We start from the raw sequence: 72,089 nt of genomic DNA, 5'->3' as shown, positions 1-72,089 counted from the left end.
GTGAAATGTGTTCCTGTTATGTAAACATACTTGGTCATGATAAATAGAATAGTGGAGTGGTGAAATGTGTTCAACTGTTATGTAAACATACTTGGTCATGATAAATAGAATAGTGTAGTTGTGGAAAGTGTTCAACTGTTATGTAAACATACTTGGTCATGATAAATAGAATAGTGGAGTGGTGAAATGTGTTCAACTGTTATGTAAACATACTTGGTCATGATAAATAGAATAGTGGAGTGGTGAAATTATTTCAACTGTTATGTAAACATACTTGGTCATGATAAATAGAATAGTGGAGTGGTGAAATTATTTCAACTGTTATGTAAACATACTTGGTCATGATAAATAGAATAGTGGAGTGGTGAAATTATTTCAACTGTTATGTAAACATACTTGGTCATGATAAATAGAATAGTGGAGTGGTGAAATGGCAGCAGTTGTGTGTTTTAAGGTTCATGAGTATTTGGATTGAAGTATTTAGCAAGTTGAACTTGGAGATATCTCTGGTGGTACTGCTGGACAGTAAATGGTAGAACAGTTGTACGTGTTGTTATAGGCTTTGTGACAGCGCTGGGAGTGATTTACTGTGCTGTCTTCTGGAGTGAGGACATCAGAGCTCTATCTCTCCAGCCTAGAGATTACCACTTGGTTCTTGTCCCAGGGCTCCATACTGCCAAACAACATATTGTCTTTATGATGCATGTCTGTACTCCTTGTGATCTGTGCAGGTTGGCCTGTGGCAAAATTACATTTCTGGTAGACCAGACAGAGCGCAAAGTCCCCTCCTCCAGGCAAAAACGTTTCATGTGTGCCATCCTGCTCACACATCTGTCCAGGCTCTGACCGCAGCACTTCCTCTCAAGGTCAGTGGCCATCTCCTGGCAATTCAGGCAGGTGCACCAGCGGGGCTGTCCTCGGTCTGGGATGTCTAGAGATCTTGGCATAGCTTACCATAAATGAGGACTGTATTACAGTACGTTCCTGTTAGGAATGTACTGTAATATCTACTATGTATAACAGATAATGGTTTACATGCAAAAGGGTGCCACACTAATACAATCGATACAAACCATCTTGATAACCAATGTAGCTAATGCAATGACCCCTTGTAGATACCAAATAAAATGCAGTAGCTAGTTGTTCTTCTATGACATCATACTCATATCAATTTGTTTGACATTGGTGCACATTTATCCCTGCTTGACTACTTCACAAAGGTCTGTTCGATTTTTGTTGTTGTTACTAATTAGCTTGTTAGCCTAGCTAGGTAGCTATAGCTAAGGACTAACACAAAGGTCTGGATTGGTCTGACTGTCAGTTACTGAGAGGACCTGAAAATGGGTGGATGGCACAAACCTGACCACCCCAAGGTAAGAGACTACTACTCCAATTACCCTGATCACAGTGTAAGGACTAGGACTGATTATGTGTGTTGTTCCTGATTCTAGGTTCTGAGAGAGTGGTCAGTCAAACACTGTTGTTCCTGATTCTAGGTTCTGAGAGAGTGGTCAGTCAAACACTGTTGTTCCTCATTCTAGGTTCTGAGAGAGTGGTCAGTCTAACTCTGTTTCTACTGCAGATATCATGGGAATGGACAGCCTGTAAATCATGCATCTGAGAACTGTGGGGATTTTAGAAAAATACCATAAGGCCAAGGAATATGGGGAGACTTGCAATGTAACTGCACTGCTGTTAAATAACCTCTCTAATATCTTAATGACAGTCTGAAAAAGACTGTTGTAATTTTGTAGAATGGTACTGTGAACTAGATGTAGCAGAGAAACACACCCAAGCACACACACACACTTCATTCAATAGCTACTGTCAATCAATCACTTGAGTTTTGTAGTTACACAATATATTTAACATATGTTTGCTTATTGTGCTTTAATGAAGCTGTACATAAACCATGTGTAATTTCTGCTCATTCAATAAATAATTTAACCAATTGTTATGAACCCAATAACCAGCCTATGGATATTGTTACACTCGCATTGTCTATGGGTCCTAGGCTTAGTTACGTGCTCTGTAACCTGAATGAATGTGTGCATTTATGTGAGAAATCAGCGTTTGAGGACTGTGTTGGATGTGCTCAGGAGACAGCAACTTACTGAGGTCAGTGCCAGCTCCGTCTTGACTTTATTTGTTCAGATGGTGATGAAAATAAACATACAAAACATAAAACCACAGGCATGCCCAAACTAAAGACTCAAAGCCAAACGAAAAGCCTCATGGCCACCAAACAAACCAGCAGCCACAAGCTGGGACACTGACTGACCATCACCTTAATTGGTAGCACCTGTGTCCTTATCAATCAGGCTCAGCACCTGGACAAGGTTGCTACTGCCCCCTGGGAAAATAGAGTGTTGTAACCTGGATATTTAACAGTCTTATGGCCAGGTATTTATCACTCTTTGCCTGAGCCTTGATTGCACCGGTGCCGCCTGCCGGACAGGAGCATGGAGAACAGTCCCTGTCTCGGTGGCTGGAATCTTTGGCAATTATTTAGGCCTTTCTCAGACAGTGACTGGCATGTATGTCCTGGATGGCTGGGAGCTCGCCCCCAGTGATTCGTTGGGCTGTCCGCAACACCCTCTGTAGAGCCTTCCTGTTGCGGGCCGTGCAGTTGCCATACCAGACAGTGATACAACCAGTCCGGATGCTCTCAGTGGTGCTGTTGTAAAAGTTCCTAAGGATCTGAGGGGCCACGCCAAATCGTTTCAGTCTCCTGAGAGAGAAGAGGGGTTGCCGTACATTCATGACTGTTCTGGATGTGGACACGTAGGAACTTGAAGCTCTACGATCTACGATCAGCTTCTTGGTCTTGCTGACGTTGAGGGAGAGGTTTTTGTCCTAGCACCAGCAAAGGCACTCTCTGTACTTTCGCTTTGTCTGTCTCTGGAGAAAGGAAGGATGAAAAGACACATGGGATAAAAAAAGAAGGGCACTGCTTTCAGTTATAATTAACCACTCAGGGCTCTCCCCTTGCCTCCTTTCCTCTCTGCTCTGCTCTTCTCTCTTCCCCTCCTCTCCACACCTTTCCCCTCCTCTCCACCCCTTCATTATCTTGTCTCCTACCCTTCCCTCCACTCCTCTACTCCTCCACTCCCCTCATCTCCCTTCCCTTCATCTCTCCTTTCCCTCAGAAGTACCATTAGAGTTCCACTCTACCAGTCTGTATCAGAGCAGCCGGTGTCTCTGGGTGATCCACAGGTGGCACCAAACACACATCCTGTAGGCCAGTGGTTAGGCAACCGATTTTGGCCGATTTTGTCGGAGCACATGGTCGGGGGGCCAGAACATAATTATAATATTTTGTACACTGAAAATTGACCACAACTAAGCCACAAAACAGATTGTGTTTGAAAATAAAGATAATTTCATACCTGGATTACATTGAGACAACCTATCACTCAGGATCAACAGAGAAAGAGCGCTTTGGGAAATATGTGCAAAGTCATCTCAGACTAGGAGTGTAAAGGGAGGGTATATTACTGGAAACCTAAGTCTACCAGTAAACTACCAGTATTTTGCTATCTTTCAAGGATTTTATGTAATTTATCACAGGACATCTAGTGGCCGCTTTGGGTACTTCAGAATATCACAGGTGTCTAATCATCTATGGCCCTCTGTGTGACAAAATACATTAAATAATTAAACAAGATGAAATAAAACAATTGGATAACATTTTACAGCTTTGTCATTGTAAATATAAACCATCAACTTATTGAATACCATTTGTGTTTAATATTATTTTTTCAGCATGAAATATCCTTTATTACAAACTTTATTTTGTTATGTCAACATGTATTTGTTGTCAATGTTTTGTCATTAAACTGGTGGCAGTTGTGAATAAAGTCAAAAGTTGGAAGACTAGCAGATGTAATTTATTTATGTATTGAACCTTTATTTTATTAGAGAGTCATACTGAGACCAAGGTCTCTTTTACAGGTGAGCCCTGAACTACAGCAATTATAGAAAATACACACATCAAAATATAAATACAAAATGCAAGCAGAAAGAAATAAAAACATGGTCATAAAGAACACATTCATCAGTAATAAGATCCTCAATCATCTTTCTGAATTGCCCTATGGGCACCAAAACATCACATTCATCAGTAATAAGCTCCTCAATCATCTTTCTGAATTGCCCTATGGGCACCAAAACATCACATTCATCAGTAATAAGCTCCTCAATCATCTTTCTGAATTGCCCTAGAGGCACCAAAACATCACATTCATCAGTAATACGATCCTCAATCATCTTTCTGAATTGCCCTAGAGGCACCAAAACATCACATTCATCAGTAATAAGCTCCTCAATCATCTTTCTGAATTGCTCTATGGGCACCAAAACATCACATTCATCAGTAATACGCTCCTCAATCATCTTTCTGAATTGCCCTATGGGCACCAAAACATCACATTCATCAGTAATAAGCTCCTCAATCATCTTTCTGAATTGCCCTATGGGCACCAAAACATCACATTCATCAGTAATACGCTCCTCAATCATCTTTCTGAATTGCCCTATGGGCACCAAAACATCTCATTCATCAGTAATACGCTCCTCAATCATCTTTCTGAATTGCCCTATGGGCACCAAAACATCACATTCATCAGTAATAAGCTCCTCAATCATCTTTCTGAATTGCTCTATGGGCACCAAAACATCACATTCATCAGTAATACGCTCCTCAATCATCTTTCTGAATTGCCCTAGAGGCACCAAAACATCACATTCATCAGTAATAAGATCCTCAATCATCTTTCTGAATTGCCCTATGGGCACCAAAACATCACATTCATCAGTAATAAGATCCTCAATCATCTTTCTGAATTGCCCTAGAGGCACCAAAACATCACATTCATCAGTAATAAGCTCCTCAATCATCTTTCTGAATTGCCCTAGAGGCACCAAAACATCACATTCATCAGTAATAAGATCCTCAATCATCTTTCTGAATTGCCCTAGAGGCACCAAAACATCACATTCATCAGTAATAAGCTCCTCAATCATCTTTCTGAATTGCTCTATGGGCACCAAAACATCACATTCATCAGTAATAAGCTCCTCAATCATCTTTCTGAATTGCCCTATGGGCACCAAAACATCACATTCATCAGTAATAAGCTCCTCAATCATCTTTCTGAATTGCCCTAGAGGCACCAAAACATCACATTCATCAGTAATAAGATCCTCAATCATCTTTCTGAATTGCCCTAGAGGCACCAAAACATCACATTCATCAGTAATAAGCTCCTCAATCATCTTTCTGAATTGCTCTATGGGCACCAAAACATCACATTCATCAGTAATACGCTCCTCAATCATCTTTCTGAATTGCCCTATGGGCACCAAAACATCACATTCATCAGTAATAAGCTCCTCAATCATCTTTCTGAATTGCCCTATGGGCACCAAAACATCACATTCATCAGTAATACGCTCCTCAATCATCTTTCTGAATTGCCCTATGGGCACCAAAACATCTCATTCATCAGTAATACGCTCCTCAATCATCTTTCTGAATTGCCCTATGGGCACCAAAACATCACATTCATCAGTAATAAGCTCCTCAATCATCTTTCTGAATTGCTCTATGGGCACCAAAACATCACATTCATCAGTAATACGCTCCTCAATCATCTTTCTGAATTGCCCTAGAGGCACCAAAACATCACATTCATCAGTAATAAGATCCTCAATCATCTTTCTGAATTGCCCTATGGGCACCAAAACATCACATTCATCAGTAATAAGATCCTCAATCATCTTTCTGAATTGCCCTAGAGGCACCAAAACATCACATTCATCAGTAATAAGCTCCTCAATCATCTTTCTGAATTGCCCTAGAGGCACCAAAACATCACATTCATCAGTAATAAGATCCTCAATCATCTTTCTGAATTGCCCTAGAGGCACCAAAACATCACATTCATCAGTAATAAGCTCCTCAATCATCTTTCTGAATTGCTCTATGGGCACCAAAACATCACATTCATCAGTAATAAGCTCCTCAATCATCTTTCTGAATTGCCCTAGAGGCACCAAAACATCACATTCATCAGTAATACGATCCTCAATCATCTTTCTGAATTGCCCTAGAGGCACCAAAACATCACATTCATCAGTAATAAGATCCTCAATCATCTTTCTGAATTGCTCTATGGGCACCAAAACATCACATTCATCAGTAATACGCTCCTCAATCATCTTTCTGAATTGCCCTATGGGCACCAAAACATCACATTCATCAGTAATACGCTCCTCAATCATCTTTCTGAATTGCCCTATGGGCACCAAAACATCTCATTCATCAGTAATACGCTCCTCAATCATCTTTCTGAATTGCCCTATGGGCACCAAAACATCACATTCATCAGTAATAAGCTCCTCAATCATCTTTCTGAATTGCTCTATGGGCACCAAAACATCACATTCATCAGTAATACGCTCCTCAATCATCTTTCTGAATTGCCCTAGAGGCACCAAAACATCACATTCATCAGTAATAAGATCCTCAATCATCTTTCTGAATTGCCCTATGGGCACCAAAACATCACATTCATCAGTAATAAGATCCTCAATCATCTTTCTGAATTGCCCTAGAGGCACCAAAACATCACATTCATCAGTAATAAGCTCCTCAATCATCTTTCTGAATTGCCCTAGAGGCACCAAAACATCACATTCATCAGTAATAAGATCCTCAATCATCTTTCTGAATTGCCCTAGAGGCACCAAAACATCACATTCATCAGTAATAAGCTCCTCAATCATCTTTCTGAATTGCTCTATGGGCACCAAAACATCACATTCATCAGTAATAAGCTCCTCAATCATCTTTCTGAATTGCCCTAGAGGCACCAAAACATCACATTCATCAGTAATAAGCTCCTCAATCATCTTTCTGAATTGCCCTATGGGCACCAAAACATCACATTCATCAGTAATAAGATCCTCAATCAGCTTTCTGAATTGCCCTATGGGCACCAAAACATCACATGTAATAACATTTTGAAGATTGTTCCACAAATAAGGTGCAAGAAAACTAAAAGCTGATAACTCAGTAGAGACCAAAGGAATTTCCAGAGTTGGCCATCCCTGAGCCCGTTGTGGTAACTCATGTCTAAAGTTTAGTAATGATGTTAGGTACAGTGGGACCTTTTGTAAAACGGCTTTATGCTGTATATGAAAACATAGCAATGTATCGACCTATGTGACATCAAAGAGGGCCAACCAACTTTCTGGTTGAGAATGCAGTGATGAATAGTAAAACTGTCACTTTAAACGGCTTTAATGAAGTGGCAGCTGCGTTCATATAGATGATGTCGCAATCGTGTAGGACCGATAGGATCGTTGACTGAATAATCTGCTTTCTACTATTTAGCGAGAGGCAGGACCTATTTCTATAGAAGCCCATGTTTATTCTCAGCCTCTTAACTGACTCATCAATATGCTTTTTAAAGAAGACAGCTTTCGTTTATCCAGATGCCTTGATATTTGTAAGCAGGGACACAATCAATATGGACACAATCCAAAGTACATATGCTTAAACATTTAGAGTGATTTTTATACACTCAAGAGAACAATGTATACTTAGTTTAACCTGCATTCAATACTCATTTCAGGTCAATAAAGTTCTGTAATACAATGAAGGCAGACTATAGTTCAGATGGCGTCTGGTCAACCAATAGCACACAACAGTATCATCGGCATACAAGTGCAGGTTACAATTTTTTACAGACAAGTCAACATTGTTCATGTAAACAGTAAAAAGTACAGGACCCAGAACCGACTCCTGCAGGAAGCCTTTCGTAATATCCAGGAAACCTGATTTAACACCATCAGTAGATACACATTGCGTTCTATCTGTCAAGTCATTTTTAAACCAGTTACATGCAGCCTAGTCTCGGCCAATCCATTAAAGCCTCTAAATTAGCAGTGAGTGAGAAACAGTATCAAAGGTCCTTGACAGGTCAGTGAAGAGGGCAGCACAATTTTGCTTTTTATCCATACATTTAACCATGTGATTTATAACTGGGCTCCCGAGTTGCGCAGCAGTCTAAGGCCCTGCATCTCCAGGTCATTGTGGAGCTAGAGGAGTTAGAGCCCTGTCTATGTTTGGTAGATAAGATGAGAGCACCCCTCCAGCTAGGATGGAGTCCGTCACTCCTCAGCAGGTCAGGCTTGATCCTGTTTGTGGGCGAGTCCCAGAAAGAGGGCCAATTATCTACAAATTCTATCTTTTGGGAGGGGCAGAAAACAGTTTTCAACCAGCGATTGAGTTGTGAAACTCTGCTGTAGAGCTCATCACTCCCCATAACTGGGAGGGGGCCAGAGACAATTACTTGATGCAGACACATCTTTCTAGCTGATTTACACGCTGAAGCTATGTTGCGCTTGGTGACCTCTGACTGTTTCATCCTAACATCGTTGGTGCCGACGTGGATAACAATATCTCTATACTCTCTACACTCGCCCGTTTTAGCTTTAGCCAGCACCATCTTCAGATTAGCCTTAACGTCAGTAGCCCTGCCCCCTGGTAAGCAGTGTATGATCGCTGGATGATTCGTTTTAAGTCTAATACTGCGGGTAATGGAGTCGCCAATGAATAGAGTTTTCAATTTGTCAGAGCTAATGGTGGGAAGCTTCGGCGTCTCAGACCCCGTAACGGGAGGAATAGAGACAAGAGAAGGCTTGGCCTCAGACTCCGACTCGCTGCTTAATGGGGAAAACAGGTTGAACGTTTCTGTCGGCTGAATGAGCAACACCGGTTGAGCATTCCTACAGCATTTCCCTCCAGAAGCCATGAGAAAGTTGTCCGGCTGCGGGGACCGTGCCAGGGGATTTATACTAACGTTACTATCTGTACTTACTGGTGGCACAGATGCTGTTTCATCCTTTCCTACACTGAAATTACCCGTGCCTAACGATTGCGTCTGAAGCTGGGCTTGCACCATAAGGTGATCGTTCTCCTGTATATTATGAGTACAGCGACTGCAATTAGAAGGCATCATGTTAATGTTACTACTTATCTTCGGCTGTTGGAGGTCCTGACGAACCATGTCCAGATAAAGCATCATGTTAATGTTACTACTTATCTTCGGCTGGTGGAGGTCCTGACGAACCACTTCCAGATAAAGCATCATGTTAATGTTACTACTTATCTTTGGCTGGTGGAGGTCCTGACGAACCATGTCCAGATAAAGCATCATGTTAATGTTACTACTTATCTTCGGCTGGTAGAGGTCCTGACGAACCAGGTCCAGATAAAGCATCATGTTAATGTTACTACTTAGCTTCGGCTGGTGGAGGCCCTGACGAACCACGTCCAGATAAAGCATCATGTTAATGTTACTACTTATCTTCGGCTGGTGGAGGTCCTGACGAACCATGTCCAGATAAAGCATCATGTTAATGTTACTACTTATCTTCGGCTGGTGGAGGCCCTGACGAACCAGGTCCAGATAAAGCATCATGTTATTGTTACTACTTATCTTCGGCTGGTGGAGGTCCTGACGAACCAGGTCCAGATAAAGCATCATGTTATTGTTACTACTTATCTTCGGCTGGTGGAGGTCCTGACGAACCATGTCCAGATAAAGCATCATGTTAATGTTACTACTTATCTTCGGCTGGTGGAGGCCCTGACGAACCAGGTCCAGATAAAGCATCATGTTATTGTTACTACTTATCTTCGGCTGTTGGAGGTCCTGACGAACCACGTCCAGATAAAGCATCATGTTAATGTTACTACTTAGCTTCGGCTGGTGGAGGTCCTGACGAACCAGGTCCAGATAAAGCATCATGTTAATGTTACTACTTATCTTCGGCTGGTGGAGGTCCTGACGAACCACGTCCAGATAAAGCGTCAGGAGTGAAAAAGTTGAATGAAAAAAAGTTGAGTGAGTGAAAAATGTAAAATATAAACGGTATATTATTATATATATATATATATATATATTATGTATATATATTATATATATATATATTATTATATATATATTATATAATATTATATATAAACGGTATATATAAAAGGTTGGCAACAAAACGCACAAAACCCCCTCAACACGTAAACAAGTCTGCAAGTTGTGTATTGTAGTTGAGTAGGCAGGATTCTGCTCAAATGCTGCTGTAATAGGCCTACATGTGTCTCTTTTGCATGGTGTTTTTGGGTTATTCATAATCAAGCATTAAAAACCGAAGCCAGACTGCAATATTTTAGTAGCCTAGCTAAGACTGTGGCATATGTCTGTACACTTTCCCTCTGCTGCGCACTGTAAACAGGACACACGAAAGCAGCACAATTGAAGTTGAATTCAAAGACATGAGCACATCAAGCTGTTGTTTCATAAAGTAGATCACTCAACTGACTAATTTATACTCGCTGTGTGTCCTTTTTGGCACGCAGGCCTTGTGTTTGACACATGTGTGCTAGCCTATTAGCCACGTTGTGACTGACTTGTGATCATTGCCCTTGCTAGTTTGATTGTATTGACATTCCCAGCCTTAGTTACAGTCGTCCGTTTTTTGTTTAAAATATTGAGTAATTGAAACAAACAGTGCATCCTGACTGAGTGGAGGCTGCAAACAGTGTACCAGTCCAGCTGTGATATACAACCTGATTGCAGTATATGTTGGACTACCAAGAAATGTCTTGGTGAATTCTATTAATCATGCATCGAACTGCATCCATCTATTCTGCCAACAATGCCTCACTGCATACACATCATGGAATTTTGAGTCAAATTGATTATATTTTTTAAAACCTTTAATAAAATGAATAAATGTTAAAAATGTTATTCTAAGTTACATTAGATTTCCATAGATTTTCTGTTAATTACCAAAATTACTGAACATTTCGGTAACTTTTGTAAATTACCAGTAGCTTTCAACCCTATCAAATCAAATCTAACTTGAATTATATAGCACATTTCAGACATAAATGCAAAGCAATGCACTTAACAGGAAAAAAACTACATAAAAAACAACGAAAAAAATAAAATAAATATTTACCACACATAAGAGGATGGAAAAAACAAAAGAATAACAATAAAAACTGAAAGACTAAAAAATGCACCCTGAGGAAAAGCCAAGCTAACAATGTGTGTTTTAGGATCTCTTTTAAATATGCCACAATTTCACTCACTCTCTCTCTATTTTTCTCTCACACACACACACACATACGCTCACAAACACACACACACACACACATACGCTCACAAACACACACACACACACATACGCTCACAAACACACACACACACACACACGCACCGCTCCTCAAGGGCATCATTAACATGTTGAACGGGAAGCACATTGTTCACATTGTAAATGGGAACCAAGCTACCCCAGGAGGAGGACTCTGTAGCCCTCTGCTGTCATAACTGACCTCAGGAAAGACAATGACTAATGATGAGCATCATAGATTGTGACAGAGGGCAGGTGGCTGCCACAACCTATCAAAGGTTGTTGGACTGCCAATATGTTCTTTTAGTCTTCTGAATTCTTCTATCCATCCCCTTCCTTCTCTTTCCATGGCTCATAGTCCTCATGCATTGTTTGTTCCTCCTTTTGTCTCCAGCAATGTATTTATTGTGTGTTTGTATGTGATTAGATGTTTTATTTGATTTATTATTGTGTCATTCATCTTCATGATGCCCATCCCACATGGACACTGTATTTGCTGTATCCAAAGAAAATGAACATACTTACATATGCATACCCGTCCATACATACTGTACATACGTAACTACATACATACAAACATGCATATATACACACACACATACAAACACATACACACCCATTTGCATTCCTACTGAAATGAACAAATATTTTTATCAAACAAAAACCTTTCAGTTCTACAACTTGTGTTGTCCCATCTTCCAAGCTTTTGATATAAAATGTGTAACCAGCAACGCTATTCTTCTCTGAATAGACATTCAAGTTTTCCTTCAACACTTCTCCCAGCCTGGTCTCATAGACTAGGCGTAACATAGTAAATGTAAATCCGGGACTTGCAAATTAGTATGATATGTTACGTTTGGTATGGTTACAGGAGACAGATAATTAATAAATGCAAAAAATAAAGTAGGATGGTTGGTCGGCATTTAACAAGAACGTCCAGCAAAGCAAAAGTTACGAGTTCAAATCTCATCACTGACAACTTTGGCATTTGAGCTAAATAGCAACTTTTTTTTAGCTAACCCTGTCACTAACCTTAACCTTAACGCTTTTAGCTAACCCTAACCTTAGCCCTTAAGCGAACCCCAACCTTAACCCTTTAAACTAACTCCTAAACTTAACTTTAGCTTAACCATGACACCTAACCCTAACCCCTAGCCAAGCTAATGTTAGCCACCTAGTCACCTAGATGGAATTTGTCATACGTTTAGCAAATTCGTAACATAAAATAGAAATTGAAGTTTGTATAGTTCTGGTTTCTGCTACTGCATTTAAAAAAAGGTTACTCTTAAATCATCATTATAAAGTACAGTAAAATAAAAAGTGCAGTTAATTCTCCATCTTCCTTAAATCGAAGACTGCACTTCATCTATGGCATTAAACCTTCCTACTTCAATTGCCAGATGCAGTATCCCAGTTCTCAACTGGGTACACAAGAATCTTTGACTTCTTGTTAGGTGATAGGTGACATTTATGGCAGTTATGGATCAAACTGTAGGTGTTCTTTATCTGGTTTTACGTTCTGCGCTTTGGTTTTAGCCATATATCAACATTTTTCTTTGTAGCTAAGGGTTAACTTGTGTTTGCTCATGTTGACATTTCATCCAGTGGAGGCTGCTGAGGGGAGGACAGCTCATATAAATGTCTGGAACGGCGCAACTGGAATGGCATCAAACACATGGAAACCATGTATTTGATACCATACCACTGATTCCGCTCCAGCCATTACCACGAGCCGTCCTCCCCAATTAAGGTGCCACCATCCTCCTGTGATTCCATCACAACTTGTTTCAAAATATTTGTTGAAGATCAGCTTCCTTATGTCATTGCATTCCTTTGTCCAAGGGTAATTGTGTGTTTTATCCCAGGTGAAAGCCTGTTGAGTTATTCTGTCCTCTGGCATGTCAATAAGATGGTTCCATAACCTTATTTCATTGGGCTCCCATCCCGATGTCTCCTTGAATAGCCCGATTTGGGGCAAGCTTATACACCCCAAGGAAACATCTGTTTTAAATAAAGTTTGCCGTTTTGGCTTCCTTGCTCCATAACTCCATGTTCAATAAGGACACACACATGAATTGCAGAGCTGTGAACATGTACAATAACCAAAGACTTTACAGATTTTCTATTATCTAGCAACGGACTCCAACACTTAAACCTGCAGGATCAGATTAGGACTTTATACACTCCAAAGGTCATATATTCATAGCTACGGACATTCGGGGTGCTGAGGGTGCTGCAGAACCCTCTGATAAATCACAATATAAAATAATATACAAGAAATATCAAAAGAAAAAAAAAAAAATAGTGCACCAGACCTTCATTACTCTTGTTTGAGTTGGGAAAATACTCGTCAGCAGAGAAGGGAGAAAAATATTGTTCCAAACGGATAGTGATGAATGCGTCTTACTGTACCCTTTTATATGATGTGCTTATCTGGGTTTTCTCTTGGTTGATCAATAATCTCCACTTTGTACACCAGAGATTGACAGTGTTCAACATACATTGCAAATCATTCTCAGTCTCTTCAAGGTGGACAATATCGTGTGAGGGTTAAATACACAACATGTAATTGATGGAATTGGAACCAGGTGTGATGGAAGACAAGACAAAACCAATGTAAAATGAAAAGTGGATCGGCGATGGTTAGAAGGTCGGTGACGTCGACCGCCGAACGCCACCCGAACAAAAAGAGGGCCCAACTTCGGGCGGAAGTCGTGACACAGTTCTTACACCCCCCTCCCCCCAACAGACACTTACCCTGCCTCCACCCTCCCCAATGGACATTTAGTATTGCTACAGCTGTAAATATATACAGTACCAGTCAAAAGTTTGGACACACCTACTTGTTCCAAGGTTTTTCTTTATTTTTACTATTTTCTATATTGTAGAATAATAGTGGAGACATCAAAACTATGAAATAACACATATGGAATCATGTAGTAAGCACAAAAGTGATAAACAAATCAAAATATATGTTATATTCGAGATTCTTCAAAGTTGCCACCCTTTGCCTTGATGACAGCTTTGCACACTCTTGGCATTCTCTCAACCAGCTTAATGAGGTAGTCACTTGGAGTGCATTTCAATTAACAGGTGTGCCTTGTTAAAATTCATTTGTGGAATTTCTTTCCTTCTTAATGTGTTTTAGCAAATCAGTTGTGTTGTGACAAGGTAGGGGTGGTATACAGAAGTATACATACCCCTATTTGGTAAAAGACCAAGTTCATTGTCACGACTTCCGCCGAAGTGGGTCCTTCTCCTTGTTTGGGCGGCATTCGACGGTCGAAGTCACCGGCTTTCTAGCCACCGCCGATCCACTTTTCATTTTCCATTTGTTTTGTCTTTGTCTTATCACACCTGGCTTCACTCAATCAGTTACTTGTTTATTATTCAACCCTCTGTTCCCCATGTTGTATTTGTGAGTGATTGTTTATTGTATTTTCGGTCCGTCATGGTGTGCTCGTGATGTTACTTTGTACATTTGTCATTTTGAGTAAAAGTACGTTGATTACTCATATTTGCTGTTCTGCGCCTGACTCTCTACACCAGCTACACACAGAACACTTACATCCATATTAGGGCAAGAACAGCTCAAAAAAGCAAAGAGAAAAGACAGTCCATCATTACTTTAAGATGTGAAGGTCATTTAATACATAATAATAAAAGATTTGCTTGGTCCAAGAATCACGAGTAATAAACATTAGACTTGTGGAAATCTGTCCTTTGATCTGATGAGTCCAAATGAGAGATTTTTGGTTCCAACCACCGTGTCTTTGTGAGACGCAGAGTAGGTGAACAGATGATCTCTGCATGTGTGGGTCCCACCAGGACGCATGGAGGACGAGGTGTGATGGTGTGGGGGTGCTTTGCTGGTGACACTGTCTGTGATTTATTTATAATTCAAGGCACACATAACCAGCATGGCTACCACAGCATTCTGCAGCGATACGCCATTCCTTATAGTTTGCGCTTAGTAGAACTATAATTTGTTTTTCAACAGGACAATGACCCAAAACACACTTCCAGGCTGTGTAAGGACTATTTGACCAAGAAGGAGAGTGATGAAGTGCTGCATCAGATGACCTGGCCTCCACAATCACCTGACCTCAACCCAATTGAGATGGTTTGGGATGAGTTGGACTGCAGAGTGAAGGAAAAGCAGCCAACAAGTGCTCAGCATATGTTGGAACTCCTTCAAGACTGTTGGAAAAGCATTCCAGGTGAAGTTGGTTGAGAGTGCCAAGAGTGTGCAAAGCTGTCATCAAATCAAAAGGTGGCTATTTTGAAGAATCTGAAATATAAAATATATTTTGATTTGTTTAACACTTTTTCAGTTACTACATGATTCCATATGTGTTATTTCAGAGTTTTGTGTTGATGTCTTCACTATTATTCTACACTGTAGAAAATTCTAAAAATAAAGAAAAGGCCTTGAATGAGTAGACCTGTCCAAACGTTTGACTGGTACTGTATATATATATATATGTTATGGTGAGTGAATGAGGACCCAAAAGCGAACTAACTTAAACAGAGCTTCTTTAATAACCAAACATAGGTAGGCTCAGATAGACCGGCAGATTCCGACAGGACAGGACAAGGTTACAGCAAACATGACGATAGTCTGGCTCAGGCATGAAACACAACAAACAAGAATCCGACAAGGACAGGAACAGAAACAGAGAGAGATATAGGGACCTAATCAGAGGGAAAAAGGGAACAGGTGGGAAACGGGGTGAATGGGTAGTTAGAGGAGACAAGGAACAGCTGGGGGAAAGCGGGGGAGAAAAGGTAACCTAACAACGACCAGCAGAGGGAGACAGGGTGAAGGGAAAGGACAGAGACAAGACACAACATGACATTACATGACAGTACCCCCCCACTCACCGAGCGCCTCCTGGCGCACTCGAGGAGGAAACCTGGAGGCAACGGAGGAAATCCTCGATCAGCGCACGGTCCAGCACGTCCCGAGAGGGAACCCAACTCCTCTCCTCAGGACCGTACCCCTCCCAATCAACGAGGTACTGGTGACCACGGCCCCGAGGACGCATGTCCAAAATTCTACGGACCCTGTAGATGGGTGCGCCCTCGACAAGGATGGGGGGGTGGGGGGAAGACGAGCGGGGGCGCGAAGGACGGGCTTGATGCAGGAGACATGGAAGACCGGGTGGACGCGACGAAGGTATCGCGGAAGAAGAAGTCGAACTGCGACAGGATTAATGACCCGAGAAATACGGAACGGACCAATGAACCGCAGGGTCAACTTGCGAGAAGCCGTCTTAAGGGGAAGGTTCTGAGTGGAGAGCCAAACTCTCTGACCGCGACAATATCTAGGACTCTTAGTTCTACGCTTATTAGCAGCCCTCACAGTCTGCGTCCTATAACGGCAAAGTGCAGACCTGACCCTCTTCCAGGTGCGCTCGCAACGTTGGACAAAAGCCTGAGCAGAGGGGACGCTGGACTCGGCGAACTGAGATGAGAACAGCGGAGGCTGGTACCCGAGGCTACTCTGAAAAGGAGATAGCCCGGTCGCAGACGAAGGAAGCGAGTTGTGGGCATATTCTGCCCAGGGGAGCTGTTCTGACCAAGACGCAGGGTTACGAAAAGAAAGACTGCGTAAGATGCGACCAATAGTCTGATTGGCCCGTTCTGCTTGACCGTTAGACTGGGGGTGAAAGCCGGAAGAGAGACTGACGGAAGCCCCAATCAAACGGCAAAACTCCCTCCAAAATTGAGACGTGAATTGCGGACCTCTGTCCGAAACGACGTCTGACGGAAGGCCATGAATTCTGAAAACATTCTCGATGATGATTTGTGCCGTCTCTTTAGCAGAAGGAAGCTTAGCAAGGGGAATGAAATGAGCCGCCTTAGAGAACCTATCGACAACCGTAAGAATAACAGTCTTCCCCGCTGACGAAGGCAGTCCGGTGACAAAATCTAAGGCGATGTGAGACCACGGTCGAGAGGGAATAGGAAGCGGCCTGAGACGGCCGGCAGGAGGAGAGTTACCGGACTTAGTCTGCGCGCAGACCGAACAAGCAGCCACGAAACGACGCGTGTCATGCTCCCGGGTGGGCCACCAAAAACGCTGGCGAATGGAAGCAAGCGTACCCCGAACGCCAGGGTGGCCGGCTAACTTGGCAGAGTGAGCCCACTGAAGAACGGCCAGACGAGTAGGAACGGGAACGAAAAGAAGGTTCCTAGGACAAGCGCGCGGCGACGGAGTGTGAGTGAGCGCTTGTTTTACCTGCCTCTCAATTCCCCAGACAGTCAACCCGACAACACGCCCCTCAGGGAGAATCCCCTCGGGGTCAGTGGAGGCTACTGAAGAACTGAAGAGACGAGACAAAGCATCAGGCTTGGTGTTCTTAGAGCCCGGACGATAAGAAATCACGAACTCGAAACGAGCGAAAAACAGCGCCCAACGCGCCTGACGCGCATTAAGTCGTTTGGCAGAACGGATGTACTCAAGGTTCCTATGGTCAGTCCAAACGACAAAAGGAACGGTCGCCCCCTCCAACCACTGTCGCCATTCGCCTAGGGCTAACCGGATGGCGAGCAGTTCGCGGTTACCCACATCATAGTTACGTTCCGACGGCGACAGGCGATGAGAAAAATACGCGCATGGGTGGACCTTGTCGTCAGAGAGGGAGCGCTGAGAAAGGATGGCTCCCACGCCCACCTCTGACGCGTCAACCTCGACAACGAACTGTCTAGAGACGTCAGGTGTAACAAGGATAGGAGCGGATGTAAAACGATTCTTGAGGAGATCAAAAGCTCCCTGGGCGGAAACGGACCACTTAAAGCACGTCTTGACAGAAGTAAGGGCTGTGAGAGGAGCTGCCACCTGACCGAAATTACGGATGAAACGACGATAGAAGTTCGCGAAGCCGAGAAAGCGCTGCAGCTCGACGCGTGACTTAGGGACGGGCCAATCAATGACAGCTTGGACCTTAGCGGGATCCATCTTAATGCCTTCAGCGGAAATAACAGAACCGAGAAATGTGACGGAGGAGGCATGAAAAGTGCACTTCTCAGCCTTCACAAAAAGACAATTCTCTAAAAGGCGCTGGAGGACACGTCGAACGTGCTGAACATGAATCTGGAGTGACGGTGAAAAAATCAGGATATCGTCAAGGTAAACGAAAACAAAGATGTTCAGCATGTCTCTCAGGACATCATTGACTAATGCCTGAAAGACAGCTGGAGCGTTAGCGAGGCCGAAAGGAAGAACCCGGTATTCAAAGTGCCCTAACGGAGTGTTAAACGCCGTCTTCCACTCGTCCCCCTCCCTGATGCGCACGAGATGGTAAGCGTTACGAAGGTCCAACTTAGTGAAAAACCTGGCTCCCTGCAGGATCTCGAAGGCTGAAGACATAAGAGGAAGCGGATAACGATTCTTCACTGTTATGTCATTCAGCCCTCGATAATCTATGCAGGGGCGCAGAGACCCGTCCTTCTTCTTGACAAAAAAAAACCCCGCTCCGGCGGGAGAGGAGGAGGGGACTATGGTACCGGCGTCAAGAGCTACAGACAAATAATCTTCGAGAGCCTTACGTTCGGGAGCCGACAGAGAGTATAGTCTACCCCGGGGGGGGGGGTGGTTCCCGGAAGGAGATCAATACTACAATCATACGACCGGTGTGGAGGAAGAGAGGTGGCCCTGGACCGACTGAACACCGTGCGCAGATCGTGATATTCCTCCGGCACCCCTGTCAAATCACCAGGCTCCTCCTGTGAAGAAGAGACAGAGGAAACAGGAGGGATAGCAGACATTAAACATTTCACATGACAAGAGACGTTCCAGGAGAGGATAGAATTACTAGACCAATTAATGGAAGGATTATGACAAACTAGCCAGGGATGGCCCAAAACAACAGGTGTAAAAGGTGAACGAAAAATTAAAAAAGAAATGGTTTCACTATGATTACCAGAAACAGTGAGGGTTAAAGGTAGCGTCTCACGCTGAATCCTGGGGAGAGGACTACCATCCAGGGCGAACAAGGCCGTGGGCTCCCTTAACTGTCTGAGAGGAATGTCATGTTCCCGAGCCCAGGTCTCGTCCATAAAACAGCCCTCCGCCCCAGAGTCTATTAAGGCACTGCAGGAAGCTGACGAACCGGTCCAGCGTAGATGGACCGACAAGGTAGTGCAGGATCTTGAAGGAGAGACAGGAGTAGTAGCGCTCACCAGTAGCCCTCCGCTTACTGACGAGCTCTGGCCTTTTACTGGACATGAAGTGACAAAATGACCAGCGGAACCGCAATAGAGACAGAGGCGGTTGGTGATTCTCCGTTCCCTCTCCTTAGTCGAGATGCGGATACCTCCCAGCTACATGGGCTCAGCACCCGAGCCGACAGAGGAAGATGGTAGTGATGCGGAGAGGGAGGCGACGGAGAGCGCGAGCTCCTTTCCACGAGCTCGGTGACGAAGATCAACCCGTCGCTCAATGCGAATAGCGAGTTCAATCAAGGAATCCACGCTGGAAGGAACCTCCCGGGAGAGAATCTCATCCTTTACCTCTGCGCGGAAACCCTCCAGAAGACGAGCGAGCAAGGCCGGCTCGTTCCAGCCACTGGAGACAGCAAGAGTGCGAAACTCAATAGAGTAGTCTGTTATGGATCGATTGCCTTGACATAGGGAAGACATGGCCCTGGAAGCCTCCTCCCCAAAAACAGATCGATCAAAAACCCGTATCATCTCCTCCTTAAAGTCTTGATACTGGTTAGTACACTCAGCCCTTGCCTCCCAGATTGCCGTGCCCCACTCACGAGCCCGTCCAATAAGGAGAGATATGACGTAGGCGACACGAGCAGTGCTCCTGGAGTAAGAGTTGGGCTGGAGAGAAAACACAATATCACACTGGGTGAGGAACGAGCGGCATTCAGTGGGCTCCCCAGAGTAACACGGCGGGTTATTGATTCTGGGCTCCGGAGATTCGAAAGCCCTGGAAGTGGCCGGTGGATCGAGGCGGAGATGGTGAACCTGTTCTGTGAGGTTGGAGACTTGGGTGGCCAGGGTCTCAACGGCATGTCGAGCAGCAGACACTTCCTGCTCGTGTCTGCCTAGCATCGCTCCCTGGATCCCGACGGCTGAGTGGAGAGGATCCGAAGTCGCTGGGTCCATTCTTGGTCGGATTCTTCTGTTATGGTGAGTGAATGAGGACCCAAAAGCGAACTAACTTAAACAGAGCTTCTTTAATAACCAAACATAGGTAGGCTCAGATAGACCGGCAGATTCCGACAGGACAGGACAAGGTTACAGCAAACATGACGATAGTCTGGCTCAGGCATGAAACACAACAAACAAGAATCCGACAAGGACAGGAACAGAAACAGAGAGAGATATAGGGACCTAATCAGAGGGAAAAAGGGAACAGGTGGGAAACGGGGTGAATGGGTAGTTAGAGGAGACAAGGAACAGCTGGGGGAAAGCGGGGGAGAAAAGGTAACCTAACAACGACCAGCAGAGGGAGACAGGGTGAAGGGAAAGGACAGAGACAAGACACAACATGACATTACATGACAATATATATATAATTGTTTTCATTCATACACTTCTCTTTTTTTGACATGCACAATTTCACGGTACCCTGCGAATACATCTGCGACCATGTGAATAATAATAATAATAATAATAACATAACCTAATCTAATCCTATAGGATAAACCTTTGAATAACCCTTTTTAGTTCCAGGTAGAACCCTTTTGAGTTATGTGGAACCCTTTACTCAGAAGGTTGTACGTGGAACCCAAAATAGTTCTACCTGGAAACAAAAAGGGTTATTCAAAGGTTTATCCTAAAGGGAACAGCTGAAGAACCCTTTTAGGATTAGATTAGATTATGTTATTAGTCACATGGTAGAAACCTGGAACACACACACATAGAAAATATTGACACCACACACACACACACACACACACACACACCATCACACATGCACACACATGTCTCTGTGTACAGACAGTATTTTATCACCTCTCTCCTCTCCTTATCTTTTTCTCTCTATCATCCCCTTTTTCCCATCATCCCTCACACCTCCGATTTCCTCACGTGACACATGACCTCTTCCATATCCATATTTCCATATTTCCTCCATATTTTCCGCCTGTTCAGGGAAAAAAATGCCTAATTTCATGCAATAATCTTTTATAATACCACTTACATTTTTTATTACCACTTAAACGAAAAAAGAAAAAAAAATGTTCATTTAAAACGTTACTTCATCCAAATGTATCATGCAACTGAGGCAACAACATGTTCGTAGAAAGGAAATGAATAGATCAGATTGCTATTGACACGTCCCTCATGTTCTTTAGACGCAGCCTGTTCTTGGATGAGTAGAAAATATCAATCACATTTCTATTCACCAGAACAGACATTGTGTTAATGTTGATGATGTTTGAAACCCCATGGCCTTTTCAGTTATACAGTTACCTGTGAGTTGAATGGACCCTTCACTAAGCCCCGCCGCAGAATTTTGGACAACCAATCGCAGAGCTCCAATGGATAGCAACTGTCGTCGAGTGCGACACGACACCTCGGACAAGCTCATGTTTGAAACACAAAGACAGTGAGGACAGTGGGAAAAACAGAGAATTACTTGGAAAGCCAAGAACCATCAGTTGCTTTCCAAGAACCAGGCTGAAGAGATTTAATCATGAGCTGATCCATCACATTGAAGCTATTAGCTCTTTCTGAAGTGTAAAAACATACCTTAATTACCACTTAAACAAACCTAATATATAACTTTCATTTAAAATGATACTTTATTCAAGTGTAGCGTGCAACAGAAGCAAGAACATACTGTACAACCAGTGTTCTTTATTTTTTCACTTCTCTCCTCTCCTTTTCCCCCAACAACAAATCTTTTTCTCTCTATTAACACCTTTTTCCCATCATCCCTCATACAGCGCCCCCACACCTCCTATTTCCTCACCTGATCTCTTCCATATTTCCTCCATAACATCCTCCCCCTCTTTGTTCTATCCAAGAAGACCACACTCTCCATTCCTGTCTGTGTATAGCAGTGTGTTGGTAGGCTATTGTATGTATCATTTACCAATTAAAACAAACCACATTTATTCTCTCCTGCTAACTAGCAGCTAACCTGAAAAGTTCAGCACGACCTCACGGTCTGTTCCGTTGCAAAGAACAATTCTAATTTAAAATCATCCTTCCTCATCTCGAGCAGCCTGTTATCCGTTTTGATTGATTGGAACACATTGGGTGCATGTATAATCATTAGCTCATCTATGCTATTTTAAACCTGACATCCTAAATACTTCCAATACATTTTTTAAAGTTGTTTAACCTAAACAGAAGCTCTAACTTACCATTGACAATAACATGCAACTCTCTGTTAAATTAGACATCACTACATCTGCTTTGACTCAGTGTCAAACACATCTGAATATTCAACATGTTTGTAGACAGAAAATATATAGATTTATCAGATTGCTATTGACACATCTCACACTTTAGACCTCACAGCCTGCTCTTGGATGTGTAGAAAATAAAAATCACATTTCTATTTACCAAACCAGACAGTGTGTTAATGTTTATGTTTGAAACCCCATGGTCTTCATCAGTTATACAGTTACCAATGAGTTGAAATACTCAAATAATTCCCCCCTGTGACTGGGTTCGAATCCGAGTCTCCTGCATGCCACAAGACTGCAATAGCCGCCGAGCTAAAGCCTAGCCATTAGCTAGCTTGGGGAGCTTACTCAAGTCTCCAGGTCTCAGACAAGGATCAAGCAAGTGTGGTTCATGGAATCCCCTCCGTAACACATAGGCCTACCAAATCCCAAATTAGAGACCTGAAGACTTGCATAAGCTCCCTGAGCAAGCTAATGCCTGGGCTTAAAGAGTGACTGAACGCACCGATTTGCATGTGTTTTTACATTTTTAAATTGAACCTTTATTTAACTAGGCAAGTCAGTTAAGAACAAATTCTTATTTACAATGAAGGCCTACCCCGGCCAAACCCTTACCCGGGAAGACGCTGGGCCAATTGTGCTCATCCCTATGGGACTCCCAATCTCTGCCGGTTGTGATACAGCCTGGAATAGAACCTGGGTATAGAACCTAGAACCTGCCACTCTGTTGCTCATTAAACAAAAACTATTTCAGTCTTGGGGATGTGATTTGATGTGGCAGTTGCTGATGTTTGTCTCCCATGACAAACCATAGAAACAAAGCCAGTACTCCCTTAAAAAAAACTACCTGTAAACTTGCGCTTTCACATATGAAAATCAGATATGCATTTTCACATATGATAAACTCCGCATGTTGAAATCTCACTTTCACATGTGGAATTACAATTTCACATCTGGTGGTGAAATAGTGTTATTTCCCCCAAATAGTCAGAAGGAATCTAAGATAACTCAAGGAATCAGTAATTCATTTTGAAGTTTTTACTGAGGAGGTTTTAGTCACCTTATTGTACATCTAGCAATGTGTTGTCTTATGTAAGCAAAGTCTGATCCACTGCACTGCTGGGCAGGTTTGTCTCATTGTCTGTGTGTTCTGCAGTAGGATTGGATAGAGAGCAATCAATGCAGCTGGGTATCCTGTGTTAGTGGGCAAGTGAGCATTGTCGAAATCAAAACCAGTTAGTAATGACAAACTCACATACAAAACTCAGTTTTGGACGAGACTGACAATATTATTATAGCCAGTGAAGCTTCAATCTGGAATCTGCATTAAGGGAAACAGCACCACTCTTCGCCCCACAGCCTTTGTTATTGTACTATCCCAAACGGACATGGCAGTTTCACCAATTAAAGATGGAGTCTGCATTATGGGAAAAAGCGTCCCTGTTCACCCCAGCGCCTTTGTTATGGTTTTTGTTTTGTTGACTAAACGGAGGTGAGGAGCTTCCAAACGGAGAGGAGGAGCTTCCAAACGGAGAGGAGGAGCTTCCAAGCGGAGAGGAGGAGCTTCCAAGCAGAGAGGATGAGCTTCCAAACGGAGAGGAGCGTGGTAAAAAAAACATTCTGTACATAATGTTCTGTTCTAACACGCGTGCAGTTTTGTCTGAGGGGGAAAAAACAGTGTTTGTTGTTTGCAGTAACGTCTTTGTTGTTGTAATAGCCCAAACAGATGTGGCAGTTTCACCAGATTCCATCTTTAAGCTTTAGCATTAACTTGAGGACAAACTCAAATCTACAGGCCACAGGCAAGGTTATTTATCACCTCTGTTAAACAGTCATCCATTCCGTCATTAGACAAATCAATAAATTATTATTCAGCCACACGTCCCCATCGAGCCCTCTGGACCCATCTGTCCGTCACAGAAACACCTGTGGGGAGGAACACCGGAGAGAACAATAAAGGCTTTCGGTCCTGAGGATGTGTAGAACAGAAACCTTATACCTCCTCCTTGTCTGCCTTATCTCGTCTCTCCTTCTGTCCTCCTTCTCATTCCTACTTCCATCCCCTCCGTTCTTCCCCCTCTTTTCGCCCAATGGAAAACTTTTCTCCACATAACTGAGAAGTGGTGGTGCTCATACTCTGGGCTGCCCCCCCCCCTCTCTCCAGAGTGAGTAAAAAAGAAGGACAAAACCAGAAATGTTCACTTGATACTCAGGGTGTCTTCTTGAAGACACTGGTAATGGGTTAAGGCTTCACCTTTCTTAAGCATTCACGTGGATATAACAACTAAGCCTGTATGTATAGTGGAGAAAAAAACGGTAACAAATTCAACCATTTCAACTTTTCTTCCTGTGTTTTCTGATGGCTGCAGAGTAGGCTCATTCTGTCTCACTTCTTTCGTAAGATTACACTGCAGTAATTCTAGTGGGTCAAGGTCAAAGACCTCAAGCTCAATTCCTTTGAGTTAACAGACCAAGATACATCAAAGCCTTGCTGTAGCCTTTAAATCAGAATGAGGAAATCCTTTGAACTCTCCTACAGTGACCTTGCTTACCACTCTCATTTCTCTGCAAAACCCGGAAAGAAATAATTTGGAGAGCTGAGAACACACAGCGCGTTCAGTCACGGGGAGGGTGCTTTACGGCTAGTCACCTCAGATGCAAACGTTTAGACAAGAGCTTTGTTTGAAGCAAAGAATTGTGGCCTTGGAAAAGCAATTTATTTAATGTTAATTGAGGCAGAACGGTTGTTGCAGCTTGGAGGATACAACAACACACAATCACAACATCTCAATTGGTAAAAACAGATCAGATATTGTGCGCCAAATTAAATATCCTCCATGCATATTTCCTCTATAGGAGGACTAAGTCCTATGCCTGTCAGACGATACTTGTAGGTATATTTAATATTTTGGAAACAATTGTCTGACTACAATACAGCTGCCTTGAACACCTTCAGGATAGCAGTCGTGGGTTCAAATACTATTTTCTTCCTCACATACTTTAAGCCTTTGATTTGGTCGGGTTTTGCTCTTTTGGGATGATTCCATTGGTTTCACTGTGCAAGACAAGCAAAATCAAGCGTTGCTAAAGTATTTGAAAGAAAACCCAGTTCTGCAGGATAGCGTTGTGCCGCTGACGAGAGTCTGAAGGCTTGAAAAGTCAGCAGCCATCCCCATCACAACACCTTCCACCCAGGCTAGCCTGTCAGGCCGAGGGAAACAATCCGCTCCTCAACCTAGGAATGGGCTGTGGAACCTGGGGAAGCCGGCCGACTTCTGCCACCCCCAGTGGAGAGACCCAGACAGCATCTCACAGTCATTTTGTCTAGTCTACATCGAGCATCAATAAGCATCAGAGCCACTCTATAAAGCAGTGGGTTGCCGGTGGGCTGCTGAAGGGTTGTCATGACATTTGGTGCATCAAGGATGGGGGTCCATTACCCACAACCCCATAAAACAAAATTGATAGAAAGTTCAGCACATTGTATGTGTTATCAATTTGGTTTTATTTAACTTTTATGTAATCAACAGCAACACAAGTTCAAGGGGTCTTCATGAATCTATAAAAAGGTGTAATTTAGTTTCCGCCTCCCAGAAACGAATCTCCCAGGATATTGATGTCAGTGTTGTGTGAGTTAAAATATTATCGCAACCACTTGAAACGAGATATTGATTTATTGGAAGCCACTAATTGTCTCTGACTGGGTGACAGACTTTCCTAAAGAGTGTGTTTTTGAGGTTGGTGTGTTTTTGTATGTGTGTGTGTGCGCACGCATGCGAGCTCGGGTGGCGCAGTGGTTAAGGGTGCTGTACTGCCAGCTGTGCCACCAGAGACTCTGGGTTCGCGCCCAGGCTCTGTCGCAACAGTCCGCGACCGGGATGTTCGTGGGGCCACGCACAATTGGCCTAGCGTTGTCCAGGTTAGGGAGGGCTTGGCCGGTAGGGATATCCTTGTCTCATCGCGCACCAGCGACTCCTGTGGCGGGCCGGGCGCAGTGCACGCTAACCAAGGTTGCCAGGTGCACAGTGTTTCCTCCGACACATTGGTGCGGCAGGCTTCCGGGTTGGATGCGCGCTGTGTTAAGAAGCAGTGCGGCTTGGTTGGGTTGTGTATTGGAGGACGCATGACTTTCAACCTTCGCCTCTCCCGAGCCCGTACGGGAGTTGTAGTGGTGAGACGAGATAGTAGCTACTAAACAATTGGATACCACGAAATTGGGGAGAAAAAGGGGTAAAATTCAACAACAAAAAAACACAAAAAAAAGAAGAAAAAGAGCAATGTGTGTTAGAGAGAAGTATGTGTGGTCATTCATAACAGAGAAGCTCTTCCCTTCTGAAAGAGAAGAGAAGTATGTGTGGTCGTTCATAACAGAGAAGCTCTTCCCTTCTGAAAGAGAAGAGAAGTATGTGTGGTCATTCATAACAGAGAAGCTCTTCCCTTCTGAAAGAGAAGAGAAGTATGTGTGGTCATTCATAACAGAGAAGCTCTTCCCTTCTGAAAGAGAAGAGAAGTATGTGTGGTCGTTCATAACAGAGAAGCTCTTCCCTTCTGAAAGAGAAGAGAAGTATGTGTGGTCGTTCATAACAGAGAAGCTCTTCCCTTCTGAAAGAGAAGAGAAGTATGTGTGGTCATTCATAACAGAGAAGCTCTTCCCTTCTGAAAGAGAAGAGAAGTATGTGTGGTCGTTCATAACAGAGAAGCTCTTCCCTTCTGAAAGAGAAGAGAAGTATGTGTGGTCGTTCATAACAGAGAAGCTCTTCCCTTCTGAAAGAGAAGAGAAGTATGTGTGGTCGTTTATAACAGAGAAGCTCTTCCCTTCTGAAAGAGAAGAGAAGTATGTGTGGTCATTCATAACAGAGAAGCTCTTCCCTTCTGAAAGAGAAGAGAAGTATGTGTGGTCGTTCATAACAGAGAAGCTCTTCCCTTCTGAAAGAGAAGAGAAGTATGTGTGGTCGTTCATAACAGAGAAGCTCTTCCCTTCTGAAAGAGAAGAGAAGTATGTGTGGTCGTTCATAACAGAGAAGCTCTTCCCTTCTGAAAGAGAAGAGAAGTATGTGTGGTCGTTCATAACAGAGAAGCTCTTCCCTTCTGAAAGAGAAGAGAAGTATGTGTGGTCGTTCATAACAGAGAAGCTCTTCCCTTCTGAAAGAGAAGAGAAGTATGTGTGGTCATTCATAACAGAGAAGCTCTTCCCTTCTGAAAGAGAAGAGAAGTATGTGTGGTCGTTCATAACAGAGAAGCTCTTCCCTTCTGAAAGAGAAGAGAAGTATGTGTGGTCATTCATAACAGAGAAGCTCTTCCCTTCTGAAAGAGAAGAGAAGTATGTGTGGTCATTCATAACAGAGAAGCTCTTCCCTTCTGAAAGAGAAGAGAAGTATGTGTGGTCATTCATAACAGAGAAGCTCTTCCCTTCTGAAAGAGAAGAGAAGTATGTGTGGTCATTCATAACAGAGAAGCTCTTCCCTTCTGAAAGAGAAGAGAAGTATGTGTGGTCGTTCATAACAGAGAAGCTCTTCCCTTCTGAAAGAGAAGAGAAGTATGTGTGGTCGTTCATAACAGAGAAGCTCTTCCCTTCTGAAAGAGAAGAGAAGTATGTGTGGTCGTTCATAACAGAGAAGCTCTTCCCTTCTGAAAGAGAAGAGAAGTATGTGTGGTCGTTCATAACAGAGAAGCTCTTCCCTTCTGAAAGAGAAGAGAAGTATGTGTGGTCGTTCATAACAGAGAAGCTCTTCCCTTCTGAAAGAGAAGAGAAGTATGTGTGGTCGTTCATAACAGATAAGCTCTTCCCTTCTGAAAGAGAAGAGAAGTATGTGTGGTCGTTCATAACAGAGAAGCTCTTCCCTTCTGAAAGAGAAGAGAAGTATGTGTGGTCATTTGTAACAGAGAAGCTCTTCCCTTCTGAAAGAGAAGAGAAGTATGTGTGGTCGTTCATAACAGAGAAGCTCTTCCCTTCTGAAAGAGAAGAGAAGTATGTGTGGTCATTCATAACAGAGAAGCTCTTCCCTTCTGAAAGAGAAGAGAAGTATGTGTGGTCATTTATAACAGAGAAGCTCTTCCCTTCTGAAAGAGAAGAGAAGTATGTGTGGTCATTCATAACAGAGAAGCTCTTCCCTTCTGAAAGAGAAGAGAAGTATGTGTGGTCATTCATAACAGAGAAGCTCTTCCCTTCTGAAAGAGAAGAGAAGTATGTGTGGTCATTCATAACAGAGAAGCTCTTCCCTTCTGAAAGAGAAGAGAAGTATGTGTGGTCATTTATAACAGAGAAGCTCTTCCCTTCTGAAAGAGAAGAGAAGTATGTGTGGTCATTCATAACAGAGAAGCTCTTCCCTTCTGAAAGAGAAGAGAAGTATGTGTGGTCATTCATAACAGAGAAGCTCTTCCCTTCTGAAAGAGAAGAGAAGTATGTGTGGTCATTCATAACAGAGAAGCTCTTCCCTTCTGAAAGAGAAGAGAAGTATGTGTGGTCATTTATAACAGAGAAGCTCTTCCCTTCTGAAAGAGAAGAGAAGTATGTGTGGTCATTCATAACAGAGAAGCTCTTCCCTTCTGAAAGAGAAGAGAAGTATGTGTGGTCATTCATAACAGAGAAGCTCTTCCCTTCTGAAAGAGAAGAGAAGTATGTGTGGTCATTCATAACAGAGAAGCTCTTCCCTTCTGAAAGAGAAGAGAAGTATGTGTGGTCATTTATAACAGAGAAGCTCTTCCCTTCTGAAAGAGAAGAGAAGTATGTGTGGTCGTTCATAACAGAGAAGCTCTTCCCTTCTGAAAGAGAAGAGAAGTATGTGTGGTCATTCATAACAGAGAAGCTCTTCCCTTCTGAAAGAGAAGAGAAGTATGTGTGGTCATTCATAACAGAGAAGCTCTTCCCTTCTGAAAGAGAAGAGAAGTATGTGTGGTCATTTGTAACAGAGAAGCTCTTCCCTTCTGAAAGAGAAGAGAAGTATGTGTGATCATTTATAACAGAGAAGCTCTTCCCTTCTGAAAGAGAAGATAAGTATTATTCATAACAGAGAAGCTCTTCCCTTCTGAAAGAGAAGAGAAGTATGTGTGGTCATTTATAACAGAGAAGCTCTTCCCTTCTGAAAGAGAAGAGAAGTATTATTCATGACAGAGAAGCTCTTCCCTACTGAAAATGTTCTTTCTCTGGGAAAGGGTGCCTGTCTGGCCCCTCTGGGCTACGGCATTCTACAGCTAAGTCTTGGGATGAGTTGATGAGTTTGAAATACAATACAATCAATATGTAGGCTATTTTATGTTTAATTTATTTAACCTTTAGTCAACCAGGTTAATCTCATTGAGATAAAGATATGTTTTATCTCAATGGGACTAACCTGGTTAAATAAAGGTTAAATAAATAAAAATGAATAGAATGGCCTACATGTTGATTGTATTGTATTTCAAAATGCATCAACTCACTTCAAGACTTGGCTGTAGAATGCCGTACAGTGCAGTCTAATGTTACCGTATTTCAAGAAGCGTCAATAAAAAACCATCAACATCTGTAAACCAATTAAAACCCTAAAATAGTATTTTGTCTTTTGCCTTCCTTTGTCTTCCTCTCTCCTCTTCTCCACAACGTTACATCTTCCTCTGAGACCTCATAAGTCTCATTACTGTTCAAGCCAGAGTATGGAGGCTACAGATTTATCACTAGAGGCAAGCCGGGCTTGACATCACCCAAGCACAAATGTAATTGCAGGTTTGTTTATTTCCTATTGAATAAACATTTATGGGTGGAAAAAGCAATTCCCCCCCACCTGCGACCTCTTAAGACCCACGGGGTCTGTGTCGGACAATACCGCAGTTATAAATAATCCCTTGCTCTCCTGGAAGCAGAAATTGATGGAGCTGTTGCCTACTTGGTATATTTAAACTTATTTTTACTATTATTGTATTATTAAAAAGTATTACACTTTTAAAATCCACCATTTGTTTGTATAATTGGAGAAGGTTAAAACTGCAGCGCTATGGCAGTGTGTGCCGCATTGGACCTTTTGTTGAAGCTATAACGTTGACCTAATTGAGATAAGTCTCAAAACATAGCCATTGTTACCAACAGATTTGAAGTAAGACTACACAACAAAGCTCATCAACACACCGTGAGCTTCATTCAACGGTCCATGTGATGGCTAGCTAACTTATATAGGAAGATTTGATAACAGACCTTCAAATACCCTACTGTTCTCCTTCTGTCCTTTCCCCTGACATTGAGGGGTGGAAAACATGCCAGTCAAACGGTTAGGTGTAGCCTAGGGCCTAGCGGTTTAAAGGGGAGCTTGTTGTTTTCACCCATACACCTGCATGCACCTGCAGTAGTAAGCCACTGGGACACGTTGCCTGTAAACACACTGGAGATACGGGTGAAGAGGAAGAGAAAGAGAAAGCACCAAGGACGGTTGGTGAGAGGGAGGGATCATGGGAGGATAGGAGATGAAAGAAGGGCATATAGAAAGAAAGAAAGAAAGAAAGAAAGACAGACAGAGACATGGGGAGCGACATCCATCCAAAGACCATGAATATTAGCCTGGTCGCAGTATCTGTTCAGCTTTTACATTCTACTCCTTGCCACTCCTGTTGTTTTCCAAAGGAGTGGAATGTTAGCTAAAAAGACTGGTACAAGGAGTGGAATGTTAGCGAAAAAGACTGGTACAAGGAGTGGAATGTTAGCTAAAAAGACTGGTACAAGGAGTGGAATGTTAGCGAAAAAGACTGGTACAAGGAGTGGAATGTTAGCTAAAAAGACTGGTACAAGGAGTGGAATGTTAGCTAAAAAGACTGGTACAAGGAGTGGAATGTTAGCTAAAAAGACTGGTACAAGGAGTGGAATGTTAGCTAAAAAGACTGGTACAAGGAGTGGAATGTTAGCGAAAAAGACTGGTACAAGGAGTGGAATGTTAGCTAAAAAGACTGGTACAAGGAGTGGAATGTTAGCTAAAAAGACTGGTACAAGGAGTGGAATGTTAGCTAAAAAGACTGGTACTCGAACTACATGCATATTGATCGAACCAATTGTATTTTTGTCATTTTATTAAAACAATAACACTGAAATGAAACATGTTGAACACATGTCCAGATGGTACACATTAGCAATAATGCTATGGTATTATTTAAAATAATTAGCATAAGTAACAGCAACTTTTTTTTACATTTACTTGACCACGGTGTAATCCCAGAGTAGAGTACACAGATAATAATTTACTGTATAAATCTTGAACCTGTCATACATGACTGTAAGACAGCCCGTGTGGATTGTGTGTTCATTGAACTCAATACAGTTAAAGCGAATCCATAAAATACAGTGTGTGTGTACAGCAGATTAATCATTGAGTCGCTGTCTGATGAAAACAACATTTTTGCCATTTACATTTTTAAAAAAAATTGAAAGCAGTAACTCCCTTCAATGTACTCTGAACATTTAATGACTCTAGGACCAAGAAAGTGTATTCAAAATAGCTCCTGAAGTTTCAGAATTGTATGTTCAATAATGGGACAATATGGTAATTTCTTCCATTTCCTGAAGAAATGTGTTTTGGAGGTTAGTGCTTTTCATCAGACAGCGACGACTATGCTGTTGTACGCAGATTGTTCAGTAGGGCATGCAAGGGAAAACAATTCAAAAGGTGAAATTAAAATCTGTGTCTCTTACTGGACATTAGTCTAGGAGGTAGTCCCTCCCTGTTTCAGTCCGTTTTATTCTGTATGGTGCCTAAAGAACATGACCTCAGGTAAGGTCAAGCACAATGAAGTTGCACCCGTGCTTCAATCTCCAATAAAAGGTCAAGGGGATCCATTAATCACAAATAAACACATTAAAATAACCAAAACACTTGGAACAACTACCCAAGTTTATAACAATAATACCCAACAAATAACAATAATTCATCAATAATATGAATAGGATCCTCCGTTATAACATTATGCCATAGATACAGTGAGTACTGTACGCCAGATTCCTCTATTTGATTGACATCATCATTATCATCATTCTCTCTGTTCGGGGACAGTGTTCGTTTCCACATTGCAGGTTTCCTCTAGTACCATTTCATTGGTCATCCCAGCTTGAACTAACTTTGTCCAGAGCAGAAACCATCCATGAGTCCACAGGTGGGAATTATGAGCCTTTGGGACTTGTTACAGGTGATCATAGTGACAAATGGACAAGTGTCATAGACAGTGTGTGTAGTACGTTCCCGTCATGGCCTTACCTACATAGTGATGAAGGCCCAGTACATACCTACACACAGAAAGTTCCAAGCTCACAAAGACGACAATCCATTTCAATTCACAACATTTCTGATGAAATCAAATGATCCAGTTCATATAAAGTGAAGGGAATACTCAGGTTCATTTTCTAAGGCAAGTTTCTACCCATTCACAGTCTAAAAAATAGTCTTTCCTTATAGTATATGTAAGGAATCTATAAAGTACATGGAAGAATATGCTCTTGCTGGTTCTATGAAACCAAGCTGGTGCAATGCACAGGCGGTTGGTGGCACCGTCATTGAGGAGGACGGGCTTGTGGTAATGGCTGGAGCGGAATCAGTGGAATGGTATAAAATACATTGAACATGGTTTCCATGTGTTTGATGTCATGCCATTCGCTCCGTTCCAGCCCTTATTATGAGCCGTCCTCCCCCCAGCCCCTTTCAGTGGTGCAATGCGCTGTAAATGTCTGTTTATACTGACAAACAGGAGAGGTGTCATCGCAGAAATCGTTCAGTGTAGTGTCAGAACAGGAAGTGTTCTTTGAAGTCCCATGTACCTCTTCTTCCTGTATCGTCCGAAACAGGTCATTGGTCAAGAGCTACATGGGTTGACAGTGGGAGGGCTCCCAATGATGGATTGTTTATCGTGATGGAGAGGGAGGTGGCTTGGCTCATCAAAGCATAGACTAACCAGTCAGGGCTTATCAAAGTGTAGACTCACCAATCAGGGCTCATCAAAGCGTAGACAGACCAATCAGGGATTATCAAAGCGTAGACTGACCAATCAGGCCTCATCATAGCGTAGACTGACCTATCAGGCCTCATCATAGCGTAGACTGATCAATCACTGGGCTCTCTAAGGGCAGAAGCTCCGTCGTCATGTTGGCACAAGTCTCAATTTGAACACACTGCAAAGACAGCAAGAGATACATTTAGACATTACAAACAACGACCAGCACGACCAGCACACTCCCCCTTCGCCCCCCGTCCGTCCATCCGTCCCCCCCATTCGTCCGTTAGCCCACCCATCCCCGCCCATTCCTCCGTCAGTCACGATTTGTTTTTAATCTTCGAACTGTAACAGTAAGACATGATAAAAGATAAGAATTCAAATATAAAGTAAATGGCTCAGTACAATAGAATTTCTCTTTATGCATAAGTATAATATATGAAGGCACAGTTTATAGTCCAATATTTACACGTGTTTTGGGGAAGGGGCGATTGGTGGGCAAGTGTATAAATTGTGCAGTATTTAACAATGATAATAAGAGTCTGGTAGCAGCAGTTGTGATGTGTGTGTAGCATAAATGTGTGTGATTGTGTGTGCGTGTGTGTGGATGACTGCATATCTGTGAGGTTGTGTGAGTGATTAAGTGAGTGCATATGTGCTAAGGTGTGCAGAGTCAGTGGAGGTGGTCAGACCAGTTGTTCAGCAGTCTGATGGCTTGTAGATAGAAACTGTGTCTGAGTCTGTAGCTATCAGACCTCATGCTCCGATACCATCTGCCCGACGGTAAAGGAGTGACTGGGGTGTTTGTGGGTTCCTTGATGATGCTACTGCCCGCCCCCAGGCAACGTTTTGAGTAGATGTCCTGGATGGGTGGGAACACGGTCCCAGTGATGTACTGGGCCTTCTTCACCAACAGCTGGAGGACCTTGCAGTCGTGGATGAAGCAATTCCCGTGCCAGGCCGTGATGCAACAGGTCAGCAGTACTATTTTGAATTTCTTCAGCCGCCTTAGGAAGTAGAGACGGTGTTGTGATGGTGTTGTTGGTCCATGTCATGTCCTTGGTGATGTGGACAGCAAGGAACATTACTCTACTGTAGTCCCATTGATGTGGATCAGGCATGTTCCCCCCTCTGCTTCCTGAAGTCAACAATCAACTCCTTTGTTTTGCTGATGTTGAGGAAAGGTTGTTGTCCTGGCATCACAATGCCAGTTAACTTACTTTCTCCCTATAGGCTGATTCGCCGTTGTTGGTTAATAGACCTACAGCAGAGGACTCAGGACACACCCCTGGGGGGCCCTTGTGTTAAGAGTCAGTGTGCTGGAGATTGGCTTGTCAATCCTGACAGCTTGTCGTCTGCCCGTCAGGATGTCCAGGATCCAGTTGCAGAGGTGGTGTCCAGACCCAAGGCTCTGAGCTTGGTGTTGAATCAAATCCAATGAAAATGTATTTGCCACATGCATCGTAAACAACAGGTGTAGACTAACAGTGAAATGATGACTTACGGCCCCTTCCCAACAATGCTGGGAGAAAAAAAGATAAATAATAACACAAGGAATAAAGGGTTAAGGGTAAGTAAGAATCAGGACGATAGAGTTATGTTTAGAGTTGCCAAATGGAGGGCAAGGGAGAGCTCTGTATGCATTTTTGTGTGTGGAGTAATGGTGATCTAGAGTTTTTTCGCATCTAGTTGCACGACTGACATGCTGCTAAAAAGGAGGTAAGACAGATTGGAGTTTGCCTACATTCAAATCACTGGTCGCTAGGAGCGAATCCTCTGGATGTGCATTTTCTTGTTGAGCCCGGTCTTAGTGCCAGCCTCGGTTTGTGGTGATAAATAGACATGTACGAAAAATATAATAATATGGTCTGCAGTTTATTGTGAGGTATTCTAACTCAGGAAAGCAAAACCTGAAGACTTCCATTTGAACATCTTGGCCATGTTCTGTTATAATCTCCACCCGGCACAGCCAGAAGAGGACTGGCCACCCCACATAGCCTGGTTCCTCTCTAGGTTTCTTCCTAGGTTATGGCCTTTCTAGGGAGTTTTTCATAGCCACCGTGCTTCTACACCTGCTGTTTGGGGTTTTAGGCTGGGTTTCTGTACAGCACTTTGAGATATCAGCTGATGTACGAAGGGCTATATAAATACATTTGATTTGATTTGATTTCCTTAACATTAGATAGTGTGCACCTGCTGATGTTAAGAGACACACACCTCTCCCCCTTAACCCTACCCGCAGCTGCCGTTCGGTGCCTACAAAAGACAGCTAGATGTACACTACCGGTCAAAGGTTTTAGAACACCAACTCATTCAAGGGCTTTTCTTTCTTTTTTACTATTTTCTACATTATAGAATACTAGTGAAGACATCAAAACTATGAAATAACACAAATGGAATCATGTAGTAACCAAAAAAGTATTACATTTAACATTCTTCAAATAGCTACACTTTGCCTTCACACTTTGCCTTCACACTTTGCCTTCACACTTCGCCTTCACACTTTGCCTTCACACTTTGCCTTCACACTTTGCTTTCATGACAGCTTTGCACACCTTGGCATTCTCTCAACCAACTTCACCTGGAATGCTATACCAACAGTCTTGAAGGAGTTCCCACATATGGTGAGCACTTGTTGGCTGCTTTTCCTTCATTCCGCGGTCCGACTCATCCCAAACCATCTCAATTAAATCTAGAATCGGCTTCCTATTTCGCAACAAAGCATCCTTCACTCATGATGCCAAACATACCCTCGTAAAACTGACTATCCTACCGGTCCTTGACTTCGGTGATGTCATTTACAAAATAGCCTCCAACACTCTGCTCAACAAACTGGATGTAGTCTATCACAGTGCCATTCATTTTGTCACCAAAGCCCCATATACTACCCATCACTGTGAGCTGTATGCTCTCGTTGGCTGGCCCTCGCTTGATATTCATTGCCAAAGCCACTGTCTCCAGGTCATCTATAAGTTTCTGCTAGGTAAAGCCCCGCCTTATCTCAGCTCACTGGTCACCATAGCAGCACCCACCCGTAGTCCAGTACGTCCTTTGCCTCCTCTCCGCACTCGCCCTGAGATGCGTGTCATCTGACCGGTGCCACCTGTACCAGTCCCACGCATCAGGCCTCCAGTGTGCCTCCACAGGCCCGAGCTTCCGGCGACGGTTCCCAGTCCGAAGCCTCTGGCGGCGGTTCCCAGTCCGGAGCCTCTGGCGACGGTTCCCAGTCCGGAGCCTCTGGCGACGGTTCCCAGTCCGAAGCCTCTGGCGACGGTTCCCAGTCCGGAGCCTCTGGCGACGGTTCCCAGTCCGGAGCCCCAGGGACCGGTCCTAGTCCGGAGCCTCAGGCGACGGTTCCCAGTCCGAAGCCTCTGGCGACGGTTCCCAGTCCGAAGCCTCTGGCGACGGTTCCCAGTCCGGAGCCTCTGGCGACGGTTCCCAGTCCGGGGCCTCCGGCAACGGTTCCCAGTCCGGAGCCTCCGGCGACGGTTCCCAGTCCGGAGCCTCGGGCGACGGTTCCCAGTCCGGAGCCTCCGACAACATTCCACGGTCCGGTTCCACAGAAGCGGGGTGGATCAGTGTAGGGAGCGGGGACTGCGTCCAGAACCGGAGCCGCCACCGAGGGTAGATGCACACCCGGACCCTCGCCTGTAGGTTCAGGTTTGCGGCCGGGAGTCCGCACCTTTGGGGGGGGGTACTGTCACGCCCTGACCTTAGATATCTCTGTTTTCTTATATTTATTTTGGTTAGGTCAAGGTGTGACTATGTCTAGTGTTTTTTGTATGCCTAGGGTTTTTGTATGTCTAGGATTTTTGTATGTCTAGGGGGTTTGTATGCCTAGGGTTTTTGTATGTCCAGGGGGTTTGTATGTCTATGTTGGCCTGATATGGTACCCAATCAGAGACAGCTGTTTATCGTTGTCTCTGATTGGGGATCATATCTAGGCAGGCCTTTTTTCCCACTTTCTGGTGTGGGATCTTGTCTACAGTTAGGTGCCTTTGTGCACACTAGTAGCTTCACGTTTTGTTTGGTTGTTGTTTTGTTGTTTTGTTTTGGTGAGTTTCAGTTCATAAAAAATATGTGGAACTCTATTCACGCTGCGCCTTGGTCTCCTTCATACGATGAACATGACAGGAACTCAAAAGGTGTGATATAAATGAACAAAAATGTAGATTTGAATGTGCAAATAGTCAGGAATGATTCGCAAGGAAGGTGGATCCTTTTGAATGTCTCAATGGACCGTAAAGGTAATCACTCTACAAACTATCATCACCGTGCCCCTAAGGAAATCACTAATATTATGGACACATTAGAAATAGTGGATATTTGGAGATGAAAAAACCCCGACCTAGTGAGATATACATGGAGGAGACTTAATCAAGCTAGTCGTCTTGACTACTTTCTTGTCTCTTTCTCTCTTGCAAAAAAGTTTTAATAGGAAACAGAATGTGATCAGATCATCATCTAATTGGCATTCACATAACTCTTATATATTTTCCATGTGGATGGGGATATTGGTAATTTCATCAAAGTTTACGGGAGGACAACTTATTTTTAACTAAGACAAAATCATTTATAACTGAATTTTTCCAGTATAGTATAGGTTCAGCAAATTCCCTTATTGTTTGGGATACCTTTAAATTTACCTTCAGGGGTCATTCAATTCAATATTCATCAATAATAACAAAGCAGTTTCTGGCAAAAGAGCCAAGACTAACAAGGGATATACATTAACTAATAGTACAGGTAGATAGCAATAAAAACGATACTACAGAGATACAAAATAAGTTAGAGGAACAACAAAAATAACTTATTCAAGAATGATCTAATGTAATCTATTACAAAAATAAAGCAAACTGGATGGAATATGGAGAAAAATGCACAACATTTTGAATCTCCAATACAGGAACACTAACAAAAATAATTTGCAGAAACTCGTTACTGAAGAATCTATGATTCTCCAAATGGTATTTTAAAAGGAATTCTTTCCAAATAATATAAAAAATTGAAAATGAACAAATGTACAGAAAGATCAAATTACAGAGGAAGAACTTTTTGATGCTATTAAATAATTTTAGTCTGGAAAAACCCCAGGGCTTGATGGCATACCGGGTGAGGTATATCATTCTTTTTTAAATACTAAAAGCGCCATTGTTTGTTTTAACTACTCCTATAGAAATGGTAGTCTGTCAGGTACTCAGCAGTAAGGTCTGATTTCTCTATTATTAAAACAAAACTAGATGGCAAATATAAAGACCCAGTCTATCTAAAAATCTGGAGGGCCCTTACACGTCAATGTTGTGATGGAAAAATACTAGCGAAATGCATAGCACTCAGAATTTAAAAAATATTAAATACACTGGAGGCATCAACCGTAGAGGAGAAATCAGTGGTACCCATTTACAGTACTAGTGGGTGTAACTAACTATCAGCACACAGTACACTGGATCCCCTCAGCGTCAAAGCTTCTGATCAGGAGGGTTTACTATGTTAGGCTTCCAGAGTGATTTTTCAGCTCCTCTCACCCTCTATGCTGTAAAGCAGTTGTGGGCCAAGGAGAAGGGTAAACGCCCTGTGTAGTAAGTGCTTATTAATCTATTATACTTCTTAAGATGCTCTGCAGGTGAAAAAAACTATCAAGTACTATCATTTAGATAAATATAAATTACATATAAATTGGCTGTGAATCTAGTTATATTGTATACTGCGGTTGACTACCAATGAATGAAACGGACAGCCTTCAAGATTATCTTTGGCAGACTGACCAAAATAATTGATACCTGACAGCCATTCACTGTTCTTGGGTAGAATATTGACCCATTGAATTAGTAGTCCACCCATCACAGAACGTTCACTTTATTGCGAATGTCCGTTCTAGTCGTTTTATTTCTATAGATTTACCTACTTGGTTGTTCTGCGTGTGTCCATTGTTGAAGTCCATGATCCGTGGGGTGAAGAGCGGGTCATGCTGCTGCGTCGTCTCCACCCTCTCCAGCCTAGGAGATATGGGACGTCCCCCTCCACTCCCCATGTCTCCTCCGTCCCCCACCCCAACCCCGTTCGCCTTGTGGAGACACAGGACCTTCCTGAAGCTCTGCTTGAAGTTGTCAGACAGGAAGCCGTAGAGTAGCGGGTTGGCACAGGAGTTGACGTAGGTCATGATGACCAGGAAGAAGTAGACGCCGGCGGTGACACTGTTCTCTGGTATGATGAAGACGAGGTTGACTATGTTGGTGGTGAAGAAGGGCAGCCAGCAGATGACAAAGACCACCACGATGATGACCACCATGCGGGTGACTTTGCGTTCGGAGCGGCGCCGCCTGGTCAGGCCCGCTCTGGCCCCGGCAGACTTCACCTGTAATGAATGGGAGGTTTTTGGTCTGTGACTTTGTGAAGGAATAGCTTTGGACATGGACACCTTTGAAGATCACTATATTGAGAGGATTTATGGTGGTTTGGAGAGGTTTTAGGCCCAGGCCAGGGTCTAAGGCACTGGTCCATTGGGTTTGGAAATAGAAACAAACCTAAGAACCATTAGAATTCAGTTTGGGACAGTGAGAAGAAAGGATTAAGGACTCAAATGCATTGGAGCCTCAAACAAATGGAAGGCGCCCTCAAACAAATGGAAGGGGGCTTCAAACAAATGGAATGGGGTCTCAAACAAATGGAATGGGGTCTCAAACAAATGGAATGGGGTCTCAAACAAATGGAAGGCACCCTCAAACAAATGGAAGGGGGCTTCAAACAAATGGAATGGGGTCTCAAACAAATGGAATGGGGTCTCAAACAAATGGAATGGGGTCTCAAACAAATGGAATGTGGTCTCAAACAAATGGAATGGATCCTCAAACAAATGGAATGGGGTCTCAAACAAATGGAATGGGGTCTCAAACAAATGGAATGGGGTCTCAAACAAATGGAATTGGGTCTCAAACAAATGGAATGGGGTCTCAAACAAATGGAATGGGGTCTCAAACAAATGGAATTAATCCTCAAACAAATGGAATGGGGTCTCAAACAAATGGAATGGGGTCTCAAACAAATGGATCCTCAAGCAAATGGAATGGGGTCTCAAACAAATGGAATGGGGTCTCAAACAAATGGAATGGGGTCTCAAACAAATGGAATGGGGTCTCAAAGGGGTCTCAAACAAATGGAATGGGAGCCTCAAACAAATGGAATGGGGTCTCAAACAAATGGAATGGCCCATAAGGCTGAAAATAAAAATGTAACTGTCAGTTATTGAGGATGGAAAATAGACATTCTAATAGAAATTCTAATGGGGTCTCAAACAAATGGTATGGGGTCTCAAACAAATGGAAGGCACCCTCAAACAAATGGAAGGGGGCTTCAAACAAATGGAATGGGGTCTCAAACAAATGGAATGGGGTCTCAAACAAATGGAATGGGGTCTCAAACAAATGGAATGTGGTCTCAAACAAATGGAATGGATCCTCAAACAAATGGAATGGGGTCTCAAACAAATGGAATGGGGTCTCAAACAAATGGAATGGGGTCTCAAACAAATGGAATTGGGTCTCAAACAAATGGAATGGGGTCTCAAACAAATGGAATGGGGTCTCAAACAAATGGAATTAATCCTCAAACAAATGGAATGGGGTCTCAAACAAATGGAATGGGGTCTCAAACAAATGGATCCTCAAGCAAATGGAATGGGGTCTCAAACAAATGGAATGGGGTCTCAAACAAATGGAATGGGGTCTCAAACAAATGGAATGGGGTCTCAAAGGGGTCTCAAACAAATGGAATGGGAGCCTCAAACAAATGGAATGGGGTCTCAAACAAATGGAATGGCCCATAAGGCTGAAAATAAAAATGTAACTGTCAGTTATTGAGGATGGAAAATAGACATTCTAATAGAAATTCTAATGGGGTCTCAAACAAATGGTATGGGGTCTCAAACAAATGGAAGGCACCCTCAAACAAATGGAAGGGGGCTTCAAACAAATGGAATGGGGTCTCAAACAAATGGAATGGGGTCTCAAACAAATGGAATGGGGTCTCAAACAAATGGAATGTGGTCTCAAACAAATGGAATGGATCCTCAAACAAATGGAATGGGGTCTCAAACAAATGGAATGGGGTCTCAAACAAATGGAATGGGGTCTCAAACAAATGGAATTGGGTCTCAAACAAATGGAATGGGGTCTCAAACAAATGGAATGGGGTCTCAAACAAATGGAATTAATCCTCAAACAAATGGAATGGGGTCTCAAACAAATGGAATGGGGTCTCAAACAAATGGATCCTCAAGCAAATGGAATGGGGTCTCAAACAAATGGAATGGGGTCTCAAACAAATGGAATGGGGTCTCAAACAAATGGAATGGGGTCTCAAAGGGGTCTCAAACAAATGGAATGGGAGCCTCAAACAAATGGAATGGGGTCTCAAACAAATGGAATGGCCCATAAGGCTGAAAATAAAAATGTAACTGTCAGTTATTGAGGATGGAAAATAGACATTCTAATAGAAATTCTAATGGGGTCTCAAACAAATGGTATGGGGTCTCAAACAAATGGAATGGATCCTCAAACAAATGGAATGGGGTCTCAGACAAATGGAATGGATCCTCAAACAAATGGAATGGATCCTCAAACAAATGGAATGGATCCTCAAACAAATGGAATGGATCCTCAAACAAATGGAATGGGGTCTCAAACAAATGGAATGGGTTCTCAAACAAATGGAAGGGGCCTTAAACAATGAACAAACAATGAACAACATAAGACTGAAGAGGATGTGGGTTAGAGTACAACCCAACTATACCTTGATGATGATGAGCAGGTAGCAGAGGCAGATGATCAGCAGGGGGACGAAGAAGCCCAAGATGGCCGTGTAGAGGATGAAGACCGTTGACCACAGCTCCTGGGGATCAGGCCAGCTCATGTTGCACGAGTTGAAGCGGTCCTGAACATCTGAGTAGATGGTGACCGGCAGCACCACCACGAACGACACCACCCACACCAACCCGTTTATGATCTTAGCCACCTTCGGTTGCCGCCACTTGACGCTCCGAATGGGGTGCACCACGGCCAGGTAGCGGTCAATGCTCATCACGGTCAGGCAGAAGGTGCTGGTGAACTGGTTGATGGAGTCTACCGTCATGACCACGCGGCACAGAAACTGCCCAAACGGCCAATAAGAGAGCACGTTCTGGGTGGTCAGGAAGGGAAGTCCTAAGATGTACAATTCATCTGCCAGGGCTAAGTTCAGAAGGTACATGTTGGTGACAGTCTTCATCTTGGCATAGCGCAGGACCACGTAGATGGCCAGCGTGTTGCCCAGGAGGCCCACCATGAATACAGTCATAGAGATTACTGCGGTGATAATGGTGCTGCTGTCCTGGAAGGGAGCGCTCTCGCCGGACTCATTCATGAAGAGGTTGGTGACCGTGGAGTAGCCCCTGGAGGAGGAGGAGAGGTTGAAATCCCCAGGGATGGAGGTGCAGTCTTGGGGATTCATAGCGGGGAGGTGGGGGTGGGGTTGGAGGTCAGGGAGATGAATCAGGAAATGGCCCATAAGGCTGAAAATAAAAATAGAACTGTCAGTTATTGAGGATGGAAAATAGACATTCTAATAGACATTCTAATGGACATTTTGAAAAGAACAGAATAGAAGAAGAATATAGAATAAATTAGAATACAATTGAACATCATTAGTCATTCTGAAATTTGTCTATGAAAACCATCTTATGGGTGAGAGGTTGAGTGATGTTTCAATGTTTGTGTTATGTAATAGTGTGATATTTCACCTTTTCCACTATACTGCTTCACCACTCCACTTTGTTCACCCACAACAGCACATGGACATTCTCTTGGCAGGGGGCCCATATTGACACTGTTCACTCTGTACTTCATCAGAAAAACAGCACATTTGCATGGACTACCTAATGGCAGGCATACATCCATGCACTTCTTCCACGTATTCCTCATGCCGCTTTGCAGTCAACCTGCCACTGACTTGGTAAATAGCTGAAGGATGGGGTTGGAGAAATGTAACCAAAGTTGTCACCCTGCCACTGACTTGGTAAATAGCTGAAGGATGGGGTTGGAGAAATGTAACCAAAGTGGTCACCCTGCAACTGACTTGGTAAATAGCTGAAGGATGGGGCTGGAGAAATGTAACCAAAGTGGTCACCCTGCCACTGACTTGGTAAATTGCTGATGGAGAATTGTAACCAGTTCATAGACAGAGCTATGGATGCAAGGACAGACCATCCAAGATATCCAAATTATGCTTTTAACCTTGTTTTGAGGCTATACAATGTTTGTTTACAATTGCATTGTTTACAAACAAAGGGGTAAAACATGGTTATATTTGGGTTCTGATGGGGTTCTGTTTGGTTCTGATGGGGTAAGACAGTGGAACTAAACTCTTATACTCTTCAATGGGTTTATATTATGAATTCTAAGTCCAAGAATGGACGTAACAATCTGGCTAGTCTGTCAATGGCGTGCAAGTCCTAGACAATGCTGGGTGTATCTGATTGCAGACTCGGTCAAAGCTAGGTCAAGGGTTGACATGTTATTGTTGAAGATGGGTCAGTGTTTCTGAGTAAACCCCTAGCCCTAGCTCCTGAAACCTGTTGCGCCAATAAGTGGTCTGATGTGGGGATTCATTGAACCGCAGTCCAAAACATTGGAATGACGTTCATTCAACAGCCTAGTGTTGTGACTAGAAACAATTGCATGTGGCATGGAGGTGAAGTTGCATAAATCGGTTTGACATTTCTGTCAATCTAAATCAAAACTATTGCATGTGGCATGGAGGTGAAGTTGCATAAATCGGTTTGACATTTCTGTCAATCTAAATCAAAACTATTGTAAGGACATAATTGTCTGACTCATTAGTGCAAAATCATGACAGTTTCTATTTTCACTCATGAAAAATTGCACTTTCCAGTGCCCAAAAATTGGTTGTATAATATTCAAATCTATACAGAAAATAAAGTCAACATAACATGACTTTGTTTAATAACTTGTGTTTGTGCCATTTACAGACGCAATCCGCAGTTACTACATCCATTTTTGGACCGTTAAATGATTGATATATAGCCATTGATTCTTGGATGATATACTTTATCAAAGCCCCATGAGTTTAGTTCAACTGTAGGAACCCATCAGAAGACAAAATATAAGCTTGTTTTACGTCAATGTTTGTAAACAAAGTCCATGTAAACAACCACTATAGCTTTAAAACATGGTAAAACTATCATTTCAATCTCATGGATGGTAAGTCCTTGCATCCATAGCTTTGTCTATGAATTTGTAAGTGGTTACATTACTCAAGCCCCGCCCCTCAGCTGTTTACCAATACAAGTTGCGGGGTGGCTACTTTGTAATATTTTGAACTGCAGATTGCCCCTTTACACTTTGCGATCTATAAAGGACCAATCTCGGTTTGCCCAGAACTAAAATCTCACGTAATTCGTTTTTTTAATGTTTACGTAGTCTGTCCATAAAATATTCATAATGGACACATTGAAGATAAACTGCCAGTGGGTTGACTTTAATTTCTTATAAACCTAATTTCTTATGCAGATTAATAACAGTATATTACACAGTGACAGTAATGATGTTGGAAAAAAGATGTTGGAAAAAGCTAAGAAATGTCCATGATTGGCATAAGCCCACAGTAGTGAAAAACTCATTATTGCAGTTAAAAGAAATAGAAAAGGACTCTTCCTAAGACAATGTGTGTGCTTTCTAGCTTGTCTTGAAGTATTTATGGTTGATAGGATAGGATAGACTGAAAATGTGAAAGTTGGTTTGGTGTCTCTAGCTTGTACAGGTCAAGTTTAAAATGTCAAGTTTTTTTATCCTATTTCCAGAATACACATGGTATCCTATTTACACATGGTATCCTATTTACACATGGTATCCTATTTACACATGGTATCCTATTTACACATGGTATACACCATCCAACAAAATGCTCACAGTACATTCATGTTCTGGAAACTTTTTTCCCGAAACGAATAATCAGAATCATGTTCTGCGCATGTGTTATTTAATACACACATTCAAGTCTGTCTCTTTACTTGATGCTTTAGTCACCCTCTTCTGAAGCCTCAACCACTTTGACCGAGATGATGATGTTACCTATGTCTCTGCCTCATATTTCTGAACAGCTGAAATAAAAACCTGTTGGCGACTTGAACAAACATTCAAAAAATATAAACACTGAGGGTACAAAACATCTGAATGGCACACATACACAATCCATGTCTCAATTGTCTCAAGGCTTAACAATCCTTCTTTAACCTGTCTACTCCCCTTCATCTACACTGATTGAAGTGGATTTAACAAGTGACATCAATAAAGGATCATATCTTTCACCTGGATTCACCTGGTCAGTCTGTCAGTGAAAGAGCAGGTGTTCCTAATGTTTTGTCCTCTCTGTGTGTGTGTGTGTGTGTATATATATATATGAAGGCTATCTGTCTGTTGTAACGGATATTGCCGTTGCGCAGGGAAGACACAGTCTACACATTGCATTGGGGAAAAACTAAAAGCGTTTTTTGTGATGATGTAATCTTTATAGTTATGCTGCCATATAGCCAGTTGCTAAAATAAGAACTCTGTCTCCCTATAGAAAATGCTTGCACATCGAATTGCTACTTACTGCCTGTCTGTGGCTTGCTTTTTGATATGCTGTGTATATCTAGCTTGCCTAAATAGCTGCATGTAGGCCAACTCCTCTCCTGAAAAAAGAACATGAAATTGCTAGACTGCATGTTGTGTCGTTCTCATGTTTGCTTTGATTACTGTTACAACAGACAATGAACTAAGTTTGTTTGAACAAGCGGCAGGGGAGTCACGAAATGAGTGAGCACTAAGGCAACAGCTGAAAGGACTCGATCCTGCACATGCGCAGAAATCTCAGTATCTTTAGCCACTCTGTATAATTTAACGTTTTTAAAATCTTAAAGTGGTATTTGTAGCTGAAATGCTTCAAGTTTATTAGCATTATATCTATATACATAGAGTATACCAAACATTAGGAACACCTTCCTAATATTGAGTTGCACCCCCCCCCTCCCCCCCCCCCTCCTGGCACCTACTACCATACCCCGTTCAAAGGCACTTGAATCTTTTGTCTTGCTCATTCACCCTCTGAATGGCACACATACACAATCCATGTCTCAATTGACTCAAGGCTTAAAAATCCTTCTTTAACCCGTCTACTCCTCTTCATCCACACTGATTGAAGTGGATTTAACAAGTGACATCAATAAACGATCATAGCTTTCACTTGAATTCACCTGGTCAGTCTATGTCATGGATTCACCTGGTCAGTCTATGTCATGGATTCACCTGGTCAGTCTATGTCATGGATTCACCTGGTCAGTCTATGTCATGGATTCACCTGGTCAGTCTATGCCATGGATTCACCTGGTCAGTCTATGCCATGGATTCACCTGGTCAGTCTATGCCATGGATTCACCTGGTCAGTCTATGTCATGGATTCACCTGGTCAGTCTATGTCATGGATTCACCTGGTCAGTCTATGTCATGGATTCACCTGGTCAGTCTATGTCATGGATTCACCTGGTCAGTCTATGTCATTGATTCACCTGGTCAGTCTATGCCATGGATTCACCTGGTCAGTCTATGTCATGGATTCACCTGGTCAGTCTATGTCATGGATTCACCTGGTCAGTCTATGTCATGGATTCACCTGGTCAGTCTATGTCATGGATTCACCTGGTCAGTCTATGCCATGGATTCACCTGGTCAGTCTATGTCATGGATTCACCTGGTCAGTCTATGTCATGGATTCACCTGGTCAGTCTATGTCATGGATTCACCTGGTCAGTCTATGTCATGGGAAGTGAGTGTTTTCCTAATGTTTTGTCATTATAGTTTCTAAAGGTTTTCGAGAACTTGAAGTTAGGACAGCCTAAGCATCTTAAAGTTGGTCTTGTAGCCAAGGAGCAGGACCGTTTTGAATAGCTACCACTGTATTCGTATGCTTCTCATTCAAACCCATGTTAATTTGTGCAAATGTTAAATGGTTATAAATCCAAAATGTATAAATAGTATCAACAAGCCGTATGCAAGCCATCTGAGTTGAGTCAGTCTGCACATTTCAACATTGGATTGAAGTTCATAGCTTAACCCTTAAGACCCATGGTTGAACAAATGCAATGCTTCCAAAAAATTGCATTGTGTACAGGTCCTAAACTCAAACATCATGACAAACACTACCTATTGCATCTCCTTAGACCCAGATGTATCTCTGAGCAGTATGTGTCGTGTGTCTGTATGATTATTGTGGCATCAGTAAACTCTGAAACATCAGAAACCTGTCCACTCGTCTAAGACTGCACCAGTCCACCAAACAAGCATATGTTGTAAGCCATCCATGCAAGTACATTAAACTAAATATTTTTTCCTATCTTCTCTAAGATGTAGTGATTATGTAAAAAAATATATACATTTCAGAAACAAACATTCTGAGCCAGAGCTAGAGTTAGATTTGTAAGTGCTGCAAAAATGCAACATAGGGCTTAAAGGTTTGCCAAACTGAGACATGGAACCACATTCATATTTGATAGACAATTTAGAGAGATTGTTTACCTTCCAACATCAAAACAACTCAAATGTATATATTTCAACAACAAACTAAAACATGGTGGTTTATGAGGTCAGAATACTGCAATTACGTTCATTCATTTGATGTTAAAGAAGTAAGGTCAAATTGGGATTTAGGAGGTGCCTAAACCTCCTGACAACAATACTGACAGCAACACTTATCACATCATACTGTAGGTCATGGGGGGACCTACACTTTTTGGGGAGAAAGTTAGTAACTGTGAGAAAGTCAGTTCTGGTTACTTTTTAAAGGGGCACTCTGCTCCAAAATGAATGAAAATAAAATTATGCTGACATTTAAAATATACTTTCCCCCTCCAGAAATGAGCCCAATAACATATTGGACAATACTATCAGGCAGGGGTTATCATTATCGCCTGATGTAGCCCATTTGATGCAACATAGTGTCTTTAAATAAACAGCCTGAGGGTTACCCATCTGCATTTACCCCATTTGGCTAATCATTAGCTAGATCACAACCTCTAAAGTATAAATATTAGGCTAAGCATTAGCTAGATCACAAACCTCTAAAGTATAAACATTAGGCTAATCATTAGCTAGATCACAACCTCTAAAGTATAAACATTAGGCTAATCATTAGCTAGATCACAACCTCTAAAGTATACACATTAGGCTAATCATTAGCTAGATCACAACCTCTAAAGTATAAACATTAGGCTAATCATTAGCTAGATCACAACCTCTAAAGTATAAACATTAGGCTAATCATTAGCTAGATCACAACCTCTAAAGTATACACATTAGGCTAATCATTAGCTAGATCACAACCTCTAAAGTATACACATTAGGCGAATCATTAGCTAGATCACAAACCTCTAAAGTATAAACATTAGGCAAATCATTAGCTAGATCACAACCTCTAAAGTATAAACATTAGGCTAATCATTAGCCAAATCACAACCTCTAAAGTATAAACATTAGGCTAATCATTAGCTAGATCACAAACCTCTAAAGTATAAACATTAGGCTAATCATTAGCTAGATCACAAACTCTAAAGTATAAACATTAGGCAAATCATTGGCTAGATCACAAACCTCTAAAGTATAAACATTAGGCTAATCATTGGCTAGATCACAAACCTCTAAAGTATAAACATTAGGCTAATCATTAGCTAGATCACAACCTCTAAAGTATAAACATTAGGCTATCTTGTTACAAGTTAGCAACACATTAATGACTTGAATGCCCCCCCCAAAAAAAAGAACATTCCATTGGCACGCAGCCAATGGACTAAATATTCAAATCCTGTTGCTGCAGGATTATTTTGCTGTGACAATACAGGTGAAATGAATATCCTACATCTGTAGTAACAGTAGAAAGACAAGTGATTCTCCTCTTCTAACAGTGACCATCAAAACTGCTTACAAAGGTGTGTTTTCCTGCCACTGCATTAAGAATGTTGTACAGTGAGTGACAGGACATACATATTTCTCTCCCTGTGCAGCACTCGCAATTTGAATACGCCTTCCAGAGGAATATATTATAGGCTGAACAATTGAATAGTTCAACTATTCAACAGTGGGATTCTTTGATTTTTCTGTTGCATACTCCCTTTACAAAAAAGGAAGTAAAATTTGCAGTTTCACATGTGAAAATCGCATTTTCAAATGTTGAGCTTAAATTTCACGTGAAACCATATTTTCACATGTATAAAATGTGGAGTTCACGTGTTAACACCAACTTTCCATGTGAGTTGCAGTTGCACATGTGAAATGAGCTGTTTCACTTCAACATGTGAATTTTAGATATGCAGTTCAACATTTTAAAATCAAATTGTGTGCCATCCTATCGGACTTCCAATCACAGCCGGATGTGATACAGCCTGGAATCGAACCAGGGTCTGTAATGACACCTATAGCACTGTGATGCAGTGCATTAGACCGCTGTTCCACTCCAGAGCCCACACCAAGACACGTAAAAAACAATCATGTAAAAATCACATTTGCATTTTCACATGTACGAAAACTCCACAGGTGAAAATCTCCCTTTCACGTGTGATGGTGAAATAGTGTTATTCACCTCACATGTGAAAAGGTGTTGTTAGCATGCTGCAGTAGCAATGTTTCCACATTTGGAAGTGCAAATTCTGTAACGCCATTCTGTAAAAAGGCAACTTAGCCTATCTGAGTATAATAATTAAAGTGTGTTAAAAATGATTATTTCTTATTTCTGAGCCATTCATTTGGAGTGTTACCTGGCGGATTGGGTCCAATTTAAACCCTGGTTATGTCTCCAAGTTAAGCCATAAAGGACAACAATATATTACTAAAATAAAGTTACATAGAAAATCCACAAAACATTGGATCTTTTAAAAAATATATGTTTTTGAGGGCAAAATACAAAATGTGGATTGGTCAAGTTGATACATTTTGCCATTTCAGACAAAACAACCAAAGTCCCTGTGCCCAAGAAAGCGTAGGTAACCTGCCTAAATGACTACCGCTTTGAAAGGCCAGTGATGGCTCATATCAACTCCTTCATCCTGAAACGCTAGACCCACTCCAATTTGCATACCCCCTCAATAGATCCACAGATGATGCAATCTGCCCTTACTTTAAAAAAAAAATGTAATCAATAATCAAAGGCCTATTACAAGTATTTCTGAAGGGTAATATATTTTTTCCTCATTTGGATGTATGCTGGCTTCTTAATGTTACCATTGTAATGCACATTTAAAATGTTTCTGGTTCGAAAAGTATAAATAGTATCAAAAAGCTGTGCGCAATTATTATATTGTTTCAGTCTGCATATTTCAACATTTGTTTGGTTTTGATAGCTTAAACGGTTCAAGAGGAGTAGCATTAAGGTTTGACCATTCAAGTGGTAGTTTAAGGGTCTGCAATAAACCATTTATTAGCCATTTATAAATTGTTTGTTCACCATTTATTAAGCATTACTCCCACATGAATAAACCATTTACTAATCAAGTGAAGTATTTTTGCATTCTTTCATCTAAAGTGAGTGCTATGTATATAAATATTCCATACATGTTTGGAGTGACCAGTGTAAAACAGATGGGCCTGCCATTGGTAGACATTCTGTAGTACCTGGTAAAAGAATAAGCACACAACACAGGATGTTAAAGGAAATATTTATACGTGTGAATAATTAGCTTACTAACGTTTACAAAAGTGGGAGTAATGATTAATAAATGGTCAGCAAATGCCTTTTAAATGGCTTATAAATGGTTCATTATGGACCCTTAAAATAAAGTGTTACAGGCACTTGTATTACCATTGAAATGCATGTGGTGAAATGCACTTAAGAAATGTTGTAGTAGAAAAGGTATAAATAGAAGGGGGAAGCAATCGAAGTTGGGGCTGTTGTTTAGTGTTGAATGCGTAAGCGGTTTAAGTGCTTAGAGTGAGTGGAAGAAATAGACAAACTACAAAAGTACATTTCCTAAAGAACATTTGTGTGCTTGATAGCTTGTCTTAAAGTATTTATAGTTTTGAAATACGTTATAGTAGTGATAGTGACTGCAGTACCCTTACAGGAAAAACCAGATCAATTTCATATGTGATCTTATGTGACGTTAATGTGATAACATGTGACAACATGGAAAAGAAACATGTGACAACATGAAACTACACATATGAAAACATGATCTCATGTTAAATAAATGTGACAACATGGGGATGTAAAATTTCATACCATGAAACTATGTGACAACTTTTTATAGTTTTTCCCGTTAAAGTGCAAGTTAGATTTTCAAGTGACAGTTTTTGACATGTGAAAATGCAATTCCACATGTCAAAGTTAAGTTTTCACATGTAAAAATGCTCATTTAATTTTCACGTGAAAATTGAAATGAGTGAAAACATGTTATTCTCTTCATGTGATTTTTTGTTGTTGTAAGAAAAGTAATGAAATGGAGGTTTTAAGTTAGTGGTATGCTGTTCAGCTAAAATGGTGTACAAATCTTGTATCATTGACAATATGATTTGGCATGATCACGTAGTAGTGACTTTTTAATATGACCCCACCTGGGTATGCTGATGTTTCTGCTGCACCACAAAGCCTGTAACCTTCTCAGAAGGCCCATCAGATTCAGTACCTATAAAACATCTCTGCACTTAGCAAAAGAGTGTCATCTGCACTGCTATTTTATTTATCAGTTCATCTGACTATTCTCTCATCATTGATTCTATTTACTTATTTCAGCAAATAGAGTTTTTTTTTGTATAGTTGTCTAATGTTATTATGTTTAAACGTTACTCCTGAATCACTATGATAAATCAAATAGTTTTTCTTCATACAACGCTGAGATTTACTTTGAAGTCCAAAGTGTCGGAAGTGAACTCAGTGTACAGGTGAACTCAGTGTACAGGTGAACTCAGTGTACAGGTGAACTCAGTTATTCATACAGCCATGGTGGCATAGCAGGAGAATCAGAATACCGGGAACTAAGAAGTTATGAGTCCAAATCCCGGGTGAGAACATGTTGACTAATAATGACTGTATAAATATGCATACACAATGTAATCATGTACATCACATTTGTAAGTTGAAAACACTGTGGCTATTTCAGGATGTTCCAGGGACATCCTAACGACACATTTTTGCTTGCAGTGCATTAACATTTTAATTCACATGTGAAGGTTAATGTGAAATATCATCACTTATGAAGTGTTCCAAAACCACATGATTTGACATGTGAAAGGTTATGTGATCACTTGTGGAAATCCACATGGAGATGAAAATGCCCTCCTACATACCACCTACCTTTTACACAGAAAAATGGTTGGATGGAAACGTGGTAACTATCTGCAAACCTGCATGGTGACATTCTTTCCATACCTCTTCCTTGGCTGCATTTACACAGGCAGCCCAATTCGGATATTTAGCTGCTCATTGGTCTTTTGACCAATCAGATCAGCTCTTTTGACAATAATTGTGCAAAAGATCAGAATTTGGCTGCCTGTGTAATCTTCTTTCTCTCCAATTGTCATGTCACACATAACAAAGGCATGGTTTTCTATAGTCAAATTCTAATTCCTGTCAACGAGCCCTGCAACAAGAACGAACTGGAAAAGTGGCATATCTGTTCATTTGAAACTCTGGATGATGGCCTTGTGAACTATCTTATGACATTTTTAGCTAACCACATTGGAACATTCTTATCTTTAAGGACATGGATGTCCTGGCAATAAATCAGCTCATCTCCGGGTGACTTCAGTCACAGTAAAATGCTATGATAAGTGACGCTGGGCAAATACCTAACGTCAAGTCAGATAGTTTCACAGTCAGTCATTGAACCAATAAAAAAACTAGACACAGGCAATGCTGCATATCAATGCAAAAGCCTGCAGGCAAAAATGTTAATGCTGTGAATTGTTCACATTTTACAATTGTATAATACATATGAAGTTGGTTCAGCCATGTGAAAAGGATAACACATACATACTAGAAAAGTACATTTCCTAAAGAATATGTGTGTGCTTGCTAGCTTGTCTTGAAGTATTTATGGTAGTGCTAGTGACTGCAGTAGGAACCGTAGTGACCGGTTACAGTTGAAAAAGTAGCTAGATTGAAAGATTGATTGATTGATTGATTTATTTATTGATAGCCTAAATATGTAAACGTTGGTTTGGTGTTTCTAGCTTGAGCGGTTCAAGATTTACTACTATTTTAGATGGGTAATTTATGCAAATGTCAATAGTTATAATTTATAAAGTTTTGACATTTTTAAAGTTGTTTTAATGTTTGTAGCTGAAATGGTTAAAGAGCGGTAGCTTTTAAAATGTCCACCACTTTGTTCTTATGGCTGGCATTGAATCCATTAAGTGTTATGCAAATTTATGCAAATACATGTATTTATGTAGTTTAGATATGTAGTTCAGGATAGCCTGAACATTTTAAAGTTGTTCTTGTAGCTTAATTGGCTTAGGAGCAGGACAATGTTGAATACCTACCAATGTATTACAATTGTTCTCATTCAAGCCCACGTTAATTTATGCCCCCCAAAATATGATTCATATTATTATGTAAGAGATCTAGAGTGGTCTTGCCTTCAGCAAGCACACTAATAATAATAAGAGTATGTAACGGCCTAGCTATGCCACGAGTGGATTTCCGTGAGACTTGCTTGATACGGAGTTGATAAGAGTCATTCTGTAGTCAATGTTACTTACTATATCAGCACGTGCATAAAGCCTAGGTGTTGTGCAGCTGCTGTAGCAGCAACCTAAAATTAGGTTTGGAGTCTATTTTTCTCAGATCCACATGCGTAAACACCATACAAAGTGCCTAAATCTTTTTTTGACACTTAAAAAACATATTCACTCAGCTTCATAGTGAAAATGTAATAGAAACATGAATAATAGTAGTAGGTTACATCAACACAATAGTTGTCACGCACTGACCTTAGTTATCTTTGTTTTCTATATTATTTGGTTAGGTCAGGGTGTGACAAGGGTGGTTTGTTTAGTTGTTGTATTGTCTCTGGGTTTTTGTATGTCTAGGGGTTTTTGTATGTCTAGGGGTTTTTGTATGTCTAGGGGTTTTTGTATGTCTAGGGGTTTTTGTAAGTCTAGGGGTTTTTGTAAGTCTAGGGGTTTTTGTAAGTCTAGGTATTTATATGTCTATGGTTGCCTAGATTGGTTCTCAATCAGAGGCAGCTGTTTATCGTTGTCTCTGATTGGGGACCATATTTAGGTAGCCATATTCCTTGGATAGTTGCCTGTGTCGTTATGTCTATGTATAGTTGCCTGTGGCGACACTTGTTGTTCATAGCGTCATGTTTGTTAAGTGTTCTTTGTTCATTTAAAGAAGAATGTATTCTCATCACGCTGTGCCTTGGTCTCCTCTATATGACGGACGTGACAATAGTCGAAGGCTACCTGTATGAAAATCACATGAAAATAAAACTGTAGTTTTAGGTGCTTCTACACCTGCATTGCTTGCTGTTTGGGGTTTTAAGCTGGGTTTCTGTACAGCACTTTATGACATCAGCTGATGTACGAAGGGTATTATAAATAAATAAATAATAACAAATAATAATAATAATAATAAAATATAAATACGATTGATTGTCTTCCTAGTTCATAACTGGAGGTAGGTTATATGTATAGTAGCAATAGGTTTATTAGAAACATTTAAACATTCAAACCAGCTGATGAACCGAAAGGCAGTTGCAGAGCTGATGGTCTACCTTGTATTATCTTTTGAGGCAGAGGATGCTGTAGAGTAGACCCTCCCCCAACCCTCCTTAGAAGTTATTCTGATTTGACAGGACAAAGTTGTCAAAATGGATGCCACCCGTTTGATCATCGAAGTTGAGAAGCACCCTTTGCTGTACGACCCCAGCAACCCCAAATACAAGGACGCTTTGTCCAAAGAAAAAGCATGGAATGCTGTAGCAACCGTCCTCGGAGAACCAGGTATGTTTTGTCAACAAAATCAATTGATGTGCATTTGTTCTGGCCTTCAAAGTACAGACAGCTAGCTAGTGGCGGCTGTGATTGGTTGAAACCCAGGGGTGGGGTTCTATTTAGAATGAGCAGCCAGCTCACAAATGAACAAGTGCCTCAGGGAGAATGCAACAAGCATGCAGATGCTATAAGTGAAAACACATTATCTAACTGGGGATGGCTAACATAATGTCACAAAGCATGATGTGCTAGGAAGTTAACTTTCATTCTGAAATAACTTCCTATTTCCAAGTTAGTCAGATATTAGTTTAGAAAGACTTGAAATTGACATGGGAGCTAAATAGCTAACAAGCTACCAGCTAGCTATAGCTAGCTATCTGCTTATCAAAGGTAGATAAAGAGTTCAATTGACCCAAAAATCTACCTGTCATGCCCTGATCTGTTTCACCTGTCCTTGTGATTGTCTCCACCCCTTCCAGGTGCAGCTGATTTTCCCACTGTATTTATCCCTGTGTTTCCTGTCTCTCTGTACCAGTTCGTCTTGAATGTTTCCAAGTCAACCAGCGTTTTTCCCGTTCTCCTGCTTTTTGCATTTCTCCTTTTTCTAGTCCTCCTGGTTTTGACCCTTGCCTGTTTCTGGACTTTGTACCCGCCTGCCTTGACCACAAGCCTGTCTGCCACTCTGTACCTCCTGGACTCTGATCTGGTTTTGACCTTTTGCCTGTCCATGACCATTGTCTTGCCTACTGTCTTGCCTACTGTCTTGCCTACTCCTTTTGGATTAATAAACATTGTAAGACTCCAACCATCTGCCTCCTGTGTCTCGCCTTATGTCATGACACTACCAAACTATTTCACAATGTTTCTCAAAGTTACTATAACAAGCTAATTAATTTGATCATGCTTTGTGATAAACCCAGATTTACACTGTGTAAGTCAACACAACATGTCGCCTGATAAACACCATGGGGAAAACAATACAATTGACCAGCCACAGTCATGCTTTTTTGCCCAACCAGATCTGAGATGAGAAGGTTCTAGCTAGTGTATCCCTCTGTCCTTCCACTCTTGTTGGATGTAGATGTACGGTTGATCAGGTCCCAGGCTTCCATGACTGTTATGATTATTTACAAGTTAAATACAATTAGCTTTTTGCTTTAGCGTCATCTGTACCTGATAGAGCAGATCTAGTCTCAAGCAGAAGTAAGCTGTCTGGTGCGAGAGACTCATTGGGAGGAAGACTCGAGCAGACCCGGAAGTTCTGACTGAGTGAACATTTGAGCGCTCCAGGGTGGTCCATTTATTTAGCGCTGTAAAAATGTATGCTATAAAATTCTGTGATTTCATTGGGGCAGTTCTCCCTCATATCAAATAGGTGGCAAAACAATCCAAGCAATGTTCGCACGGCCTATGTGCCCACGGAGCTGCTGCTGCTGAGTCGATGAGGAGCAGAGTAGTAACCACTTGTTTTGAACAATATATTTTTAAAACAGGAAAATGTACACATTTGCCACAATTTTATGAAACATTTAAAACATAATCATGAATTATATAATATATATATATTTGTATATATATATATAAATATATTATTATTATTATTGATTTATTTTTACAATTTGACCAATCACATGTGGGGTTCTGCCCCTAACACCCAAATGGGCAGGCCACCACTGCAGCTAGCCAGCAACTGTTCAATTATTGATTAATGAATGAGGTTAATGAATTGACTGCAGATGGTTGTAGAATTTTTACTCAACTTTATTTTTGATGTAATGAGAAATATGGTTGTCGTCATATACACACATTGGACCCCAAATCAAGAGATTCCTTGCAGAAGAGATCTAGTACTACTGATTCTGCTTCCACCCACGCATCTGTTTCCCTCTCTGGTGTAGCGTGTCAAATTACTGCACTAACGTCCTGTTCACAGTTTGGGTACGCGCCATCCAGGTGTACAGTAGCTCCTCTGTAAGTGTTAGAGTAGTCTTGTTTTCACCAAGCACACCAATAATTCAAACCTAATATTACATTGCTTAGGGACATATTAAACAATGTAACTTTAATCTTGTTTTAATAATTCCCATGGAAAAAACTAACATATTTGCTCACTTTATTCATTTCTATTGAAAGACTTACCTGAGCGTTTCATACACTGTCCATGGCACGTCCGAGTTTAGCCATTCGCGCAGTGCGCATTTCCATATATTTTCCACTTCAGACGCGCGCCTTTATCGACGTGGTGCTGTTAAAGACGTGTATCAAAGCAACGAAATGTTTTGAAGAAGTTGACTATGTTACACAACGATCAAGTCAACAAGTCCTCGTCTCAATTCCAAGCGGGAGCAGCACACACTCAATAATCCGTTTTTGCATCTTTGCTGATCTCAAAACGCCCACAATCTAATCATTATTGTTATGTAAACTAAGATACATTTTCTTATCAAATCAAAGTATCTTGTTTGATTGTGATGAATGTGTCGTTTACTGTTAGCAAAGTAAAACAGCAAGCTCCAGCTCTGCAGGGTGCAGAATTCATTTGAAGGTGGGAATGCAGTTAATTCATCTGGAGCTTTTCGGCTAGTCCTTTTGGAGAGGGAGGCTGGCTGCTGCGCTGGTATTTATATATCACAATAGCGTGACAACGTCACTATGCTTCTGAGCAGGTCTCTCACCAATAGCTACTGATCCACCATAAAGCCATACATACAGTACTCACCTGTTTCACAAGCTAAGGCAATAGGACTGATGCAACCTGGACTCAGGGTTAGACGTAACATAGTAAAGGACAATCGTGGATGTTCAAATTAGAATGATATGTAACATTTGGTATGGTATTTATACATTTGTGGATATCTATCATCAATTTCGTATGATATGTTATGAATTACAATTCATATGATATGTTAAGAATTGCAATTCGTACAATATGTTGTGAATTTGCAATGCATATGATATGTTACGAATTCCAACTTGTTGTTGCTAACGTTAGCTAGGTGGTTAAGGTTAGGGTTAAGGTTAGACATTAGGTTAAAGTGTTATGGTTAGAGGAAGGGTTAGCTAACATGCTAAGTAGTTGTAAAGTAGTAAGTGCCAAAATCCATGATGAGATTCGAACGCGCAACCTTTGGGGTGCTAGACATTCGTGTTATATACGTCACTATACCAAATGTAACATATCATACAAATTGAGTTACTCTGATCTCCGTTTACTGTGTTACGTCTATTCTATGAGACCAAGCTGACTGATGAAATCTTTGCACAGCAGCTGTTTTTAGCATCATTAACTTTATTTACACCTTTCCAACTATCAGACATACCTTTTTTTTTTTATCTTTTGTTAAAATGTATATGTTTTTTAATTAGGCTAGGACTATCCAGAATTCTATAAAAAAAAAATTGATTCTTCACTTGGATTGATGTATGGTTCAAGACATTAATTTGAGAGGGAAGATGTTTATATCACTATATTGGCTATGTTCCTAATACAGAGTTCATTATTTGAGACTCTCTCCCCATAGGATAAACCCACGGCTGTGATTTCTGGCTTGGAATGCTTTCACGTTGTTTTATGTTGACAGATGAATGGTTGTATGGTTTGGGTGTCAGACACTAATGAACTAAGATGATAGAAAATTGATTCCTCTACCAGCATGGGGTCTTTTCATCTTGTTTGAGACATACAATATTGCATGGACATGTATTCCAGTAATTTCTATTAGCCTGGTCCAAGTTATGTGTGTGTGCTTGTCAAGCCAAACATGTCTGAATACCCTTTACGCACATACATGGGGTGGCAGGTAGTGTTTAGAGCGTTGGACTAGTAAGCGGAAGGTTGCTACATGAATCCTGATAAGGTAAAAATCTGCCGTTCCTCCCCTGAACAAGGCAGTTAACCCACTGTTCCTAGGCTGTCATTGTAAATAAGTATTTGTTCTTAACTGACTTGCCTAGTTAAAAAAAAATACATAATTGTTTCCCAAATTACACTTTATTTTCCTGGGAACCCAAAATGATATTTTTTTCCCTATCACCAACACACCTGATTGAAATAATCAGGCTTGATGATGAGTTGAACCATAAAATGTGTTAGTCCGAGGGCAAAAGCAGAACTATCCACCTCATAGGGTCACACGACCAGGATTGGGAAACACTGACTCATACCCTCCATTAGATGATTGATTATGGTCCTCTATCACACCCTTGTGGCCTAAGTAGAGATCATTGTCAGGGTGGAATGTGGGCATTAGCCTGGTCCCAACCCCATTGCTCATTGTCAAGACAAACATGTTTGGCATGATAACGAGTGATAAGGAGTTGTCATGACGGAACAAACAGATTGACACTCATGCTAAATTTGTATGACTTTTTTACACATGAATGTGAGATTATCCTTCCTTTCAAACATTTGACTTTTATCATTTAAAAGACGTGACAGTCACCAACAACAACAGAAAACATACAACACAAGCACAATGTACAACACAACAGCAACGATGTCAAGGAACTCCAAAAACATACTAGAAAATGAAGAAGAAAAATGTTCCTTTCCTCCCTTGTCCCTCGTCTTCTTCTCTTACAGGCCAGCCAACCCCTCTCAACACTGCATCCTCTCCCATATACCAAACCACGGGGATCCAGATGCACAGAAACCTATCAAGTTTCCCCTGGAAGACATACAGTATCCCAGTCCTTCCAGAGGAAATAACCACAACCACAGATGATCCATCTTGGTACAACCACTACTGTCTCTGTTGCAGTAGGGCCTAGACAAATCACATACAAGTTGAAATCCTTATAAAGCACATGCACCAGTTGTTTCTCAAATGACAAACTCTGGTCCCGGGGAACCAACCATTTTAGTTTTTGCCCTATCACCAACACAGCCTTTTATGAAATGATAAAAGGCTTTATGATGAGTTGATTACTTGTTTCAATGTGCTATGGTAAAAACCAAAATATTCACCCCTTATGGTCCTCATGGCCGGGACCAGGATTGGGAAACACTGACCTACAGCCCACATCAGTTGATTTATGCTTGTGGCCCCTTGCGGTCAAAGTTTTACTGATTATGTTCATATGTCTGGGTTTACTTCAAACCTCTATGGTGAACCAACAGTGGAAATGTCAGGAAGAGTACCATGAAAAACAGGTTTATATATTTGACTTAATGGCTGCTTTCACATAGGCCTCCCAATTCTGATCTTATTTTCACTAATTGGTCTTAGTGGACCAATTAGTGGAAAAGATATCAGAATTGGGCTGCCTGTGTAAATGCAGCCATTAAATGACAATGAGCTGGCATGATAGCACAAACAGACTGGCACTCAGGCTGCATTTTTATTGGCATAGCACATACATGTGATTATCCTTCTTTTCAAAGATTTTACTTCTATAATTTGAATGTATGACAGTCACCAACAACAACAGAAAATATACAACAGAAACACAAAACACACACAATGCAAAACACAAAACCATAGCACATACATGTGAGATTATCCTTCCTTTCAAACATTTTACTTTAACACAAAACCACAGCACATACATGTGAGATTATCCTTCCTTTCTAACATTTTACTTTAACACAAAACAACAGCAACTTCAAGGAACTCCAAAACAAAACATAATAGAATGTTTTTTTCCAACTCCTCGCTCCTCCTTTATTCCTTCTCCCTCCTCTTCTTCTCTCAGAGGACTGGGATTGACCTCTACCCTCCATCACTGTTTAAGTATTGCCTATCTATCAATCCCATGTGGCCAAAGTTGTACTGATTATGTTCATATGTCTGGACTTGGCAGGAACAGGACCATGAGAAACCGGTTTATATATTTGACTCATCCCTCAACTTCCTGCCTATACTACTGGGATGTGTTTTTGTATTTTCCCGTGTTTTAACATTGCCTTGTGTTATTGTTTAGTATGCCCTTGGGTTATTTTTATTATATGGAAGACTACACTAAGTGTACAAAACTTTAGGAACGCCTGCTCTTTCCATGACTGGCCAGGTTAAAGAAGGGTTTTTAAGTGAGACATGGATTGTGTACTGTATGTGTGCCATTCAGAGGTTGAATGGACAAGAAAAAACATGTAGTGTCTTTGAACAGGGTATGGTGGTAGATGCCAGGTGCACCGGTTTCTCAAGAACTGCAACGCTGCTGAGTTTTACACGCTCAACAGTTTCCTGTGTGTATCAAGAACTGTCCACCACCCAAAGGACTTTCAGACAAATTGACAGAACTGTGGGAAGCATTGGCGTCAACAAGGGCCAGCATCCCTGTGGAACGCTTTCCACACCTTGTAGAGTCTATGCCCCGATGAATTCAGGCTGTTCTGAGGGTGAAAGGGGGTGTAACTCAATATTAGGAATGTGTTCCGAATGTTTTGTGCACTCAGCGTGTATAGGAAACAGAGAGAAAAAGAGAGAAAGTAAGGCTGTATTTAGACAGGCAGCCAAATTCTGGTACTTTTTTCATTAATTGGTATTTTGACCAATCAGATCAGCTCTGAGAAAGATCTGATGTGAAAAGATCTGATGTGATTGGACAAAAGACCCGTTTTGGGCTGCCTGTGCAAACGCAGCCAAATAACAATGCAATGGCCTGGGTCATACACAGCCAATTATATGATGACATGTAAAGTATCCTTTGTAATCCTGTGGCAGTTGCAGTGTTTGACTTTCAACCTTAATATCACAAAGCAGACAGCGAGAGAGAGAGAGAGAGAGAGAGAAACTCACATATCTATTGGGTGAAATACAACAGTGTGCAATCACAGCAGCATTGTGACCTGTTGCCACAAGAAAAGAGCAACAAGTGAAGAACAAACACCATTGTAAATACAACCTATATTTATGTTTATTTATTTTCCCCTTTGTACTTTAACTATTAAATAGTTCAATTACAAAAGGGAAAATAAATAAACATAAATATAGGTTGTATTTACAATGGTGCAAATTTTGCACATCATTACAAAACTGTATATAGATATAATATGACATTTGAATTATCTTTATTATTTTGGAACTTTTGTGAGTGTAATGTTTAAGGTTAATTTTATTGTTTATTTCACTTTTGTTTATTATCTATTTCACTTGCTTTGGCAAGGTAAAGAGAGGGAGGAAAGGGGGATGAAGAGGGCTGAGGGAGGGAGAGAGAGGGGGAGGAAAGGGGGTGAAGAGGGCTGAGGGAGGGAGAGAGAGGGGGAGGAAAGGGGGTGAAGAGGGCTGAGGGAGGAAGAGAGGGAGGAAAGGGGGATGAAAGAGGGCTGAGGGAGGGAGAGAGAGGGAGGAAAGGGGGATGAAAGAGGGCTGAGGGAGGGAGAGAGGGAGAGGGAGGGAGGAAAGGGGGATGAAGAGGGCTGAGGGAGGGAGAGAGGGAGGGAGGAAAGGGGGGTGAAAGAGGGCTGAGGGAGGGAGAGAGAGAGAGGGAGGAAAGGGAGGGTGAAGTTATGTGACAGTGATTTCCTGGGAAGTGGGAACGATGTCTCCTGAGACAATCTGACTCAAGATGGCCGACTAGTCACCTTATAGCTGTCACTCTGATGAATTAACTGATATGTCTAAGAGTCCACCTCCATTGCCCAGATTTACCCAGGAGGTAAACTGTCCTCTCTTCCCCTCCTTCTCACTACCTTATACCTTCTTGTAGACATATGCCTACCTCTCCCTGTCCTTTCCTTCCCTCTCCTCTCCTCCTCCTCACTGCCCTATTCTCTCCATTCCAGGTCTTCAAATCCCCCTTTTCCTTACTTCTCAATCCACCATCCCCAACTGCCCCCACCAGCCTCCCGTAGCCCTGAGACGGGCCGCTAACCACCATGAGATTACCCAGTGCACCGGGGCAGCCTCCCGTAGCCCTGAGACGGGCCGCTAACCACCATGAGATTGCCCAGTGCCCCGGGGCAGCCTCCAGGCTGTGGACCACTATAGCTACGTGTCACCACTTACTAAGGACTATTATAGGTTAGAGTGACTGTACATTTCTCTCTTCCTGTCTCTCTCTTCCTGTCTCTCTCTTTCCCTTTCTCTCTCTGGTTCTCTCTCTCTCTCTCTCCCTCTCCCTCGCTCTCCCTCCCTCCCTCTCTCCCTCTCCCTCTCCCTCTCCCTCTCCCTCTCCCTCCCTCTCCCTCTCCCTCTCCCTCCCTCTCTCTCTCCTCCCTCTCCCTCTCCCTCTCCCTCCCTCCCTCTCTCTCTCTCTCTCTCTCTCTCTCTCTCTCTCCCTCCCTCCCTCCCTCTCTCCCTCTCCCTCTCCCTCTCCCTCCCTCTCCCTCTCCCTCTCTCTCTCTCTCTCTCTCTCTCTCTCTCTCCCTCCCTCTCCCTCTCCCTCGCTCTGACCGTGTCCTGAATACCCGTGTTCTAAATAGTAGGCATTTTCGGTATGCACATTTTTTACAATTGAGTTTGCTTTAAATGCCAGGATGTCATACTCATTTCGGTTGTTCATCTAGTAGAATTTTCTGCACACTATTGAAGAAGAGAATGATCTTTCCAGACCCACGGGTTTGACTAAAGCTGATAATCAGATAAGTGGATGCACTGTTCTAAAATGAACTAATGCTGGGAATCAACGTAATTGCCCATTAGATGATGCATTCTCAGTATGTATGAGCCTAGTGTGGTAATATGTGTTGCTTACTTCATTTGTTTTTACTAAACAGCACGTTCTAAAATAGTATGTAGTACAATTAGTATACAGTATGTAATTTTTGTAAGTAGTAGGCAGGACAGATTGTGAACATGGCCTCTCTCTCTCTACTAACAGGGACCTGATTTAGAGCAATAGACAGTTTTCCTGGGTAAGTTGAGGCTGAAGTAACTCCTCTGAGTTGTGTTCGTGGGCAAAGGAAATCTCTTGATATATTTGACATAAATCTCTTGACGCTCTCTGTGAGAGACACAGAGAGAGATAGAGAGCGAGAGACTATTGACCTAGAGCACACAAAGATTGTCTGGGTCCACTCACCAACCAAGAATTAACAAAATGGGACAAAAACCCAATGGAGAATCTGCATGCAGAATTCAGACAAAATATACTTTGTGTTCAACGCAAAACCCCAAACAATGTATGCAGAGCAGAATGATGACTATACCTGCTAGTTATCAACATCCAGAAAAGACCTGTTCAACTCTACAACCTCCTAAAAGGAAGCAATGTCCACACATTCCACCACAAAGCCCTCACCTACAGAGAGATGAACCCAGAGTCCCCTCAGCCAGCTGGTTCTGGGGCTCTGTTCACAAACACAAACTGACCCAACCAAACTGTGAGAAGGCAAAAATATAACTAAATGACACACTGGAAAGAATCAGCCAAACAAATTGGAATGCTATTTGGCCCTGAGCAGTGACTACACAGTGGCAAAATATCTGACCACTGTGACTGACCACAAATTAAGAAAATCATTGACTATGTACAGACTCAGTGAGCATAGCCTTGCTATTGAGAGACGTCGCCATAGGCAGACCTGGCTCTCAAGAGAAGACAGGATATGTCTCCACTGTCCACAAAATTAGGTGGAAACTGAGCTGCACTTCCTGACCTCCTGCCAATGTATGACCACATTAGAGACACATACTTCCCACAGATTTCACAGACCCACAAGGAATTTGAAAACAAATCCAGCATTGATAAACTCCCACATCTGTTAGACAAAATACCACCATGTGCAATCACAGTGGCAAGATGTGTGGCTTGTTGCCATGGGAAAAGGGCAACAAGTGGAGTACAAACAACATTGTAAATATCACCAATATTTATCTGTTTATAAGTATTGGTGGTATTTGTAGTACTATTTGTACTATTATTCGTACTACAACTATTTGCACATTGCTAAAATACTGTACATAACTGATGATATAACACTTGAAATGTCTTTATCTTTTTGAAACCTTTTTGACTGCAATGTTTACTGTTAATAGTTTTTTGTTGATGTTGTTACATTTGTTTCTTCTCAGTTTTAATTATTGTTAATTTCACTTGCTTTGGCAATGAAATGACATTGAATTGAAAGAGAGATGGAGATGGAGAAAGAGAGAGTGAGAGACATGGAGAGGGAGAAGTGTTCAACAGCATCTGAATTGATGGCTCCCTAGAGACAAGGAGAGGAGAGGGAGGAATGTAAGGAGAGAGGGAGCAAAAAACATAAAATAGAGGAAGAGATATATAGAGGACAGAGGCAGGGAAGGAGGGGTAGAGCTAAAAACTCCATAAAAAGACAGAGAAATAGCACTATTCTAAAGCCTGTGGGCGGTGGTGAACGTTAACAGGGTGAGGAAAGACCTTTGGGGTTGACGACTCCTATGACGCATGGCACCTCGCTTGACTTAGTGTGACAACATTGTCTATGTCCACTCTCTGAACATGCGTCACTCAAAGAGATGAGAGTATGGTGACCTGTCCAAACTTAAAGAAGCTATGAGTTCAATCAACAACGGACCAGTCAATTTGACAACAAGAGATTTGCTGGCCCCAGTCAATTTGACAACAAGAGATTTGCTGGCCCCAGTCAATTTGACAACAAGAGATTTGCTGGCCCCAGTCAATTTGACAACAAGAGATTTGCTGGCCCCAGTCAATTTGACAACAAGAGATTTGCTGGCCCCAGTCAATTTGACAACAAGAGATTTGCTGGCCCCAGTCAATTTGACAACAAGAGATTTGCTGGCCCCAGTCAATTTGACAAGAGATTTGCTGGCCCCAGTCAATTTGACAACAAGAGATTTGCTGGCCCCAGTCAATTTGACAACAAGAGATTTGCTGGCCCCAGTCAATTTGACAAGAGATTTGCTGGCCCCAGTCAATTTGACAATAGACAATAGTGTGTTACATTGTTACACGTAGTACCTTTTCTTTCTTTTGCTCTTTCCCTCTCAATCTCTCTCCCTCTCTCTCCCATTTTTTTTCTCTGTCTTCCATTTTTCTCTTTCTATAATGGTTATCTCCCTCTCTCTGGGTTTCTTTGTCTTTGCCCTTCTCTCTCTGTCTGTTTCCTTCTCTCTTTCATTCTCCCTCTCTAGCTATCTCTGTGTAATATTGCTTCCACAACACCCACTTTCCTCTCCATCCACCAGATGCTGTAAAATAATAGTTTATCGTCTTTGTTTCCAAATGTGCCACATCACTATCAGCTGCTCTCCCCTAGCCTTCCTCTCTTCATCACAACATTATATTCCTGAAATCTCTCCTCTGAGCTTTGTCTTTCCTGGTTCCCCCTGATCAACTGTGTTCTCTCAGCCATGTTGTCTAATCCCAGCCTCGCAAGCCGCCTGGTCTCGCGAACTTACATGGCTTTTCCCTACGCAGCGGTAATCAGTCTGGTAATTACAAGTCTAATCCCTCTGTGACCAATAAACACACAGCAGAAACTCAGAACAGATACGATCTTCCAGACCTGGGTTCAAATACTACTTGAAATCTTTCAAATAATTTGTGTGTTCTATTGTGCCTGGACTGCCAGATGGGCGAGGTTTGCAATTTTGAGACTATTCTATTGCTCCAGGCAAGTTCAATCAAGCACAGCTATAGTATTTGAAAGGATTTCAAATAGTATTTTAACCCACGTCTTCTATCTTCGTTGGCTTATGGATGTTCAGTGTAGCCCTCCACTACTAGTCATAACTCTGACTGAAGAATACAGATACAGAAATAATAGTATTCTCCTTTGCTACTGTTGGTGGATTTGATATGGAAAAGTAAGATGTCTATTTGGTGTTTCAATTTCAGACAGTTTGCAAGTTGGAACGCAAGAACGAAAGATACAAAAATAATACATCTCTGTGCTTGTTATTCACAGAAACAGCAGCCAATTGGTTGGAGCACGGAGCAGACCAGTGACGACAATGGACCCACTAGGAAAGGAGACGAGGATAGGAGGACAAGAAGAGGGTTTGGGCAGGGTCAGTGCTGTCCTTGCTCTCTACTCCTCTGGGAAGGGAGTAAATAAAGACAGAAAATGAGTTGCATTCTTTCTGATTGACAAAGCCCTCCTAAACATCCACTGATATGGGTGTCCATATTAGGAATACATGTCCAATGCCAGGGCCTATGGATGGAGATGAAGCTGGGCTGGGTAGAAGTAGAGGTTGTTGGAGATTAGCTGTGAAAAACTCATTGGATAAATTGAACTGCCAGAGAGAATACACAAAGGTGCTATTTACAGTCGTGGCCAAATTTTTGAGAATGACACAAATATTAATTTCCACAAAGTTTGCTGCTTCAATGTCTTTAGATATTGTTGTCAGATGTTACTATGGAATACTGAAGTATAATTACAAGCATTTCATAAGTGTCAAAGGCTTTAATTGACAATTACATGAAGTGCAAAGAGTCAATATTTGCTGTGTTGACCCTTCTTTTTCAAGACCTCTGCAATCCGCCCTGGCATGCTGGCAATTAACTTATGGGCCACATCCTGACTGAGGGCAGCCCATTCTTGCATAATCAATGCTTGGAGTTTGTCAGAAATTGTGGGGTTTTGTTTGTCCACCCGCCTCTTGAGGCTTGACTACAGGTTCTCAATGAGATTAAGGTCGGTGGAGTTTCCTTGCCATGGACCCAAAATATTGATGTTTTGTTTCGAGCCACTTAGTTATCACTTTTGCCTTAAGGCAAGGTGCTCCATCATGCTGGAAAAGGCATTGTTCATCACCAAACTGTTCCTGGATTGTTGGGAGAAGTTGCTCTCAGAGGATGTGGTGGTATCATTCTTTATTCATAGCTGTGTTCTTAGGCAAAATTGTGAGTGAGCCCACTCCCTTGGCTGGGAAACAACCACACACATGAATGGTCTCAGGATGCTTTACTGTTGGCATGACACAGGACTGATGGTAGCGTTCACCTTGTCTTCTCCGGACAAGCTTTTTTCCGGATGCCCCAAACAATCGGAAAGGGGATTCATCAGAGAAAATTACTTTACACCAGTCCTCAGCAGTCCAATCCCTGTACCTTTTGCAGAATATCAGTCTGTCCCTGATGTTTTTACTGGCAGCAATATCCTTGCCTGTGAAGCCCTTTTTATGCAAAACAATGATGACGGAACGTGTTTCCTTGCAGGCAACCACGGTTGACAGAGGAAGAACAATGATTCCAAGCACCACCCTCCTTTTGAAGCTTCCAGTCTGTTGTTCAACCTCAATCAGCATGACGGAGTGATCTCAAGCCTTGTCTTCGTTAACACTCACACCTGTGTTAACGAGATAATCACTGACTTAATGTCAGCTGGTCCTTTTGTGGCAGGACTGAAATGCAGTGGAAATGTTTTTTGGGGATTCAGTTCATTTGCATGGCAAAGAGGGACTTTGCAATTAATTGCAATTCCTCTGATCACTCTTCATAACATTCTGGAGTATATGCAAATTGCCATCATACAAACTGACGCAGCAGACTTTGTGAAAATGAATGTTTGTGTCATTCTCAAAACTTTTGGTCACGACTGTAGAACCAAAAAGAGTTATTTGGCTGTCCTCATTGTAGAACCCTTTGAATAAGCCTTATTGGTTCCAGGTAGAACCCTCTGTGAAAAGGCCAACCTCTAAGCTCAATACCCAAAGACAAAGAGCTGACTGATTAAACATGAAGGGAGCAACTGGTGAGGAAGTGGCTGTTTTGAAAAATGAACACTTTCCTCATAGTCTTTATGTAGCTGGTTGTGGTAGGCTCTGTTGTCTCTGCAGTGTATAGATGTGTCTAGTGGCTCATGCAGACATACAGAATTCAATATATTCAGACTTTCAGCTACACTCGTGTGAGGCTCGTTTTCCTTACTCTTCCATGGTAGATCTTGGGTACTGAAGATCTCCTTTTTCATCACTTATAAGTAATGGTACTACTGTAGTCCTTCAGGCCATATTTCATTGTTTTCATTATGTGGAGTGGTACTTCTCACAAGTTTCCAATTTAAAAGATGGACTTTTCACAGAGTGGAGATTCAATCAGAGAGCCCAGACAAGCCCTTAACAATGAATTAATGAGATAATTACTTTGATTTTATTAGCTGCTTTACAGAGTGTTTTCCTCCTTTCTTGGAGAGCCAAATTAATTCATGAATTGATCATTAATTGGTCATTTTAATCAATCAGTCATCATCTGTCATGTAAATTACATTAGCTGTCAGTTAAGCACTATTAGCTATGAACTTGTTCAAAATAGTCATCTAAAGGCTTTTTATAAACCCAATTATAGTTAGAATATAAACATAATTAAAATTGCCTATATTCTCTATTAGAATGTTCTGCCCCTTCATCCTTAGACATTTAAGTGACAGCTTTGTAATTGAACCGTAATTAGGATAATCACTTGAATATGTGTCCATCGAAAATAACAGGTTTGTTCTTCAGCCTTCAAGGAAAACCATCTAGGAAATAATAATCTATTGTTTTAGAATAATTATTCAATGTGATTATCAGTTACATTTTGAAATGTGTCAGTGGTTTATGTTGATATTGGGTGGGTATGACAGTGGTCTAGCTGGCCACATGACATTTGGTTTGTGGTGCCAAGATTAGTGTGACAGGGGTTACCCAAAAAAAGACCTCTCATTATTAGTTAACACTTCAGAAGTAGCAGCGTCAGCTTGGATTTTGGTCCCTTGCCTCCCCTTATCTTCCGGCATAATGTGGCCTGCATAGAGACAGGCTGCCAGAGAAAGGTGCCACAAATAACCTTCCATGAGGCAAGTGTGTGTGTATTCATGTGTGTATATGTGTGTGCGTGCCTGCGTGTGCATGCATGCAAGTACAATTGGTTCTGAATGTGTGTGTGTGGGTAGCAAATAATAATTTGTTAAAGACACCTCATCTGTCAATAAAAGTAGGTTCGACAACATCTTGATTGACAGGGTGTTGATTGACAGGTTACTCACATCCTGAATGTCACAATGCTGTCTGTCTCACACAGTGGATCTGTCCAAATGAAGATGACGTCATGTGACACTGAGTGATATATCAGTCTGTCGAAGGGCATCGATTAATTCGCCAACCGCGACTCAGGTGCTTCATGGATGAATGGCTCTCCTATCCTGGGGATCCTGGAGAAATAAGATCTTATAAGAGAGGAGGTAGACTCACCCGTAGTCCTGGTTGTCCCTGATTGTTATGATACTAACTAAGGTTCATGTTAGGAGATCCATGACTACCACTTCCACACTGCATCCCCAGGCTGCAGGTTTGTTTGGTGGCCATGAGGCTGCAGGTTTGTTTCGTGGCCATGAGGATGCTGGTTTGTTTGGTGGCCATGAGGCTGCTGGTTTGTTTTTTGGCCATGAGGCTGCTGGTTTGTTTGGTGGCCATGAGGCTGCAGGTTTGTTTGGTGGCCATGAGGATGCAGGTTTGTTTGGTGGCCATGAGGCTGCAGGTCTGTTTGGTGGCCATGAGGCTGCTGGTTTGTTTGGTGGCCATGAGGATGCTGGTTTGTTTGGTGGCCATGAGGCTGCAGGTTTGTTTGGTGGCCATGAGGATGCTGGTTTGTTTGGTGGCCATGAGGCTGCAGGTCTGTTTGGTGGCCATGAGGCTGCTGGTTTGTTTGGTGGCCATGAGGATGCTGGTTTGTTTGATGGCCATGAGGCTGCAGGTTTGTTTGGTGGCCATGAGGATGCTGGTTTGTTTGGTGGCCATGAGGCTGCTGGTTTGTTTTTTGGCCATGAGGCTGCTGGTTTGTTTGGTCGCCATAAGGCTGCAGGATTGTTTGGTGGCCATGAGGATGCAGGTTTGTTTGGTGGCCATGAGGCTGCTGGTTTGTTTTTTGACCATGAGGCTGCTGGTTTGTTTGGTGGCCATGAGGCTGCAGGTTTGTTTGGTGCCCATGAGGCTGCAGGTTTGCTTGGTGGCCATGATGCTGCTGGTTTGTTTGGTGGCCATGATGCTGCTGGTTTGTTTGGTGGCCATGAGGCCTTGGCTTTGAGACTTTAGTATGGGGAATGCATGTTTGTAGTTTTCCTTTGTGTATGTTTATTTTTGTCACCATCCAAACAAATAATAATCCACTTGGACTGGCCAACCAAGAGGTCAAGAAGGAGCTGGCTCTGGACCTGAGGCAAGGTTGTTGTCTCCTGGGTACATGCATTCAACACCTGGTCGCATACGCTTACCTCACACATTTATGCACACATCACATCAGGTTACATACCATGTAGCTAGGCCTAAGACCCCCAGACGAGTGCAGCAAAATAAAATCATTGGGCTAGTTACTGGTGTCGTAACATATGGGGGCTCGTCCGGGATGAATGTTAACAGATGTTAGCGTTTGTGGTTCACCTTCGTCACAAAGGAAAAGCATTTCCTGGGAACCACTGCTCTGTGTGCGTATGTGTGCGTATATGTGCGTATGTGTGTGTATGTGTGTGTGTGTGTGCGTGCGTGTGCGCAAGTAGACATAGGTCTTGCAGACACAAGTATGCATATTTTGTGTATGTCCCCTTAAGCAGTACGTTTGTTTGTGTGTATGTATGTATGTATGTATGTATGTATGTATGTATGTTTATATATATATATATATATATATATATATATATATATATATATATATATATATATATATATATATATATATATATATATATATA

General features: G+C 41.9%; 1 protein-coding gene across 4 annotated transcripts; it reads right to left on the bottom strand.

Annotated features, from left to right (window-relative positions):
- Positions 1–31,579: 31,579 nt before the first annotated feature.
- LOC118937771 (somatostatin receptor type 5) lies at positions 31,580–58,269 on the bottom strand. Of its 4 annotated transcripts, none has more exons than XR_016485426.1 (5): positions 57,671–58,244; positions 42,306–43,062; positions 39,420–39,873; positions 33,510–33,696; positions 31,580–33,354 (listed from the first exon to the last, which is right to left on the bottom strand). XR_016485426.1 is itself a non-coding variant. In XM_036939029.2 (4 exons), exons 2-4 carry the CDS (start codon positions 43,056–43,058, stop codon positions 33,683–33,685), a joined length of 1,221 nt encoding a protein of 406 aa, XP_036794924.2. In that variant the 5' UTR covers positions 43,059–43,062; positions 57,671–58,269; the 3' UTR covers positions 31,580–33,682. The 4 variants fall into 4 exon arrangements, 2 of the variants coding, with proteins under 2 accessions (XP_036794924.2, XP_036794923.2); XR_005035184.2 differs by having other exon boundaries at positions 39,424–39,873; XM_036939029.2 differs by having other exon boundaries at positions 31,580–33,696; positions 57,671–58,269.
- Positions 58,270–72,089: the final 13,820 nt, after the last annotated feature.

Source organism: Oncorhynchus mykiss, chromosome 12 (genome assembly GCF_057628025.1).
Source record: "Oncorhynchus mykiss isolate SJ-2025 chromosome 12, ASM5762802v1, whole genome shotgun sequence".
Taxonomy (NCBI): Eukaryota; Metazoa; Chordata; class Actinopteri; order Salmoniformes; family Salmonidae; genus Oncorhynchus; species Oncorhynchus mykiss.
This window is presented reverse-complemented; position numbering and strand designations above follow the sequence as displayed.

Excerpts from the sequence above, each read along its gene's own strand:
- LOC118937771 (XM_036939028.2), bottom strand. The coding sequence starts at position 43,058 with ATGGGCCATTTCCTGATTCATCTCCCTGACCTCCAACCCCACCCCCAC. Across the intron at positions 39,874-42,305 it reads ACCTGCTCATCATCATCAAG|GTGAAGTCTGCCGGGGCCAG; the intron begins GTATAGTTGGGT and ends CATTCATTACAG. Across the intron at positions 33,697-39,423 it reads GACACACGCAGAACAACCAA|TGTGTTCAAATTGAGACTTG; the intron begins GTAGGTAAATCT and ends CTGTCTTTGCAG.